A 72,089-nucleotide genomic window follows, 5' to 3' on the forward strand; every position below is an offset into this window, starting at 1 on the left:
TGGTGCAAGCTCATTTACAGGCTGTTGATTAACATTTCCATTAGTGTTTCCGAATCCGCTTCGGGTTCTTACCATGTCGATATATTCACCAAATCAGATGTTCAGTGTGCAATGACGAGAATTTAGATAGGAAAGCTTTATTTACGATAGATGTATAAATCTCCTTATATTTTCGAAAAGTTACATGTCAGTTCTAATACCGTAATTAAACGTTTATAAATCTGAACACATAAAGTTTCCAGATCCGATCGGCAACAGAACAGATCCGATCAAACAATAGCATCATAAGGCATCATAAATCATTTAGCATGTAAAAGCATTTTAGGTATCTTCCGTAATTAAGCTAGTGCTTGTGTCTATTCAGGTGTACTACCTAAAATATATTAGACACATTCAACTCACAATCACCACTTAGCATTCTAAGTTTAAGTCTAGAAATAAATCCTTATTCCTAGTTCGTTTAAACTAATGCACTTATAATTCCCAAATTCATGGTCATTTTAAAAATTTATTTATGATTATTTGAAAATCAGGGTATTCTTTTTTTAAGAATAGTATTGTGGAATTTGTTCCTAGAAAACATGATAAATATATTATCAAAGCATTATCAAAGAAATGTATTTTTGATGAGTTAAGAAACTCTTTGATCGTTTAGATCTTCTAACAGGTTAATCACAAAAACGATAAATAGTAATATAAAACACAAGAATGAATCAAAATATGTCGACTGATTCAATAGATTCAAACCTCAGCAGAGCTCGATAAAGAACTTCCGCTGTAGAGGCTGTTAGGGTTACAATCGACAAAGAATAAATCTTTTAGAGTAATTGTCTTCCAAAATCTTACGTACTAGGATGCATGCAAGCACCTATAAATACAAAACCCTAAATATAACTCATGGATGGACAAGCCCAATCCGGAGACTAAATGGACTAAATAGCGAGCCCAAGACGCAACACCTTCCAGACCCTACAATCTCCCCCTTTGCGTCAATTGGAGCGAGACTATCATTTCGGCTTGCCGGGTCCAGCTGCAGGAACTTTCTTAGTGGTATCAAACAGACGTGGGATGAGAGCAAGGATGGTCTGTCTAAAGCGAATGTACCACTGAATCATGTCATCAAAGTACTTCTTGTCATCTGCTGAATTCTGCTTGCATCGATGAATGATTCCCAAAACATGTTCCAAGCATGCAGTGGTGTAAAGGTGCTTATCTGCCAGGGCGAACAGGCATTTTTGGCCTTCGTTCCTTGTAAACATGACAGAATTCTGCTTCGGGTCAATTCTTCCCATCTGCATCATGTTCAAATCACTAGCAGAGCCGACAGGAGAAATAGTAGGTTTTTTCTTGAAGATGCTAGCGATCTCCTGATCCATCTTGACAACCTCCATAATGTAGCATACGAGCATCCTTTTGAAGTGATCAATAATTGGATCATACTCAGCTTCGTTGGTGAGGAAGATGTTGTGCAAAATAATCCAGTCATGTGGATTCAGGTTGGGAAGATCAGCAAGAGATATCGCGTGTTCGGTTTTAGCAGAACCCCTCAGCACTTTGAACCGAACGTTCGTGAAGTTCCCCTCACGAAACGGCTTGAGGACCCGAACGTTGATGATTTTCTGAGCGCTCCAAGTCTGATACTGTGGTTGAGCAGACTTCAGATAGAATTCAACAAATTCCCTATCAACTTTTGGATGAGGATGAGGGACATCAACAATGTTATCAAAAGCATGGAAGATGAAGGCTTTTCGGGTCAGTGGCATGTCGAACTGAGAATCGACAGACTTGATTCGATCCAATGAAATCACTGGTTCGAGCCACATAATGCTGGGAGTTTCAATTGCCTCTTTCAAAAGCTTCTCAAGAGTCCACGGAGAAAAAAGAATTTTCCTACTCTCAAGAAGGTCATGAGCCTCCTTCATTTTTCTTTCGGTTGCCTCAGCCTCTCTGGCAACACGAGCGCTCATGTCAGCATCTTTATCCTGGCCTTGTTTCTTTAAGAGATCTGCGATAGTCTCTTTATCATCATCATCACTGTCTTCAGCAATCTTCTTTCCTTTGTCTTTGACACCCGAACCTGAGGCTTGACCTGCTGGAGGAGGTTCGGTTGCTTTAGTTGCTGTAAAAGTGGGAGGCGGTTGGGACTGAGACACATCTTCTCCCCCTTGTTTCGGATAGGACACGAACTCAAGGAGCCCTTCAATTTTGCTTAAGAGAGCAAGGGCAGGAGCAAGCTTCTCTGCTAGAGTGCACCGCACGGAGTAATTCAGGATCGGATCATGTGCTTCAAGGATGTTGGAAAGAGCGGCGTGGACATCCGAAACACACGATGAAATCACCGCACGCTCCGATCGAAGAGATTCAACTTCCTTTTGAGAATGGAAAAGATGAAGACTCTTGACCTTGAGAGCAATGGTCTTGCGAGCGAGAGCATCCATCACGGAGTTCTCTGAAGCGAGGTCTTCATGCAGCTTATTCAGGCGCTCCTCAACAGTCTCTTGAAACGATTTTTTGTCTTCACTGAGAGATTGACGAAGACTGGAGAATGACTGTAGTTCGGAGGTAACTGAGGTGGCCAGCTTGTTGACAAGAGAGTCAAGCCTCTCTGCATTGGATTCAGCAGTCCCCTGTAAAGACTGCAAAAGAAAAGTAGCGTCAACAAATAGTTTTTCGACTTTTTTGGTTGCAGCAGCACACGCCTTGGTAGAGGCGTCAATAGCGGTAGTGGCAGAGTTGATAGAGGCTTCATGAGCCTTAGTAAACGTATCAACAATCCCCTGAATAGCATCCTCTGAGATAGTAGAGTGTGAGGAAGAAGAGGAGGAAGCAATGAGAGAATCGATTTTCTCATGAAGCTCCTTGAGATGCTTCTTGGTGACTGGAGCATCATCATCATCATCGCTTTGCATTTGATATGGACTGTAATAGACCGAGTCAAACGTCAAGTCCTCTCCTCCAAGAAAAGGTTCTTCATTATCTGCTGAGTGAGCAGGAGATGAGAGTGAGGGTGGAGGCTCGGTTGTGGAAGTAGGTTCGGGTACTGATGTATGTTCGGTAGTGGGAGTGGGTTCGGGTGCTGTAGTAGGAGCCCACATATCAGATACGTTGGTTCTAACTCCAACGGTGGTTGTGGTGGTTGCTTCAGTCAAAATAGGAGGTGGTACAGGGATAGAGGTGGGTGGTATTTAAGTAATGGAGGTTATGGGGGGAATGGAAATAGAGATGGAGATTGATGGAGAAGAGACAGGTCTAGGGGAAACAGGTACCTTAGGAGTAGGCGAACGTGGAGGAGTATTACCTCGAGGGGAATCTTCGGAGTCTGAACTCTCTTCCTCAGATTCGCTGGAGGAGGAGGCAAGAATAAGCTTTCGCCTGGGTTGAGTCTTCCTCTTCTTTGGTGGAGGAGATTGAGCTGCTTTGGTAGTTTTGCGTTTCTTCGGAGAAGGACCTTTCTCTCCTTTGACAACCTTCTTGTCTTTTCCCTTGTCATGTTTCTTTCCCCTGGGAGCAGGCCTATCAGCATCATGGATTGACTGAATCATGTCAGGAGTGAGCTCTCTGGGACCAGAGCGACGAAACTCCTTGTAAGTTTTGATGATGCAGCTGCTGCTTGGAACACACCCATACATGGACTCAGGGATTGAGCCAACAAACTGAAATTTAGATGAATCAGAGACGATTATCTTTGTAGTGTGAAAGGTTCTGATTGAGGAGAGTGGAGAATCAGCAACAATGGGAACATGATACTTGTCCATCACCCACTTTGTGACCAACGTCCAGAATCTGGCATAGGAGATCTCTAAATGGCGAGAAGTAGACGCTAGACTCTGAATCAGTTGCTGCCATAAAACCGACCCATAGTCAAGGTTGATGCCGTGGTATAGACCATAAAGAATGGTCATAAACAGACGACTTTCCCCGTCTGAACCTGCACTTCGTTCTGATAGCCCCTTAAACAAGACGGTGAAGAAGCCGTTCCACTTAGGAGGTAAGCAAGATTTCTTGAATTTGGTCACCGTCGTCAGAATTTCAGTGTATCCCATGTTATAAAACATGGAAAACAACTGTCCCACCGGGATGGATTCAGGGTTAACCCTAGACTCATCAGGTTCAAACCCTAAAAGCAAACAAAATCGCTGTTTGGAGATGGAGGCCTTGTGATCAAGAATGTCGAAGAAGATTCGATCGACAGACTTGTCATAGTGGGCTGTGGAGAAGATTTGCGATAGACACTCCATTGGAACAGTTTCGAACTTGGTGAGAGCTGGAACCAGTGGCGAATGCTTAAGACAATCCACGATTGGAAACATGAACGCATCGTAAGCTTGTGGAGTGAGATCGATGATCAGGCTTTGTTGAGGACGGATGGGCAGAATTTGAGAAGTAGCATGAACAGAAGATGAGTCCGCCATTGAAGAGAAGGATTTGGGAGGGATGATGAATAGTAGAAGAAACAAAGCTTTTCTTGCTCTCTGAATATTTGGTGCAGTAAAGAGGTAAACTATGGTGGAAGTTACCTTTTATACCGTGGTGAGAAGAGAGAGAAAAATCTGTTCCCAAATCTTCAAGGGAAATGCGAAGAGTTTCCTTTGGTGATTGACGCGTGACAGTTTAGAGCCCCGATGATTACGCAAGAGAGAGAAAAACTGTCCCGTTTCACACGCCTTCCCATCAGGCGCCGTTTGAAATGTCAAAAACGGTTCCACTTCACACGCCTTCCCATCAAAAAGCCGTTTGAAATATTGAAGTGATTAGACGTTCGGCTGAGTCAGCAACTTATCCCTTTAGAGTGAGCTGTCATCATAGAGCAAAATAATCACGTGTAACATTGTGAGCCACATCTCTTTTATAACCTTAAATCCCATAGCCAAAAATTGCATGTAAGTAATGAAACCAGAATTATGGAAAATTAAAAAGATTTTCGTGCATAGAGTGTAAAAGAAAAGAAATAAAGCAATACATATGTGGGAAATTGTGATGTCAGTAAAGACACGAAACAATGGATCTCGGGCATGAATCTCTTTCTTCAAAGTCAAGAGAGACCTTAAAGTGTTTGTTTGGTTTCCCGTTGAATTACGATCAGACACTTATTAAGAAGTGTTGAAAGGCATCTTTTAATAAGGCTAATTTGGGTGGCTTTCGCTTCAGTGCGGAATTCCTGATCTTGACATAAGACTGAAATCGACTGAAGAACTTGTGTGACCAATGTAGTCTGTTGAACAAGTAGGTGTGAAGAGAATTTAAGTGGCATGTTGAAAATACTTCTAGGTGAAATCTCAGAAAAAAAATTGAAACTGGATTCTATGGGAAGAAATGTTATGGGAAATAACAATTTCATAAGAATCACACAAAAAGAAAATTTAGAGATTTCAAGGTACAGCCCCATGGGTGAATTTGTTAATTCATTAGTGAAAACTAGAGCAAATTAAATTGTTCACCGTCAATGCATAATAGGTATTGAATTGTGGGTTTCACTTAGCACGTAGTGGCACGAAGCTAAGATCATAAACACAGAAATTGTGTAACCATAAACCTCAGTGGTAATGCTTAGAGTCTCAAGGGTTACGTGTATGAAGCGAATAGGATGGAGAGAAATATTGAAGATGGTGTAAAGAAACCAAAGTACCTCTGCTATTAAAATAAGGACCAAGCAGAAAACTCTTATCTCATTTGAGAAAAGAGTAAGGTACCTCATGATTAGAATAAATATAAAAGCCTAATTGGGAAGACAAGGTTTGTATATACCAAGTCAGTAAGACTATTATTCAGAATCAGGTGAGGCTTTGGACAACATACAACAACATGCTTCTAGGGACACTTAACTATAGAAAATGTGGGAACAATAATTTCCCCATCGATTATCCACAAATGATAATAAAAAAAATTAATGAACACACAAAACAAAAAATGTTTTTGGAGTTTTTGATTTAAAGAGAAAAACAAACAAAAATATTTTTGGAGTTTTTGATATTTGGAAAAATAAAACAAACAAAAATAACAAAACACAAAATTTTTTTGGAACCGAACCCGAAATAGACCGAACGTTCTGTTCATTTCGGTTGCAAAAAAAATTTGAAAAAGAAAAAGACTTGAAAATAAGAGACACGGTTGAGAAATAAGGGTACAAAAAAGTTTACAACCAAAGAAACTACCGTTAAGTGATAAGCGAAGACAGGTGAATAGGACCGAACCCGAGCGCTCAGTTCATTTCGGCACTTACGTTAACTGAACCCGAACGTTCGGTTCATTTCGCTTCCAACTTTTAGTTTTGAGAAGTATTTTTTGGTACTGACTCCGATTCCATCATACCTAGCCCTTGTAGAATTTTATTAAAACTTGCTTCTAAAAGAGCTTTGGTGAAGATGTCAGCCAATTGATCAGTAGTTCGAACAAAATGAATCTCTACATTTCCGTCTTCTACGTGATCTTTAATGAAGTGATACCTCAAGGCAATATGTTTGGTTTTGGAATGTTGCACTGGGTTATGACAGATCCTAATTGCACTTTCGGAGTCACAATATAGTGGGATCTTTTTCATATTGAGTCCATATTCCCGGAGATGGCTTTGGATCCAAATCACTTGAGATGTGCAAGAAGCGGCTGCAATATATTCTGCTTTGGCTGTGGACAGTGAAACACATGTTTGTTTCTTAGATTGCCAGCTCACCAACTTCCCGTCGAGGAATTGACATCCTCCTGTCGTGCTTTTCCTGTCTAAACCACATCCTCCAAGGTCTACATCTGAGTAGGCTTGAACAAAGAAACCTGAGTTTGAGGGATACCAGAGACCGAGAGAGGTGGTTCGCTTCAGATATCGGAGTATGTTTTTCACTGCTAGCATGTGTGGTTCACGAGGATTCGCCTAAAACCTAGCACAGTAACACACAAAAAACATTATATCAGGCCTGCTAGCTGTGAGGTACATCAGGGAACCAATCATTTGGCGGTATAGCGTTATATTGACTGCCGGTTTTTCCAAGGATGGTGTGAGCTTGGTGCCGATCGCCATTGGAACTTTGACCTTTGAATCTCCCATCATGACAAATTTAGCAAGAAGAGTCTTGGTATATGCTTCCTGGTTGATAAAGATGCCTTCGGGTCCCTGTATAATGTTTAAACCAAGGAAAAAGTTAATCGCACCCATTGAGCTCATTTCAAATTTAGTCTCCATCAGCTTTCTGAATTCAGCTGTTAAGCTAGGATTCGTTGAGCCAAAGATGATATCATCGACATAGATTTGAACTATCATAAGGTGGTTACCTTCCCTTTTACGAAAGAAGGTTGGGTCAACCGAACCTTGTTTGAATTTAGACATCTTTAAGAACTTAGTTAGTGTTTCATACCATGCCCTAGGTGCTTGTTTCAGACCATAAACTGCCTTGTCTAGAATGTAGCAGTGATTTGGATGCTTTTCATTCACAAAACCAGGAGGTTGCTCCACGTAAACCGTTTCTTCAAGTCTCCATTCAGAAAGGCGCATTTCACATCCATTTGGAAGACTTCGAAGTTCTTGTGTGCAGCATAGGCAAGAAATATTCGAAGATATTCCAGCCTTGCTACCGGAGCAAATGTTTCTTCATAATCAATTCCTTCTTCCTGGCAGTATCCTTTTACCACAAGACGAGCTTTATTACGAATCACATTTCCCTCCTTATCCATTTTATTTCTGAATACCCATTTGAGACCAACGGCTGAGGCATCTTTTGGGGTTGGAATGAGACGCCAGACCTTATTTCTTTCAAACTCATTGAGTTCATCTTGCATTGCTTGGACCCAATCAGAATGATCAAGAGCAATATTAACGGTCTTTGGCTCAACTTTGGATACGAAGGAATTATACATGCAGAACTCTACTTTGGAGAATAGGGAGGTTTGCTTTGCCTTCACTTGAGATTCGGGTTAGGACCTTTTCAGATACATTACCCACTATCTGAGATACAGGATGATCTCTTGTCCATTTGGTGAGCGGAGGAAAGTTTGGATCATAGGATGGATCCAATTCAGCGCTGACCATTTCTTCCAACTCAGATTGAATATCATCATCATAGAACATATCAGAATTCTCCCCCTTGACAGATGATGAATCAATTGGATCTTCAGGTTGATTTGGACCTCTGGGTGCTACTAAACTTTCAGGTGTAGCCGGGCTTTCGGGTTCTAGAGGACTTTCGGGGTGTAGCCGGGCTTTCGGGTGTTACAGGACTTTCGGGTGTAGCCGGGCTTTCGGGTGGTATAGGGATTGAATTCTTCCCCTGAAACTGTGAGTCCGGTTGATTTGAAGAGAATTGATTCTCCCCCTCAACTGAAGTGCCGTGCTGAGGAGGTTCGTTTTGAACTGGTTCTCCTTCTCCCATTTGTTTGGCTGCATCTTCGATAATTTGCTTCAGACGATCGATTTTGTTGTCTGCCGCCTTGGCTTCCGAGAGAGTGGCTTTCTCTGGTTCATCAAATAAGTCTACAAACTTATCAAATAAATTAGCAATCGTGGCTGTGACTTGACCTGTTTGAGAGAAAATCTCTCCAATTGCTTCTTCAGTAGTCTTTAGTTTCTTGACGAAATTATCATCGAACGTCACATAATAGGTTTCTTCAATCTTTCTAGAACGTTCATTTAAAACTCGGTATGCCTTTGAAGTTAGAGAATATCCCAGAAAAATACCTTCGTCAGCTTTAACATCAAACTTGTTACGATGTTCTTTGGAGTTGAAGATGAAGTACCTTGAACCGAATACATGGAAGAATTTCACTTTCGGCTTCCTGTTATTGATGATCTCATAAGGAGTGAGAGAGAAACACTTGTTGAGATAAGACCTATTCTGCATAAAACATGTTGCAGCAATAGCTTCAGCCCAGAAATATAAGGGAAGAGAAGCAAAACTTAGCATAGTTTGGGCCGCCTCACACAAGGATCGGTTTCGCCTTTCGACAATACCATTTTGTTGAGGCGTATAAGGGGCTGAGAAGTTATGACTGGTTCCTTTATCTGCCAAGAAGTCTTCGAATTCTTTGTTCTTGAATTCCAGTCCATTGTCGCTCCTAATGTTTCGAACGACTTTTCTCAGTGTCACTTCAACCTGCTTGATAAACATCTTTAGCTTAGGGGTGGCCTCAGATTTGTTCTTCAGAAAGAATACCCATGTAAAACGTGAGAAGTCATCAACAATAACAAGAATATGCTTGCTACCGCCAATGCTCTCTATTGATGATGGACCACACAAGTCGATGTGAAGCAACTCAAGTGGTTCAACAATTTTGTGTTTATAATTGATGGGTGACTTTGACGACTTTTTTCCCCATTTCGCATGCAGCGCACAAGTGTTCACGATCAAACTTGAGCAATGGAAGACCCCGAACATGACCTCCGGTGACAAGCTTGTTGATGTCTTTGAAGTTGAGATAAGAGAGCCTTCGATGCCACAACCAGCTTTCGTCTGAATGAGCTTTGGACAGGAGACATATGGTTGGATTCCCTTTGATCGGTCTGAGATTCAGAGGAAACATTTCACCTTTTCGATCTTATTTGAGAATGACCTTGTTGGATTTCTTCTCTATAATTTCTGAGCCTTCGTCGTCGAATGAAACTTTGAGACCGGTACCTCCAACCAGTTGAGATACACTGATGAGGTTATGCTGCAATCCTTGCACGTATGCCACCTTTCTTATTGTGAAGTCTCCATTGGTTATCATCCCATAACCCTTTATTGTTCCATAGGAGTTGTTACCAAACTTGACATTGCCACCATTTTGAAGCGATCGAAACTCCCTTAGCTCTTCCTTTCTTTTTTTCATGTGACGTGAGCAGCCACTGTCAATATACCATTCTTCGTCAAACTGCTCGTCACTAATAACCTGCAAAAATTAAGCAGATTTAGGAACCCAAAGTTTCTTGGGTCCACATGAGCCTTTCACAGGAACAGGAATAGTAAGAGAAAAATCAACAAGATATGTTCGTTTTATTAAGGTTGTTTCATCTTTTCTTTTAATAGTAAACACTTTGATTTTATTAGGATTAGGTGCATGCTTTTTGGATTCAGATTCTGGGGTATGGACTCTAGTCTGCTGTCGGTCTTCCTTGGCTGAGAAAATCTTCCTTTTTCCTTTCAAGTTCGTTGATGATCTTGAATTTTGTGTAGGAACAGAATTGGGTTTAGAAGAAGATTGAGAATGAGAAGAATTAGAGGAAAAGAAATTAGAATAAGAGTCTTTCCTGACTTGGGGTTCAAAATGACCCTTTCGTTTGTAGTCATTAGAGGGACTGAACCTGGACCTTCGGTAGCTGCTTGATGATGAGCCGAAGTTGGAGTTTTGGGTGTTGTTGATTGGTGGTCCGAAACTTGGTTTTTTATTATAAAAGCTTGATGGAATGAAGTCAGGTCTTTGCCTGTTATTATTTGACGGACCGAAACTGGCTTTTCGGTTGTTGTTGCTTTCGGGACCGAACCTACCCTTTCGGTTTTGTTCTTCGTGTGGCCTGAAAGTCTTTCTCTCTGACTTAGAATCTTTATCATGGTAAGAGTAATGAGGGTTTTGAGAGCGCCAAAACTGCTTTCGCTCTGAGAGATTTTTCTTGTATCTCAGGTTTCTCTGCTGCTTTTGATTTTTCACCTGTTTCGATTGTCTGTGGATATTAGCTTTTTGTTTCAGCTTCTTGGCAACCGGTTCACTCTTCATAGATGAGGTTTCACTTGTGGAGGTGACTTCTTCTACAGGAATTTCTTTTGTGCCACTTGTACTTGGTACGTCAAAGTTGGTAGGCTTATTCAGGGGCTCGGACACATATCTACCTTTGGTCTTCCAGGATGTTCGTTCCGACAGACCAACTGTTTCGTCTACATTGTATATGGGTGCTGACCAGACAAACTCATCACAGCCATCTGCATTATCTTCATTCACTATGGTAGTGAGTTCGGCTGTTTGATGTTCGGTTACTCCTGTGACCTTATACACCTAATTGGGAGTAGTTCTAACCTTCTGAAACACAACGGCTTTTTCTTTAAGGGCTGGGGACTTAGTTTTGGACAAACGAGTGAATTCCACAGAATTTTCAGAAATTAGGTTTTTGTGGTTTTCGGGTTCGCTCTTGACAAACTCAGAACAGTCGACTTCAACTTCTATAGAAATTTCACTCATATCATCGTCCTCATTAAGTTCAGATGCGTTTTCAACATCAATTTTGGTTTCTGAACTTAAATTGGTACTCAATGAGTCGAATTTTTGTATGGTTTCGGTCTTGAGTTTCAGCTTATCGTTTTCATCCAAAAGATTTTTAAGCATGTGCTTATGGTCTTTGGACTTAATAAAAGATTCTATCTTGTCCAGACCATACATATAAGTAGGATTAACATCATTGGAAGATACAAAACTTTCACAGTTGTATGCTTCGGCATCGATTTCATCCTCCTTAAACTCAAGGAAGGGTAGAATCATGCGATGTATCTTCTGCCCTATTTCACAATTTAGATGCAGTTGAGTAATGTTAGCATAAAGCCTTTTAGCGATCAAACAAAAAACATTCCTTTGTTTTAACAATTTCAAATTGTCTCTTTGCAAATAAATGTTTTCATCCCTAGACTTAATTAGCTCCGACTCCTTATGCTCAATCCACATCCTTCGCTCCTCACTCTTGGATGACACCCTGCTTATTTGGTCAGTTAGATTAGAATTTGTGACCCATGTTTGAGTTAAACAAGTATCTAGATTTGAAAGTCTTGAACTCAAGTTATTTAATTCCTTTTCATATGATTTTTGTGGAATTTTAAATGAGACAAAAACAAATTGTACCTTCTTGATCAGTTCATCAAGTTCACTGATCTGCACACTAAGAGGTTTTGCTGTAAAGCACAAGTCCTCTCGCTCCTTGGCCTCTTCATTTCCACCATCGGTATTGTATCCCCTCATCTGAGATACATCGGTCACCGTCAGACATTTTCCACTGGTTTCATCACCTTTTGCGACATAAGCCTTTCCATGAGAAGGTTTTCTCACCTCATCATCTTCTGAGTCGGTCGACCACACCTGTACGCCACCGAACTCGTAATCTTCTGCTGAACCCTGCACAATAAGAGCATTCATAGAGGGATTAGTAGCAACTTTCTTCCTTTTAATCTCCTCCAGCTTTTTCATAAGAATTGCCTCTTCATCTTTCTCCTCATCTTTCTCTGTCATTTTCTTCAAAACACAATCTTTGGCGTAATGATTCTTTCCTCCACAGTAATAACAGCTGACACCAGAATCAGCTTCCACTTTTGCCTCTTTCTTTGGTTCTTCAGTCTTCGGCTCCTCCTTCACTTTTTCAGAACTATAGCTTCCCTACCAATTTCGGTTCTTATTGGTAGGAAACTTCTTCTTGATGAACCTTTTGGGATTGGACACCATCATAGCATAATCTTCTGAAGTTAGATCGTAGTCCCCCAAGTTCAGATCTTCGTCTTCTACTGCATTCTTACCTTTAGACAGAAGGGCCAAAGACCCCAAGTTTGAGACCACACTCTTCTCTTGCAACACCGTCTTTTCCTGGGATTTCAGAATTCCCACTAGTTTCGCCAGTGAATAAGATTTAAACTGTTCATGTGCTTTAACTGTTAATACGACCGCCCGTCATACAGATCTTCGACCATTTAAAAAGGTAACCTTCTGTTCGATCAGCTTCCTTTCAATATCATGTTTGATCATCTTGCTGAGAAGATGATTGAAGCGATCAAACGTCTGTGTAACAGATTCATCAGGATTTTGCTTGAACTCTCCAAATTCAGACAAAAGCAAGGTCTGAATTGAGTGCTCCAGATCTTCATCTGTAGAATACAGCTCTCGCAGCCGATCCCAGATTTCTTTAGCAGTACTGCAGGAACTTACCAATCTAAACGTGTCAGATTGAAGTGCGAATTGAATCAGTCTCAATGCCTTGATGTTGCACTGAAACTTCTCCTTTTCGTCTTGAGCAACATCTTTCACATCTTTTAACAAATCATTATACTCCTTTTGAGTTTTAATAATTCTGGATGTTCCTGAATGAGCAAATGGTCCAGACACAATAGCTTCCCATATTAAATACCCATTATCTTCATATCCAATGACGTAGTCTTCAAAGTGATGCGCCCAAACCTCGTAATCTTGAGTGTAAAGAATTGGAATCTTAGTCGTAGATCCTATACTGTTTGAGATGTTGATAGGATTGGATTGAGAATCGTCCATGATTGATCGTTTAACCTGTTGTAAGATCAGACTTGTAATACGTAATATTAGGGCAAGATGAATAAATACTGAGATACGTCAGTTATGGAGTGACGGCTCAATAAATATCAGTAAATGCGGAATAAACCCTAATCACTTCTTTCACAGAAGAGATGTGTATGAATTACACAGTCTCCTGCTCTGATACCAATTGATGAGTTAAGAAACTCTTTGATCGTTTAGATCTTCTAACAGGTTAATCACAAAAACGATATACAGTAATATAAAACACAAGAATGAATCAGAATATGTCGAATGATTCAATAGATTCAAACCTCAGCAGAGCTCGATAAAGAACTTCCGTTGTAGAGGCTGTTAGGGTTACAATCGACAAAGAATAAATCTTTTAGAGTAATTGTCTTCCAAAATCTTACGTACTAGGATGCATGCAAGCACCTATAAATACAAAACCCTAAATATAACTCACGGATGGACAGGCCCAATCCGGAGACTAAATGGACTAAATAGCGAGCCCAAGACGCAACACCTTCCAGACCCTACAATTTTGTTTATATTAAAACTTTGGATGTCATTGTCAATACAGAAACATAAGCATAAACAAACCTTACATTCATTTACACTAGTGGTTTACATCTCCTTTAATCTCCCAGTGTAATGTAGCTTCGTATCGACACCTGTGATACAAACAAACTGAGTGGGTCAGGTTAGGAAACCTGGTGAGTACATAGGGTTTTCAACCCACAATAATAAAGTTATTATGTTTCATCATTATACAATTAACCCAATTACCCATCCTCATTCTCTTCTTTATTTCCTAAGGATCTACCCTAAGAATCATCTATCATTCACTCATTTATTGCTACGGATTGTCCTAAGGAATAGGCACGAAATCCACCATTCCCTATTGCACCACTGCCAATGGTATCTATTAGGCACAACTGCAAATATTATCATTTAGGCGCAACTTCCAGGATTATGATGTTCTCTATTAGGTGCAGCTGCCTTTATTATCCTTTAGGCGCACTGCCAGGATTATAATGTTCTCTATTAGGCACATCTGCCAGGATGTTTAGAGTATATCGTAGTTCAAAACATCTACAGGTTGTGGCGCAACTTCCAATATTCATGTATATAATCTTTGATTGTTCATCATTCATCTACCCATGTTCTACCCAACATATTCGTAGATATAAAATACATACACAATATAAATAATTTAAAACATGTATAAATTGTTCATCCAACATAAATATAAAGAACACAAATAATATGCACACATAGCATGTAATTTATAATAAATACTTCATATCTATGTTAAGATGAAACTAACTATGCACTCACTTGTTAAAGTGGTGATTCCAACTTGGATAACACTTCGCTTCTTAACAATATAATTTCCTTCGAAGAAACCAAGTATTATTACTACTAGATTTTTAGTCTCATATTTATCGCAACTATTTACGAGTGATATTATTTTATAAGTGTTAAACAATACTTTTCAACCACTATGTACAGACAGGGGCCAGACATGAAACACCGGGGGCAGGACTATTTTGACATTATAGCACTTTTGAAATCCAATAACCCAATGTGGCCCTTCAAACCAGATTTCCCGTACCGCGAATAGTTAAAAGATATTATAATAATACTTTTTATATTTTATTTTAATATATATATATATATATATATATATATATATATATATATATATATATATATATATATAGTTTATAAGTTCATAATAACGATACTAAAATTAAACATAAATTTATACTTAAAGTAGGGTAATCATATCTCACTTATAGAGGGGTTTGCTAGAAACTGGGTTCTGCGGGGGCAGAACTTCATAGCCGAAAAGCTTTTTTTTATCGAAGCCTTCTGGTGCTCTGGGGATTTCCTCTAGCACTTAGAAGTTACCAAAGGTTGGGGGAGGGTTTTAGAGAGAATAGAGAGAGGAAGAAAGGTTGAGGTGTGAGGAAAGTGGAGAAACCTCGCATGGTATTTATAGGGGTAGAACTTCTGTCTACGTAGCGCACTCCTCGGAGGAACGTTGCGCGTATGAGGGTACTAAGTGCGTACAAGGGGGAAGGTGTGTAACTTGAGATGGGGCTACATGGAAGCTCCGGATCCAAGCATGCGAGAACGCGGGGCGTTAGGCCTCTCTGCACGGGGCGTTCATGTTCATCTCGCTTCAACAACTTCTGTCTTCTAAAATTCGTAACTTTTGCATACGAGCTCCGTTTTCTACATTCTTTATATCCACGTTTAGGCGGAGACGTACTCTACAACTTTCATTTAGACTCCATCGGCTAATTTTTACTTTATTTTTAAGGTTATATCTTAACAGGACTGGACAACTAAAGTCCGTTAAAAATTCATAACATTGTCATTCGACGTCCGTTTTCGTCCATCTTTTTATCCTTGAGCTCCTATTAACGAGATCTTTGATTCTTGTTTAGGCTGTGTCGGCTAAAAATTGGTCGATCTGATATTCGGATTTCGGGCTACATATTGCTATGCCAAATCTTAGAAAAATTATAACTTACTCATACGAAGTCAGATTTGGGCGTTCTTTTTATGTACACTCTCTGTGTGACATATACTACAAATTTCTTTTAGATTTATAAGGCCAAAAAGTACTTTATTATAAACTCACTTTTTACATCACACAACGTCGTGTCGGTTTTGTCGCAAAACTTCAACAGGTCATAACTTCTTCGTTATAACTCAGATTTCAGCATTATTTATATGTACGGTAACCTTGTAACATGTACTATAACTTAGTTAAGATTAATTATTTTAAATAATATTCTATCAAAAAGTAATTTTTGATGCATATTATCTCTAAATTGTCTCACCCAAATCTGCAAGCGTTACAAGTATAATGCCCTTATGCAGAATAAAACATGGTCACTTGTTTTCTTTATCACTAATGTTAATGTTATAGGATGCAAGTAGATTTATAGGGTCAAACAGAAGTCTGATGGCACAATTGAAAGACATAATGTCTGTCTCGTTGCTCAAGGCTAAAGTCAAGAAGAGGGTGTTGACTACTTTGAGACCTCCAGTCCCATTATCAAACCTACCACCATCCGTATCATCCTATATTTGGTTGTTTCCAGCAAGTGGTTCCTCTGTTAACTCGTCATCAACAATGCGTTTCTCAATGCGACTTGCAAGAGGCTGTCTACATGAAACAACCCCAAGGGGTTGAAGATCCCAACAAACCCAATCATGTGTGTCGACTCCATAATTCACTCTATGACCTTAAGAAATCTCCAAGAGCTTGGTTCAAAAAGTTAAAAACATATCTGGTCACTTAAGGATTTCATGCTAGTTACTCAGACACCTCTCTATTTGTACACCACTCCTCTCTAGTAACCATGTATGTCTTGGTCTAAGTTACTGTCCTTGGCATCAACATCACAACACCCATCCGGTCTCACAATGAGTCAAGTTGGGTACATTTGTGACATTTTCATTCGTACTCACATGGATGAAGCAACCTTAATCTCCACACCTGCAGATAGCTAGTTATGTTTAACCATGAATGACGATCCCTTTTTAGATATGACTCTATGCAGACAGGTAGTTGGTTCTTTGCAGTATGCCACCATCAACCCCAATCTCCACACTTGTAGATAACCAATCACGTTTAGCCATGAATGGTGATCCCTTTTTAGATTCGACTCTATACAGACATGTAGTTGGTTCTTTGCAATATGCCACCATCAGCCGGCCTGATATCACGTTTGCAATCAATTGGGTCTGTCAATATATGTACTCGCCCATAGTGTGACATTGGCAACCTGTGAAAATAATTCTCAGGTATCTAAATGGCAGTCTAAACCAATGCTTACACTTCAAACCCACCACCACCACTTTCGTTCTCGCATACTCCAATGCAAGATAGATTTCTAATTAAGATGATAGCAGATCACAATATGGGTTTGCAATCTTCCATGGGTCTAACCTCATCAATTGGACCTCACGCAAACAAAAGCCCGTTGCTCATTCCAACACTGAAGTAGAATAACATACCTAGTATAGACTTAGTCTTAGTCAAATTAACATACCTAGTCATGTTCTTGTATTTAGGATTCAGTTGTATCTCTTTGTATATATACCCATCTCATGTAAATGTTAAACACATTCAATATACAACGAACTTTTCAGTATTCTTGACTTACACAACAAAATATTAATAACCATGTTTGTAAGATTATAATAGCCGCGACAATTAAACGATACAAATGTAATAGTAAAGTACAAAGAAGAAGATTTAAAAACCAAACACAAGGATGCATAGTGTCTGGGCTCTATACTTTAGAGCTTACTCCACTTTGATGGAATTACTTTATCTATCCAGTTCACCTGTCTACTAAGATGTACTATGAAACACAAAGTCCTTATGGTAGACCTAAAACTTTTTAATAGTATGTCATAAGTCTAATGAGAACAAATCTACACTCTTTTTGACTTACAATAGTAATTTAAAATGTAACACTCAATTAGATATTATAGTATGAAATGTGTAAGTGAAATGTAAATTATTTACATGGGGAAGTAATAGAGATTGATATTATATATTGGAAATTTTAATGTTGAAGTTAGGATAAAATATGTCAAAATTAGTCAAGTAGAAATCATGGGATAAATGAATAGATATTTCAAATCGTATTGTTGACATTTGGTTGTATCCTAAAGGTATTAAGCTAGAATATGTATGAATTTGCCATAAATACCAAAGTTGTAAATTTCTAGAATATGGATTCCTAGGCCATCCAATTAACTATGGGTATTTAAATGGAAATGAGTCATGTATGTTGTCTAATAAAAAAAATTATAAGTATAAAAAAGAACAATTACACTTATTACCGATATAACGATGAAGGTACATTATTTTCATTTCTTTAAGAATCGGTTTCCTATTCCTATGGAGTTAATTAAATCATTAATTTCAGGATGGCCTTTTTTTAAAAAAAAATTAAAAAGAAAAAATGTAGAACATTCCTTTCTTTTATAACTACATTACATAAAAAAAATCTAAAGATATTATACATCCATCTCATGATGAAATTCATATGGGTTTAATTGCTCATAGGTGTGATCTTCTTGATAAATATTTTCTAGACATAGTTTAACTTATATTTCAAAAGTCATCAAAGAACCACATGGTATATTTTACATGGATGTCGATGATAAATGGTTCTTCCAAAGAACATTATAAAGTTCAAAAAGCAAATATTGTGTATCTGATTGCCCAAAAGAATTGTAACGCCGCCGTGATTTTCCACCTCAAATTTTCTTTTTTATTTTAATCATTTTTTAAACAAAAATTAGCAATGGAAGACTTATATAAAAACATTTTCAAGGAAATCACCAATGTTACTTAAAATTACAAACATCACAAAAGAGATAGCATGCAACTTTTCCTACTTCATAAATAAGCATATTTTTATAAATATAACATCACATTTCACATCCAAACATACCCCTAACTCTAGCATGAACCCAAATGCACAATTTATATCAATTCATCACAAGGATTTATTTACCATGCAAGACATCCCAGATAGTTTGGTCATAGTAGAGTAACAAGATAATTTAACACATATTTCATAGAAAAAAAACAGAGCATCTCATAGCCCACCAATTCCTAGACCAATCTAATTGTACCAAATCATGCAGATTTTCAACATATATACTAAATAGCCATAAATAATTATTTACCTTGAATCCGATACGAATGGTGTAATGAATAAGAAATCTCTAAACCCTACTGTCGAACACCCTAAACAAACCCAAACAATCACATCACTAAGGGTTTCCAGTATTACCACTTACACAAATATGTTATTAACATTCCCACTTGGTGAAAAGTCATTTATATAAGAGTTTTAGAATTTCCCAGCTTGACCCATGTTAAATGGTTTGAGCATAAAACATAACCCACAACTCTAAATGGAATGATATCATACTTTATGGAACCTATACTTGATTTCCCATAACTTTGTTCTTGTGGTGATTTTATTTAATTCATAATAGAATGACCTCTGCAGCCTTTGTAATACAAGTAAACGAATCTTTGAAGATTTAACTTTGAATAAAGAAGTCATCTTAGGATTTAGGGTTTACATTAACCCAGCAAGTGAAATATCTTTATACCCATGAGTCAGTATAGAGTTATATTTTCTAATGGCATATAATCATATATGGTCACACAAGAAGCATTTGCACGATATTCTTGGAGTTTTGAGGATTGAGAGGCTCCATGACAAGTTCTCCAAGTGCGACTTTTGGTTACACGAGGTTCAGTGTCTGGGACACCTCATCAACCAGAATTATATCTTGGTCGACCCAGCCAAGATAGAGGTGGTGATGCAGTCGAAAGTGCCGAGATCTCCATCTGAGATCCGGAGCTTCCTCAGTTAGGCGGGATATTATCGAAAATTCATTACAGATTTCTCTAAGATTACCGTTCCTCTCACTAGGTTGACAAGGAAGGATGTTGTGTTCATTTGGTAGCCTAAGTAGCAAGCATCATTTGAGACTCTCCGTGAGAGATTGTATGAGGCACAAGTACTTGTCCTCCCTATAGGAGTTGGGGATTTTATAGTCTACTATGATTCATCCATTGTAAGGTTGGGTGTTGTGTTGATGAAGAGGGGTCATGTGATTGTATACTCTTCGAGGCAGCTGAAGCCTCACGAAATGAAGTATCCCACTCATGATTTGGAGTTAGGGGCGGTGGTTTTTGCTCTCAAGACCTGGTGCCACTATCTCTATGGTGTTCGGTGTACCATCTATAAGAACCATAAGAGCCTAAGATATCTTATGGATCAAATTAACCTGAACATGAGGCAGAGGAGGTGGTTGGATGTAGTGAAAGATTATGACTGTGAGATTCTATACCATTCAGGCAAGGCCAAATGTGGTGGCCGACGCCATGAGCCGGAGGGCAGTTAATGCCTAAATTTAGGATGTGTGTATGAGGATGATGATGAAGACCCCATTCTTGGAGATTATCAAAGAAACGCAGTAGGAGGATATAAAGGAAGAAAATTGAAAAAGTGAGCAGGTTATTGGATAGATTTCAGCTTTTGATATCAACAACTGAGGGCTTTTGACTCTTCTTAGGCAGATTTGGGTACCATATGCAGGTGGGTCCCGACCGATTTTGATGGAGGAGGCCCACAAGTCGAGATTTCCCATTCATCTAGGGGTTACCAAGATGTATCTCGACCTGAAGCGTAGTTACCGGTGTCCATGTATGAGGAGAGATATGGCCTGGTTTTTAGAGTGATGTTTGACCTACCGAAAGGTCAAGGTTGAGTACCAACGCCCTCATGGAAAATTGCAGCCTTTGGAGGTTCCCCTTTGAAAGTGGGAGCAGATCACCATGGATTTTATTATGAAGTTGTCGAAGACTACAAGGGGTGATGACACTATTTGGGTAATAGTGGATCGTTTGACGAAGAGTGCTCACTTTTTATCTATTAGCGAGAGCTCTTTAGTAGAAAATTTGGCTGAGATTTATGTTCGAGAGGTGGTGGATCGACATGGGGTGTCAAATTCGATTGTGTCGTACTGCGATGTGCATTCTACTTCTAGGTTCTAGAAGAGGTTTCACGAGGAGTTGGGTACCTGTCTACACTTCAGTACTTCATATCATCCGCAGACTGACGAGCATAGCGAGCAGACTATTCAGACGCTCGATGCTATGTTGCATGGTTGTATCACTGAATTTGGTGGGAGTTAGGACTCCTATCTTCCGTTGGCGGAGTTTTCTAATAAGAACAACCATCATGCCAGTATCTGTTGGATTAGTGTCTAAGTCCATAACTATTTTGGTATGTACTTAACCCGATTGTGCATGGTCCTTTTGGGTTGCCTTCACACTGGTGACTAGACATGATGATTGTTGAGGAGAGAGGCTGGTTTATTGTTAAGAATAATAAACTAGAATATAAATATGATTTGCTAATATATTATATGAATAATATATTAATTTGGAATCATATTATTAATTAGTATTTAATCATAAATTAATTTAGAATTAATTTTGGGATTAAAGGAACTGACTGAAAGTGTAGGGGCTATTTTGTAATTATTCAATAGTTGAGGCTTTGGGCCATTGGATCACCTTTATTAAGGTTTGAACGAAAATCCTAGAAGGATCTAGGAGTTTTCGTCCAAGGGCTTAAGGAAAGGAGTCCATGGACTTGCTTAGGCCCTAAGCTAAGGGATTAGGGTTTACACCTTGAAACCCTAGTTAGCCTTAAGTATAAATAGCACCCTAAGGCACTAAGATTTCGTCCAAGCCTTGGGAAACCCTAAAAGGGATGAAATATAGGGAAAGATACCCTTCTCTCATCTCTCCCATATTCATCCTTTCACCTAGTGTGTTTGTAAGCCATTAGAGGTACTACACTTGTGGTACTTGCTTTCAAGAGCTAAGGAAATTCAAGGAACTAGTTGTTATTGCTATATAACAACAAAAGGTATGTATTCTATTTTTATATATGAATTTCGATAATAATAGTAGCATGCGAGGTTTCTTTTTTGTGTTCATAAAGTTGTATAACTAATAGTGAAAACATAGATCCAACTCTAGGGTTGCATGCACACATAGGATTGTTTGTATAAAACCCATCAGTGGTATCAGAGCCATTGGTTTTTGTTTTTAATTAGCGTTATTCTAATGTATGAACTTGACAAATTAGGATTTATTGCTAGTAAACCCTAGGGCTTGGTAATTAGGGTTGCAAAACCCTAGTTGGCGATTTTTTGATAGGATTTTAAACCCTTTCCTTAGCCTCCAAGATTTTGAAATCTAGGGTTATCCAACCCTTGGATTTCGAAATTGCCTCCTTCCCAAGATTAGATCCTAAATTTTAGGGATTTAGATAATGCCATATCTTGTAATTATCCTTTAAATGTTTAAATTTAGTAATTAAAGATTTTGATTTATCCCATCCCATAATTTCGAAATCTAGGGGATTTAAGGGATTAGATTAAATTAATTGTTTAATTTAATAGATATCCTTACCAAAATAAAAGATAATTGTCAAATTAATTAGATAATCATTTCCTTATGTGATAAACTTGATTTATTTGAATTATTTGATAGATTATCTTGCAAATTGAATTAGGTCATATTTAGATAATTACTAATTAATTGGTCAATTATTATTATTTGTAATTTGATCTAGAATGTTCTTGCTTATGTTTTGAAAAGTTTCAAAACTTGCCCTCAATTTTTGGAATTTAAATTGTTTGATTAAAAGGTTTAATTTTGAAAAAGTCTAAATTCTAAAACCCTAATTTTGAAAAAGTTCAAATTACACCCTTATGGTTTTATTAAATTAATTAAGTGTATAATTAAAAGAGAGTTAATAAATCCATAATGATATGGTTTATATTTAATTAAATTAAAAGTGTAATTTATAAAATTAAACCACCTAGTATTTTAAAAGTGTAAAATACACCCTTATACTATGTATAACATTAAAAGTCTAATATTATATATGTATAACTTAAATGCTAGTCTTACCATTAGTAGACCTCATTCACGACGCCGATCTATAAGGGGGGGGGTATAAGGTTATGGCCTATAAAATGGTCGTTTAATGGGTGTCCACTCTCACCCACCGCTTCCTTGATTGGTGGAGGGTCGTTAGCCGAACGGGTAGGATAGGGCAAACCCTTTCCATTAAAAGTATAATGAAGTATAAAGTAACTAAATGTTTTTACAAAATTCCCAATCTTAGTTACTTTAGGCAAAAGTGAATTGATGCAATTCCATGAAATTACACTTTGTGCCCTTGCGAAGACGTTAGTTGAGCGCGTGTGGTTAACCGACACACTAAATGGTTCTAAGCAAAGGTAGCAAAGGGTGACTCAATGTTTGTCATAGTTCGGTGGAGCATGTGTGGTTAACCGGCACATCGAATAGGTGAATGTAACATTGGGGGCACCATGTAAGTTTGCATGGTTATTCACACCCTGTTTTGTGATCCTCGGCATCCCAGTCACAAATTGAGGGGCATGTCGAGATTTAAACATGCCATTGAAAAGTTCAATGAATCTCAAAAGATCTAGGAGTTTTCAATACATTTAAAACTTAAGTTTCCTTTTCGTTTTTCATGGTAGAAATTGGTAAATCGTCATTTACCTACCTTCAAATATTCTGCAACTGGATTACGGCATCCCTCTTCTAGGTTGTAGAGTTTTGTGTTGGATCCTAGCCTCGATATTTCATTTGGGTGTCACATCGAGGATTCTAATCAACTTAACTTGAATTTTCTCCCGTTTTGTAGATGTCAAAGTATGACAACTATGGTCTTCCCAAATCCAGTGGAACAAGCTTTTCACATGAAGATGATATTTTATGATTCGATCGAGGAACACGAGATCATGCTTCACTTCCTCCACCTCCTCCTATTGTTCTACCTAACCCACAAGTTCAAAAGATTGAAAAGTTCAAACTCACTCAAGCCCTTTTGGAAAGTAAACATGAAGAAGGAAAGTCAGTGTGTGCACACGTCCTAGAGATGAAGTCACACATTGATAGGTTAAGAATGTTGGGATTTGTTGTCTCTGAGGAGCTAGTTGTTGACTAGGTTCTTCAGTCACTTCCTGACTCATATAGTGAGTTCGTAAGAGAGTACTATATGATGAAACACAACATAACCCTCATCGATCTCACCTATATGCTTATTGCTGCTGAATCAGCAATGATTTGGCGCACTGGAAAAGCAAAGTTGATTGGTGGATCTGCCTCAGCCCTCTATGGATATAGGCAATGGCAACGAAAGGCATGCCATGATCGAAAAGTTTGATCTTAAGAGAAAAACAAAGTCAGAAGTAGTTCCGTGTGCTGTTCCAAAAGAATCAATTTGCTTTTATTGCCAAGAGAAGGGGCATTGGAGACGAAGTTGCCATATTTACCTGAGATATCTAAGTGATGGGAGAGTCAAGATGCATGGATCTACTTCAGGTAAAATCCATTAACTAACTCTTTTAAGTTCCTATTCTAGATTCTTAATACATGATGTAATAAGATTACATTTTGATGTTTTATAGGATCGAAGAAAAGAAAGGAAGCTTAAGGGAAGAAGTGAGCTGAATCTAATCGTGAAGAAATGGATTTCGATTGCATTGCTTGAAGATTAGAATTTTGAGCTACTACTTGGAGTTAGAATAGATTGCTATGAAATATGTATTAACATACTTTTCAATTGAATTGCATTGTAAGGACAAATTTTTCCACAATAAAATAAATTTTGATTTTATATTATTTATTTATCCTTGCAATGGCGTGTATGAAAAATTGATGTTTGAATGTTTCAGTTATTAGCAATAATGGATTATGTTATTTGTGGAAATGTAAAAAATTTACCAAATAGGGAGAGTTTCTCATCGCCCAAGTTTCAATTGGACAGAGACTTTGAATCATGCAACTTGGTTGCATGATGAATGAGAAATTTTATATTTGGAAATTAGACTAATTCGTTGATAAAATGTCAAGTGAAGGACTAGGAGATCGAGTACACAAAGTTGTGTGTTGATCAAGTCCACCACAAGAGTGAAAAAGATATTCGTCATGATTTACTAAAGGTTTAGTATATATGATTATACTTATAAGATTAAGTGTAATTCTGAGTTGATTGAAAGAGTTTCAATCAATAGCAGAACAGATAAGAAGAATCAAGTAGGCAGAAAGATAAAAGTTTCTCTATTCTAAGAAGAACGGAGAGTACCTTTTATTATGTTTTATGATAGGTCTTAATGATTAAGAACCATATCTAAACTGATCCTCTAAATGAGTCTTAGTACAATTGTATATCTGAGAAGAGGAATCAAGAATTGAAGAAATGGTTAAATCAAGAAGTCAATCATACTTCGTTCCAAAAACAAGTCCTAGAGTTAAGATTGTGACATTGAGTGACAAGTCTTAAGAAGGTTTATAACATCCATCAAATGTGGAAAGTTGTGATGTCTTGGATAAGACAAAGACCAACTAGGACCAATTTTGTGAAGTGTTTTGTCTTGATAAAAGCTACACTAACTCTTGAATATTTGTTTGTTGAGAAATGTTTATTGACAAGAGAATCTTATATGTCAAGGAGTCAGTGGGAGTCTTAATGGTCTTGAAAAGTTCAAGAATTAATCAAGAATAAACCTTATCGATGATCACTAGCACAAGACTTGAGGTTCACAACCTATCTTGTTGACACTATCTTGTTTCTGTACCGTTCCAATTGAGTTAATTATGCATGTGAGTTCTATGAGTTCTCATTTGAATGCATAAAAGGAAAGCACCTTGATCAATGAAAAGTACATTGATAGGAAAGGATGAGCTGCTTAACTACTTGGAAGACATGGTGGGCACTTGTGTTACCATAAGGCAAGAAATCAAGATTGAGAAAGTTCGGTCCATATGAGTTTGGATTTGTCGCAAACTTTGGTTTTGACAAATTCGCATGGATAGGAACACATACACCATTAAAATCTAAGTGTCATAATATTCCCTCCTTCATGAAAATGACTGTGAGGAAATGCTTTCACTAAGAGAGATTTTAAGAAGATAGTGATTGTGAAAATTGTATTCTCAAATTCGATTATGGTTATAGTATCCCTTTCCATGATTCGAATTCTGAGATTTGGCAATTAGTCTGAATTGTTTAGACACACACATGAGCTATCTAAGGCAAAGGTGTATAAGTTTGAGAAGTTTAGATAAAGGATTATCAAAGCATTAGGTATTAGAAATTCAATAGGTATTGTTTTTTGGAAGTTAAGCTGTTTTCTGAACACATGTCAAAGCTAGTGGGAGCATAAGTGTTATGCTTATATGATAATAATCATCATGATAGTGGGAGCATAAATGTTATGCTTGTATGATTATTATGGCAAGTATTGCAAGTTAGCAATATTAATTATAGAAAACAAGAGTTATACTTTGCAAAGTCGTAAGGGTTGAAAAGTTGTTTTGCTATAATTAAGGGAGAGAATATTATGCTTCATTTCAAATCTAAAGGCTTAGGTTGTGGAATGTTAACAAATTTAGTCAAGGATACATAGTGCGTTCTCAAAATTTCGATTATGATTATGGCATCCCTCTTCATAATTCGAATTATAAGAACGTGACACATAAGATATTATGGCAGAAGATTGATAAAGTATCGTATCTTTATGTAAGACATTATGCATCGTGTCCCATACGCTTTGGGTATAGGATTGATTGCAAATGCTATAATATTTTACTATTCTAAAATTTTCCAAATGTCTAGCGCATTAAGAGGGAAAAAGGACAAGAATCAGTTTTGACTAAGATAATTAAACAACTATCAAAGGACGATCCAAAGCTCGTTGAGGATTGGTCACTTGTGAGTAGTTGGAAGTATGGTATTGGATGGACCATAACGACATTATTATGAATAGATAAGATTCTATTAAGAATGAGTTGTCATATGGTAAATATGGAAATGTTTCCATATTGGGAGCTGATTATTGAGAATCTATGTCTAGATTAGAAACCTTTATGCAAGAAGGATGTTCAAAGGAATGTACTTTGAGTGAGAGACATCATATCTATAGAATTTTTTTTGATAGAGATTGGCCAAGTCTTGATGATTTCGAGCTATGACTTTACGAAAGGATCATTGCATAAAATGTTAGAATCTAGCATATTCTATAAGTGGTAAGAATTTGAAATTCTTATACTTATGATAAGGATTGGGAGTTGTGAAATGAGCATGATTGGAAATGTGTTCATTTAATCTATTTCACAAAGTAAGGACCGAAGGTAAACATTGTGTGCATGCTGAGAGCATGGGACAAGTGTAGTAATAATTCAAGTAAGAAGTTGATTACTCGAAACAACAAATAATGAGTAATCAATATGGTGATTAAATAAAATGTTTTATTTATACCCAGAGTTTGGGGCCATATGGGATTAGTATTATTCTTGTGTTTCACTTTGCATGTTTTGACTTCTTGAATAATTAAATTATTTCAGAATAATCAAATTATTCGAACGGACCACAGTTGTTGATATGTTGGAAGTAGGTATGAATGAAGACTGTCGTGAATTGGTGTGTGGATTGTCTAAAGTGTATTAGACATAAGCAAATGTTTGTTGCAACGTTCATGAGTGCTTATGAATATGATTTGAGCATTGGATTAAACCCATGCTCACTTGGATCACTTCATGAATTGTATCATGAGTGATTGGTGAGACAATAACATCTTATATTCTTGAAACCGAGATGTGTGAGTTGTATCTTGCGAGTCGGTTACACATTGATAATATGTAAACGCACCAGTAACTTGGTGTTATAAAACATATTGTTGTGTGTGATTCGGTAAGTGAGTGCAAGCAAGCATTGAATCAAAGTTTATCCATTCCTTTTATCCAAAGTAGGATGAAAGCGATATCTGTGGGCCCCTCGATGATTTAGTGATGGCACATAAGCGCTTGGCCAAGCCGAGACTAATTTGATGTATTCAATTCTAGTCTGCTGTCAGTCTTCATAAATCGGAAATCGGGAAACAGAACATAGGCTGATAGAATGATCAAAATCCATGTCTCAAGTCTATATGATATCAAGAATAAAGGAATATATGATCCCTTATCTAAAGGACACGCTTCTGATAAGATCAGAGTTGACAATGGATTTTGAAAGCTACGACTGCTAATCAGGATCTGAGGTTATATGCAGAATAATTATTAGACTTATCCAAGTGGGAGACTGTTGGATTAGTGTCTAAGTCCATAACTATTTTGGTATGTACTTGACCCGATTGTGCATGGTCCTTTTGGGTTGCCTTCACATTCGTGACTAGACAGGATGATTGTTGAGGAGAGAGGCTGGTTTATTGTTAAGAATAATAAACTAGGATATAGATATGATTTGTTAATATATTATATGAATAATATATTAATTTGGAATAATATTATTAATTAGTATTTAATTAGAAATTAATTTAGAATTAATTTTGGGATTAAAGGAACTGACTGAAACTGCAGGGGCTGTTTTGTAATTATTCAATAGTTGAGGATTTGGGCCATTGGATCACCTTTATTAAGTCTTGAACGAAAATCTTAGAAGGATATAGGAGTTTTCGTCCAAGGGCTTAAGGAAAGGAGTCCATGGACTTGCTTAGGCCCTAAGCTAAGGGATTAGGGTTTACACCTTGAAACCCTAGTTAGCCTTAAGGATAAATAGCACCCTAAGGCACTAAGATTTCGTCCAAGCCTTGGGAAACCCTAAAAGGGACGAAATCTAGGGCAAGATACCCTTCTCTCCTCTCTCCCCTATTCATCCTTTCATCTAGTGTGTTTGTGAGCCATTAGAGGTACTACACTTGTGGTACTTGCTTTCAAGAGCTAAGGAAATTCAAGGAACTAGTTGTTATTGCTATATAACAACAAAAGGTATGTATTCTATTTTTATATATGAATTTCAAAAATAATATTAGCATGTCAGGTTTCTTTTTGTGTTCATAAAGTTGTATAACTAATAGTGAAAACATAGATCCAACTCTAGAGTTGCATGCACACATAGGATTGTTTGTATAAACCCATCAGTATCAACATGCCCGTATTTGAGCTCCTGTATGGAAGAAGATGTCGAAATCCTATCTATTAGGGCAAGGTCAGACAAAGGGTCATGGGGAGCATAGAGGTAGTGCTCAAGATGACCGAGCTTATACAACAAGTTAGACAGAGATTGTTGATGGCTTAGAGTTGCTAGAAGAGTTATACGGATTGGTGACACTCTAAGCTAGAGTTTCTGGTAGGGGATTTGGTGCTTCTAAAGGTCTCACGCTTGAAGGGTCTTATCCACTTCAAGAAGTGGGGCAAACTGGGCCCCAAATTTATTGACCCTTTCCGATTTCTGGCTCGTGTGGGCAAAGTGGCTTACTGGTTGGAGCTGCTGGAGGATTTGAGCCAGATTCATGATACTTTCCATGTCTCCTAGTTGAGGAAGTATATAGATGATGAGACATATGTGGTACCTTTGGAGGGCATTCAGGTCAATGATCGCCTGGAATATGTTGAGAAGCGCATGGAAAATTTGGATCGGAGAGTGAAGACCTTGAGGAACAAGGTAGTGAATTTGGTCAAAGTTCAGTGGAAACACCAAAAAGGCTCAGAGTAAACGTGGGAACCCAACTTTGAGATGTGTGAGCACTATCCTGAGCTGTTTCCCGAGGATGACTTTTAGGGCAAAGTCTTATTCTAGTGGGGGAGAATTATAACATATGATTTTCATGTATTTTCATTTTAGCTCTTAACTTTATCAGTGTTGCATAATTGGTCCCTATTTGGTAAAGGTTTCACATTTTAGTCATACGCAGGCCGTACTTGAGGGTACGTGTAGCATACTCGAGTGATGCGGGATCGCGAGTGTCGTGCTAGTATGTTGGGCGTACGTGTGGTACGTCGGCATACTAGCACAGTCTCTAAACCCTAATTTTAAGGGTTGCCACCAATTTAAACCACCTTATGCTTCCCTTGTTCACTTCTCATTAACCACCATTCCCTCTTCAAAATCTAATCTCGAGTCTAAGATCCTTAGTGAGAGTTTGGGAGCTTATTAAGCGATTTTGGTGCATATTCTTGATGAAGGATGCTAGAGAAGAAGGATTTGTTGCTTATAAGCTTGTAGATCCCGAAACCACTCCTCTTCATGCATCTTTTTCAGGCGGAGTCTAGTTCCAACATTTCGGATGTGAGATTTACTTGTCGCCAGTATCAGGTGAGTCTCCTCACTTATTCTTATATGTGTGGTAGAATATTTGTATTTGTGATGAATAATTGGGTATAATTGTTATTTTGGTGTTATGTTGTGAATGAGACTACAGATAGTCTCCAAGGTTGCTGATAACCCATAGGGCGTGCTATTGCCCACTGGGACTATTGATCGTCCCTAGGATTGCTGATAACCCATAATTGTTTATTTATGTTGTGTTGTATGTGGTACCTTGGGGAAATCACTAAGCTTCATGCTTACGGTTGTTGATTTATGTGTTTCAGGTAGTTGTGAGGACCGCCAGAAGGCGAAGGTCTGACTGTACACACTTGTTGGGAGATTTGTTATTGGGACGGTTTGAGATACTATGATATTTCCTGATGTTGTTTGTTTTAGACACTTATGTTTTTGATGACTTGGGTTGTGAAACTTCATTTTTGGTAAATTAAAAATGAAAAAATTGGCTTATATTTGAGGTGTTACAACTCCATCATACAACACTTTTGAAATAATATTAGACTTTGGGAACTTACACGGCATACAAACCAAGGTGTGTTTTTAGGGCATTTTTAAAAAATGACATCACTAGGCCCCACCATGCTTTCTTGAATTATCAAAAATGAGTCACTGTTTCCCTCTTGGACCCTTACCCTCTTTTTTTACCACCATCCCCTACCACGTTACCTATTTGTGTGCACACTTGTTCAAAGAGTCCAAGCATGAGGCATTGTTTGGTGTATTTGACTAACCTTTGAAGTATGGCTTGCATGGACTTGCGTGAGACTTCCTTAGGTTATAAATAGAGACCATGGCCTTCCCATTTCCTTATAATTTCACAAGTCAAATTCTCTTATTACTCTCTCTCTCTCTCTCTCTCTCTCGGCCAATAAAACCCCTACCGGAGGTGCCTTCTACCGCCGAGAACCATCACTACTCCGCCCCTGTTTCATTGACAGCCACTACCATCTTTTGTGCCACCACTTGCTACCATTTTTCTGTGGTTTCCAAGTCCAAGTCTTGAAGTTTTTATTGTTATTTCGTGTGTTACTTCGAGTCCAAATCGGGTTAAAAGTTGTTGCTAGTTTGTGTTATTTCACGGTGCTTCCCAGAAATCAAATCACATTCTTGATTCAAAATTGAAAATCAAACATTAAGGTGAGTGCTTACGACACATTTTTATAGTTTTTTTATATTTGGGGGGGGGGGAGGGGGGATACATGCGCTTACATATTTTTTTATGCAAAAGCCCACTTGAAAAACATACTACAAAATGCTATGATTTTATGTAAAAAATTATGGTCCATTCAAGACCTGTTTTGCCGATCTTGAACCCTATAGTTTGCAATACTGCTTTGTATGCAAGTAGCTTAGATCGATACCTTTTCAGAGACTGCTTGCACACATTAATACGATCTTTATACAACTTTTTTTTTATTTTTGGAAAATTGGATATCATTGAAGTCCTTTTTCGGACTAGTCTATAAAAACGATCATTTTCACTTTAGTTAGAGTCTTATTACGTAAAGGGAAAAATTAGGGACAAAGTAGAGTCAATTTCTAAACCTTAAGAGTTTATGGAATCTAACTCTGACTCCAGATGATTTTTCTAGAAGTTTTCTAAAATAGTGACATAATCGACATTCTAGATTAATTTTCCTATTATGTATTTCAAATACATATATGTATACATATATATATATATATATATATATATGTGTGTGTGTGTGTGTATGTATGTATGTATGTATGTATGTATGTATGTATAAGTACATATTTACACAAGTTATAATTAATATAACTTAGAGCTTATACATGTGTTATCGATCACCACTTTGAAACTTACAACTTTATAAAAGCGAGTACATTACTCCTCCTTTTATATATATATATATATATATATATATATATATATATATATACATACCAAATATACTTGGTTTTTATAAACATTATGCAAATCATTATGCCTAGTGACTTATCCACATATAAGTTAGGGATGAGATCTATTCACATAGCTTAGTTAATCACTTATATAGTCAAAGTTTATTTTATAATTTTATCCATATATCCATGTACCTTAGTTAATGACTTTTATAGTTAAACATTATTGGTATAAATTTATCTGTATACCCTGACATCTATGGTTGCTAACTACAACCTCGATAGGTAACTTTATATGTATATATGTACAAATTTATCCATATATCTTTATATATATAACTTTATTCGTATATTTAGTCACATAGCTCGAATACAAGACTCACTATAAACATTAACTTGGATCTCTCTCTCTCTCTCTCTCTCTCTCTCTCTCTCTCTTTCTCACTATAAAACCATGGATTTGGTTTCTCTCAAAACAGTTTTAAGTATGGATTTACTTATACAAAGATATCTTTTGTTTTCCAATAGTTATTCAAAGACTCATTACAAACAAAGTTTTAAGTATGGTTTTAATTACAACAAAAAAATACTTTTCAATGTTTTAAAAGTATCACTGCTGTTAGCAGAAAACTTGTACCTCTCACCAACCATATGTTAACCCTCAAAACTACATGTATTCATAGGGAATCAGTAATCAAGCAAATCAGACAATGAATTAGTCATGGATTTCAGGCTATCTAGTTTAATAGTTTTATTATGTCTGCCTATCTGTTTAAGACATCTTTTTTTTATAGGTTCTACGGACCGATGCCTGCTGCTTCATCTGGGAGAAAATAATCATAGATATGCCGGCATTTACTATACTATTATTTGTAAGAACCATGTATTCAAACATCAAGATAAAATACAAATGCTATTTTATTTATTATTGTACTTGTGCTATATATTCAGTTTACCTGTGATCCATGAACTAAATCGCACAACCCGACATATTCTGCTGCCTCGGCCGAGGGTGTAACATACACCTTTACCACGGATAATTCTATTAACACTGCATGACAGTCTTAAATAATTACATAATCCAAAAAGCATGACCGACTGTGGAATTTTGAATAAAACCACTCAGGGAAGTAAACATGAAAAATGAAAGATAATAATAAACTAATTAACTATGGTATGAAACCCCTTGAATATAAATAAATCCCTATTGTTTAATCACCATAACAGGTACGAAGTTATTCATTGTAGATTGTTTCATTTAAATAACTAACCACTTAAATGGTATAACATCAGTCATGCCATGTTAAGAACATAAATACTATGCCTCTCAAAGGCCCATCCTTTGTGAATAGATCGATTGTACGTTACTCCAATGATACTCATTGCACAATTCCAAATTCTTATTGTTATATAAGATCCAATAAAATTTTATCTTTACATGCATTGACCTTCTGTGATCTCAAGGTTTTAAAGTCAAAGAGATCGGGCCTTCGATATTACAAAATGTTCCACTAGAACGTGTTACTCAGAAAAATTCCATTGTATTGAATTCTAAAATTCAAGGTACACTCCTTAGAAACTTCTCTTGCATTAAAGTTTCCAACTCATATGTAGATTTTACAAGCATCTCCCATTATGGAAACATTTCCACATGCCCATATGACCAACAATTTTGACCAAGAATCATCTCAATCCAAAATGTGTCACTATAGTCTATCCCATCCAATATAATACTCCTAATTGTCCACAAGCAACAAATATTTGATAAAACCTTAGAATGTTCCTGAGAATTATTTAATAACTTCAGTCACACAAAATTCTAATCATTTTCTCACAATGCTCAAGGCATCTGAAAAATTAGAATAAGTACAAATTATAGCATATATGATCGATCCTGTATCCAAGACATATGGGACACGATACATTATTAAATGTACAAGGATTTAATATCTATTCTGTAGTGGTGTTGATTCTGATGGCATGTGCGGAATTAGAAAAGATCTAGTGATTCATCATACAAATTCAAGAACACAAGGAGTAAATAATTCTTTTTAAGCTCTTATTAGATCTAGAAAGATTATACAAATGGGTTTGTATACAAATTCTCTCTCTAGTCTAACACTTCAAATGGACTCCTTTCATAATGGGAGTCACTCACTTCCTATTTATAGGAAAGACTCAACCCATTTACACATACAAAGAGGAAAGCCTAAAACATTACATCCAAGAGTGACTTTGCACCCTAACATTCTCCCCCTCAAAGTTAGGATTGGATGTCCGACTTTAATCTCCAACGAGCTAGCGCGATCAAGACCAAACTCCCCCTCGAAGTAACACTGGTCTTCAAATCCGCAAATGAATATTCGACAAACCCGAGAAGCTTCGAATACCCATCATTCTCCCCCTTTTTATAATAAAAAAATGATTATAAAACCCACTAAGGATGAGAAGCGCCCAAGGAATATTCTTCACAATACTCCCCCTTGATGTGTACCAAAAATGAATCACCAAAAATCTTGCACGGAAAAACAATCACGAAAAAGCCACAAAAAAATTTCAATTTATGAAAAATTTTGACTTTTTGGGTGAAAGTTGCAAGATTTTTAAAAATTCGGGTAGAAATTGTCACTTTCTGAAACTAGCAGGGACCCGTTGCGTCCAAAACAGCCAAATATGCAAAACTCTCCCCCTTTTCCAAATCTGGGTAGAAAGCGTCAATTTGCACAAACTGCAGGGACCAGAAATGCACAATCTTCAATTTTCAGCAAAATATAGTCCTTGTTCGAATTTGGGTGAAAACTGCCAAAAATTCGAAGTTTCAGGGACCATCTTCGAAAATTTTGCTCTTTTGCTCACAAACATACGAAGACCACAAATATTCGAAGCTCCAAATTTTTTTTTTTGAAATCGGGTGAAAAGTGTCAAATATTCGAAAATTGTGTTAATTTTCGAAGTGTCAACAAATTGAAGGTTTAGGGGCTGTTTTCGAAACTTTTTCCTTTTCCATGTCAAAACACACGAAGACAGCAAAACATACGAAGACTTGATCAAACATTCGAAGCTTGTTTCCCTTTGTCAAACATTCGAAATTATAAGGACTAGTTTCGAAAATTCGATTTTTCTTCTTCATTCCCAAATAACGAAGGATACGAACACCCTTATAAATTTCCAAAATACCCCCTTCGAATTTAAAACACTGTTTGAATCTCCAATAACCCCTTCGTAAATTCACCCAAACCAACCCTTCGCTTTTAGACTCTTCGGTTTTTTTTTCTTTTTTTTTTTTTTTTTTTTTTTTTTTTTTTTTTTTTTTATACAGGTCTTCGTTCCGATCACCAACACAGGAACTCTTCGTTTTTCCTGATTAAACTTCAACATCCATGACACAGGAACCCTTCGAAATCAAACCCAAAATCCAAATTATCTACTTCCAGTTCATTATCATACGAGATCCTTATAAGCTTTCCAAATACCCTTCGTATGTTTACGATCAAAATCAGCTTTCCAAAAGTTCGTTCCTTACAGTTTATCCCAAATCATCAAACATACTTGAACCCTTCGTAAATCAACTAGAAACCGACTCCTTAAAATCTCGTTCCCAATTCATCTCCTTCCCTTCGAAACAATGAACACAATCCATAGGATTTCGATTTCAATTAACCAAAATCGATTACGATTTCCAAGTATACCCCTCGTTAATTCATCAAACAAACACACCCTTCGTATCACAATCACACAACTATCAAAATCAAAGCATCGTTTTCCTTCGTATTAATCCATGCGATTAAAAAAAATTCCGACTGATTCCTCAACCACCAAAACAAATCAATTCCTTCGTTTCTTGATCATGTAAACCCAGTCATTGTGTTCGAATATCAAGTGATTCAACCAATCTTTTGAAATCACAGTGAACATAATCACAAATCGACTCTATTGACTCCAAAATTGATTCCGATTTCCATATCATCTCTTGCAAAATCAATCAAAGTGGGAAATCAAATTATAGATCTGATGAAGCTTCGTCCAGGGAGTTTATCAATTCAATCAAGAATATCACCAACTATCGACTCCAAACAATGAACTCAAGGAACAACCAAAATCAAGCGAACATCCAATACGATTTTGAATCAAGTACGAGTCGCATTCAATTAACGATCTACCAAGTAAATATCGATTACAACTCAAATCGAGTTTTGATTCAATTGATTTTGACTTTTAGACAACACTTCAATTATGAGATTGACCAGATGAGAAGTAATGTGTAAACATCGATTGTCAAACCATCAAATCATCTAATTACAAGATTTCGATTTTGACTTTCAATCGATCTTGTAAATTGATACAAGCAGTGAAATCAAATGACAAAATCGAAACTACAGATGCTAAAAATGGACACGGAACCAGATTATCCATTTATATATCAAAGATAATCAGATGCTAGACTCGAGATACAAGATACGATATGCGTGAATTGTGATGTGAGAAAACAATCGACTTTGAAGACTAAAACTTGAATAAGCGAGATGAATCTAATTGATCTTGGGCTCACATTTCGTTTGTGATAACAGATGAATACAAATTGGGCTTGAATAAACAGTTATATCAAGATTTAGATTTGGGCTTAGAAAGGATTAAACGAACAGTATATCATCGGAAATTTGGGCTTTCAAATCTGATTATATGAATGTTGAATTAAAATGATTTTGATTTTGGATTGGGCTTGATCTATAAAAAATTTTGTTGGATCAACAATGAGGTTTGAAACGAATTAGATCCAACAAAGCAAATCGATCAAAAATGAAAAACGCAAAGCACGAATCAAAATCATGGATGTTTTGGAATCCATTTGAGAATTTGTGATACCTTTTTGACGAATCGAGATCCATTTTCAACGAACGAATCAAATTTGGAAGATCTTGGTTCTTTTGTCGGAATTAGAAAATCTCCAAATCGAACATTGTACCACCCACCATGCGAGATGTACAACTTGTTCTTCGTGTTCTTCATCAAACCAAAAACATCTTCAAAAGAACCATCAACACATTCGGGTTTTGACTTCAAATTCAATTCAACACTTGGAGATTGTTGCTTTGGAACCCAAATTTGCTTCACGGATTTTGGCTTCACAACATATGACGATTTTTGTGAGTAAACCCGCTTATTCTTCCGATTCATCTTCTTCTTCTTTTTCTTTCTCATCTTTTTGCATCTTGAAGACTTGACTTCATGAACAAACCCACTTTCAACAACATGAACATTTTGAGTTTGAATCAAATCTTTTGGAGTTTGATATTTGTGAATTTCTTGAACCACCGGCTTCCGATAAGGAATCATTCCTTCAAACGAATCACAAGAACACAAAATATCATCGGTTTGAACTCCAATTGAGCAAAAAACTTTTTCATCTTGAGAATCAACTTGAACTCATTTTTCTTGAACATCAAGAACATCACATTGAACTCCATTGTTTTGAACTTCTTTTCCTTGAACATCATGAACACGATGAACATCATCAAGAACATGTTCTTGAGCTTCACAACAATTTGCATAATATTCAAGTCTATTTCTTACCGGTTTACAATTAGCAAGAGGAATTCCTTTTATGATTTCACCATTCCTCTTATTTCTTCGTCTTTCTTGATATGTTGTAATCAATCGATCAAACAAATCTTTGTTTTGATAAATTGGATAACCAATGTAATCTCCCTTTCTATCCCTTTCTCCATTTGAAATAAGTGCATCTTCACTTTGCGATCCAACAGTCAATTGATAAAGAATGCATTCAAAAGAATTGTATACGTATAGAAAAATTTTCATTTCGAACCAACCATTGCTCCATGATTACAAGAACTTGAAATTTTCTAGAGAGAGAAAGTGATTTTGAATGAGTTTTCTAGAGAGAGAAAGTGATACAAATAAGTATTCTAGAGAGAGAAAGTCGAATTATGGATCAAATCAAAGAAAAATTCGACTTATAGAATACAAAAACACTCTCTAAACACGAAGATCAATGAACAAAAAGAATCACCAAATCAAAATAGCCATCAAGGATCAATTCTTGATGAGATTCAAGAACACCCGCTCTGATACCAATTGTAGTGGTGTTGATTCTGATGGCATGTGCGGAATTAGAAAAGATCTAGTGATTCATCATACAAATTCAAGAACACAAGGAGTAAATAATTCTTTTTAAGCTCTTATTAGATCTAGAAAGATTATACAAATGGGTTTGTATACAAATTCTCTCTCTAGTCTAACACTCCAAATGGACTCCTTTCATAATGGGAGTCACTCACTTCCTATTCATAGGAAAGACTCAACCCATTTACACATACAAAGAGAAAAGCCTAAAACATTACATCCAAGAGTGACTTTGCACCCTAACATATTCAATTAATTTCTATAATATTTCTATATATGGAATTTCCTATGTTGAAACATTTCAACATGCTATTCACATATGTTTTGACTAATTTCTATTAAAAATATGATCTAAACCTTTAGATTTGAAACGAAGTGTGAGTGCTTTTCCCTTAACTCCACTATAGTAAAACAATTCCCAAAGTTTGCAATTTGCAAACTTGAGACATTGTTCCCTATGAATAGTATTGTCATCACAAAGTACTGACATAACAATAATGCTCCAACTAACTTTGACATGTTGTAACATCCCAAAATTCGAGGCTAAAAATTTCATTTTTAAATAAGATATTACATAAAACCATCGGTACAAAAACATTCATTATAATGTCTCATGACAAACCAAGGTGTCAATAATCAAACATATTATCATAAAACCATATCAGAGTGTAATCCCAAAGATCTCATGCGCGGAAAACATAGTGTGATACGCTACGATCGAGCCGACTCCTTCCTTGAAAACAAAATACCTGAAACCAAAACTGAAAACCGTAAGCACAGAGCTTAGTGAGTTCCCCAGATACCACATACCATACAAACCAACTGATCCATACATGCCATACATAGCCAAGAACCATACATAACCAACATATCCATAATCAAGTAAGGTGCTATGTGCCAAACATAGTCTTACTAAGGTGCTATGTGTCAAGCATAGTCTTGCCATTATGCCACAGGCCGCATGTGGTCTTCTTGGTCAAGCCTGGGGCCACTCCCTGGGTCTTACAGACAAGTGCCAAGGGCCACCCCTGGTCTTTTATGCAAGTATCACAGAGACAACCGTTCATACTACTCTACTTAGCTCAACAACATATAGTGTGCCAGAAGCCACCTCCTGGCCTTTCATATATAATAGCATACCGTGCGCCAGGATCCACCTCCTGGCCTTTCATATATAATAGCATACAGTGCGCCAGGAGCCACCTCCTGGTCTTTCATAAATATTGCCTAGGGCTAACCCCCGGGTCTTCCTACCATACATAATAACATACTGTGTGCCAGGAGCCGCCTTTTGGTCTTTCATGCATATTGCCTAGGGCTAACCCTCGGGTCTTCCTATCATACATAAACTAAATGGGCCGACATTGGTGCCTTAGACCCATACAAACAGTGAGGAGACTCACCTCGCACTGCTGAACTTTGTTGATAATCCTCTGGCTGCTGACCGACAACCCTCTGAACCGCTGCTCCACTAGCTCCACTAACTACTAGTATCAACATAACACTTAGTTCCAAACTGAACTCTAGAAGTCAAACTAAGTCAACTCTGGTCAAAGTCAACCTTCTAGGTCAACCCTACTCGCCGAGTCTGCCTACTGACTCGCCGAGTTCATACGCTCAGAATCCTTTCATTCGCGACTCGACTCGCCGAGTTTATCGATTTGCGATTCCTATCCTATCCAACTCAATGAGTCCCCACTCAACTCACCGATCCGAGTCTTAACTCGAAGGGTTTGGGGTTTCGCGACTTGACTCAACGAGTCCAAGAGCAGACTCGCCGAGTCCAAGGCAATCTTCAACAGACTCGCCGAGTTGTTCATCCAACTCGTCGAGCTCATCTCCATCTTCATCCAACTCGCCGAGTCCATCCATGTGACTCGCCGAGTCTCTTCAGTTCTTAATCCATACAGTGGCTTTTTGAGCCATGCAGGGGCTCCAATCCATAGATCCACCCTTCCCAAGTCTATTCCTCACGTAAAGTTGCAAACTTTACATGAAACCAGAGTTAAAGGCCCAAAACATTCTAGGGTTAGGGTTTAAGACAAAGGGGCTTCACCAACAACTTATTGACTTCAACTTTAAGACATTCTGGACCATCCCAACACTAGATCTGAAGTAGCAACCTCAGATCTAAGTCCCAAACCCGAAATAGATCTCAATCTTACCAAAATAGCCCCAAAATCTCATTCAAGAATAGTTCTAATTGCAATAAAGCCAAAGAAACAGCTTATTACCTCAAGGATGACCTCCCACTGATGAATAATCCAACTCTCTACAAACACCCTTGCTCCAAGCTTCTTGATCTTCAATCTCCCTTCATAAAATCCCTTATCTAAGCTCCAAATTGCTCCCAAGGACTCTCACTCACTATTTAGGGTTTCTGGATCTCAAAAGGGGAGTAGAGAGGCTAGGGAAGGGATATGATGTTCTTTAAATAGGGCACAACCCCCATGATCTCGCCGAGTTGGTCACTTACTCCTCGACCCGGATCTCGCTTGGACTCGTCGAGTTCCACCCTGGACTCGACGAGTTGACCCCTTTGACCCAGGGTTTCCTTTCCTTTCTTAGTCTTTCTGATTATGGTTGTTAGCTTTTGCCGCCTATATTCAGGGTGCATACGTTCCCATCCATGTGGATATTTCATTTTCAACATATAGTCATAATAATATAGTTAGGAAAAAACAAATTCAAACTTAGCTTTCTGTCATAGACTAAACTTTGATATTCTTAATCTCTTGTTCCATGGTAGCTCAACGCCTACTAGTGCTTCTGTGTTGTTAGCAACTCACCCATATTGATCAATGTACCTTCACAGACCAATACACTTAGCTTCTTCTGTTGAATAGAAATCATAAGTATAACTGACTTAACATGAAATGCAAAGAATTAAGAACGTGTCAATTAAACACAATAGGTCATTCAACCTCAAGTCATGTGCTAGTGATAACTAAAAGGATTATTATTGGTTGACACTTGCAATCTTCAAGATCAATACAACTCTCAATGACTTCTTGACATACTAGTTTTCTCTCAAGGAACATTCCTTGATGAGCTAAAAAAAATATTCAAAATTTCGTGCAGATTCCCAACAAGAAAACACTTCATAGAATTGGGCATAGTTTATCATTTGTTTCTTGATTAACGAGAAAAACACAACTCCATTTCTAAATGTGCTTAAGTAAGGAAAACATTATTACTCCACATATTACGAGGTGTTATCAACATTCAAGTTTGAAGATATGATTTATAGTTATTAGAGCACAACTCTAAAACTTGATTGGCACAAAACATGACTGATCTACTATTGAACCATTTGCAACAATGTTCGATTCCTCTTCTTAGTTATACAATTACACTAACATTTTCTTTGAGGGTCAATTGTGATACAATTCCACAATTACCAAGAGGATCATAAACAGGATACCAAAGTATTCCCTTTACCTTTCAGATTGTAGAACCTTGATCTTTCTGCCTAGTTGATTCTTCTATGTCAATATGCTACTCATTGAACATTTTAAAAGTATCATAATTATGTTTAATCAAATAAACATAATCCTATTTATTAAAGCATTAGTAAATCATGTTGAATAAAGTTATCATTCCTTGTGGTGGATCTGAAAGGTCTATATCAATATATACTAGAACAACCAATCCTTCGCTTTCTTCACATAAACATGTGATCAATGATTTAGTCATAATTTTCCAATGATCAAGATTTTCAAGCATCATGCAATTCGAATTGTATGACTCCAAGTTTCTATCCTACCGAAACTTGGTGATGATATTTCTTTTCACTTGGTCAATTATGATAATGCCACAAGCGCTTTTTAGAAATGTCAACATCCATTATTAATATTTTTATTATTAGAAACATAATCGACACATTCATTAATGTCATTGAAAGGAAATATAAGACAACTATATAAACCAAAACTTAATTTTTTCGATAAAAAGAAAATTGGAACTTGTTCTTACAATGCATAAAATGAAAAACTGTGTTTGTAGAAATCTTCAAAAAGTAACATCAATATATCAAAATTATCCTAACTCCTTAGTAGTTGCTCCAAATTTTGACCATCACTTCATGCGATTAAAGTTCATTTCCGACGATCAGATTTAGCTCACATTGTTCAATATTCCTTCTTCCTTTTAAATCCTACAATACCATCAAAATGTGATCATCACCTTATGTATTAAGAGTCTAAAATAGGAACTTATTAAAGTAATGGAGTTAGATAATAGATGTACCTGAAGTAGATTCACACGCCTTGACTTTACCATCTTTAAGATCCTTCAAGTATTTTCGGAAGTTTCGCTTCCATTGTCACTTCCATTGGTAGTAGAAAAAAATGGAAACATTGGGGTCAACATGGGGAACGATCTTAGAATTAGTATTTCACTTTACCATACGATTAAACAGTTTGACCTTGGTCTATCCCTTTCAATTGGAAATAGAAACCTTTTCTAGACTACCCACATTACCATTGTCAATTTCCATGGAACTCTTAGGATTAGACCCTATAAGCATTTATGCTTTATCTATGTTCTTAAGCATTTACGCTTCAATAACTATCAACATATGGGTCATATCAATTAGGGTCACGTCGAGATTCTTCATATTAAAGTTATCGATAAACTGACAATACAATATTAGAAGCGATAGAAGAACCAAATCATTGGTTTGCTCATTCAGGAATACGACATCCATTCTTTCTAGATTGTCAATGTATGATTTAATTTTTAGAATATGCGCACACATAGAGTCTCCATCTTGGTGTTTACATGCCAATAAGGGTTGAGTAGTCTCATAGCTTTCAACTTGAGCAAAACATAACATTGGGAGAGGCATAGGAGGAAGAAGTGGAAGATTTGAAGATGGACGATGTCCAATTCCACCATTACTCAAAGAAGAGAAGACAATTCCACCTTGACTCGAATATGGAGGACCATCTCCAGATGATTAAGGAAAAGCATTTCTAATAATCACAAAATTAAACCTACATTTGGGTTTGGCAGATAAAGGGCACAAAAAAGGCATGGTGCCTCTTTTTTAATTTATTTATTTATTTGTGTGTTTTTGATTCATCTCATGTCCAATCAATTATAAGACCAAAGCTTTGATACCACTGATGGAATTTATCGGTTACGAAAAATCCATGTATTTGCGGAAAAATAGTTAACAATTCAAGGTACATACAACCTATAAGGATCTATGTCTTCACACATTGGAAGCAACATACAATGAACTACAACAACATTAAGTATAATAAAAAAACATCAGATTAGTTTTACATACCTTTTTGTTGTTATAACAAAAAATCTATTGATACTTTTCTTGGTCTTTAGAAAGTTAGCACCAAAAGTATCATGCCTCTAATGACTGACACCAAAAACCCTAGAATGAAGAAGAGAGAAATGAAGGAGGAATAAATTTCGTTTATCAATCTTCTAGGAAGTAAGAACCACAAAATTAATGAGCCAAGGGGTCATATTTATAGCTAGGATATCACAAAGATAAACCCTAACTTGAATAATTAAATATTCATATTTAATCAATTCAAATTCTTTTCCTTATCAGCTATCAAGAATATTCGAGAAACCCTAGAATCTATTTCAAAACCGTCCAAGCTATATAACATTCTACAATTGCCAATTTTGTTCAACTATTAAACAATTGCAATTCAACCCTTACACCTTTAATCAATTCCATTTAATCCCGAATTAATTCTTGATTAATTCTGAGTAATAATCAATTAATTCCAACCATTTCTAATTAATTCAAAATTAATTCTTATTGATTTCATATTAATTTATTAATAATATAAATTAACAAATCAATTATTTAACTATTGATCTCACATTAATATATTAATCACATAATAAATTAACAAATCAATCATCTATTTCTAATTAATATATTAATCATATAATATATTAACAAATCATTTTTGCTTTCATTCCTAAGATCATTTCTAGTTATTTCTAGTTGTAAGGGCAACACAATAAGGATTTGCTTTTATTAATAAGAATATGCCAATTTAGTTAAGAAATTAGACATCTTAATCCAAATGTTTTAACCCATCTACATCATTTATACTTTTTAATGAATTATACTTACTCTATATTCCCACAAATCAATTTAATTAAATCGTATACTCTTTTAATAATTTTCGACTAATTCTTTTAGGTAATAATTAAAGTCATTTTATTCAATTTATTCCATTCTATACCCTTAGAATCGAAATAACTTTGCAACCATAATATCCGAGTAACAAAAAACCCACATCATTAACAGAAAGATTTTCAGGTCATTACCGAAATGTTGTGAAGAAGTGAAATAACAATAATTGGATGTCATCTTATCATGGAATCTGTTATTGATAATAGAAGGGGAGAATTGAAAGATGAAATATTTTTTAAGGTTATAATAGAAGTTATAGAACATGTTAAAAGTATAAAAAAATCATAGATTTAAATTGATTTTGATACAATCTGAAGTTGCTTATATATTAGTTTCATGGTAGTGGAGATGAGTGGTTGCGGTGATGAATAATGGTGGTGTATGGTGGCGTTTGTTGTAGGAGATAGATTGTGTCGATGGGAGGTGGAGTGTGGTGGTGAGAGTGGATGATATTGGCGGGTGAAATTGATTTTCACATCGTATACAAAAACATTAAGATGGTTATAACAGATTTACAATAAATCATTAAAAAATTAAATATATACAAAAATAATTATTTAATATCCTACAAATTCATTCTTTATAGTCCATGCAAAAAAATATTTCAAAACTAACTAAGCTATAACCAAACGAATATTGTATTTCATACTTATTTGACGATTATTAAATTGCGCTGCAATCATAAATAATTAACAGTTATGGACTTGTAATTGACATTTTAGATTTTATAATAATTAATAAACCATTTAGTCATATTAATTACTTATAAAATCTAATTATTATTAAAAAACTGATTGCATCAAAATGATAAAATTAAAACACTTTCAAAGTTTATAATCTTTAAACTAGAGCATCCATACTAATAAATGAAAATCTTTTTGCCACATGTCAAGTTTTCATGCATTTTGACACATGTAATTTTGTGGTTAATTCTTAGAAATTAATCTCCACTTGTCATTTTGTGGTAATTTTTAATTTTCTTAATTAACTATCTAATTTTTAGATTATAGAAAGTAATTAATGTGTTATTAATTTGTTTCCTTATATTTTCAAATTTTAATATATTTCTTTCAATATATATAATTCAAAATTGATATGTTTTTTTCAAAGTTCATTGTCATTTTAAGCAAAATGGTCTATGTAGAAAAAATAATCAAAATTTATTGCTTTTTATTGACAAACTAAAAAAAGGTTATATGGTCAAAATATAATTATTTTTCTATAGTTTGTTTTATTAGTATAAATTTAATTATTTATTATTTCATCATTTTGTTTGTATATATTGTAAAATTTTGTTTTAAAAAATACTTAATGATTATACTTTGATATTTAATGTTTTCTTTAAAAGAGAAATGCTTCATGTTTATATTTTCTTATATAAATTTTTTAATCAATCCGTGTAGTACACGGGTTTCACAGCAAGTTTAATCATAAACAAAAACACTGTTAAAAGGACGAAAAAAATCGAATAAAGTAATAAATAGGATTACAATGTTTGAAACCAAATTGATGTTTTTAATTTTGAAACCAACTTTAATAATTTCAGACCCAGTTTGATTTTATTATCGAAGATTTAAAATCAAATATTATATTACAAATAAAACATTCATAATCGGTGCCATGATACAGCTATTCGTTAAAACATATGTGAAAGCTTTACGTGTGGAATTTTTTTTTTTTTTTTTTCCTTTTAAACCATAGTTATTGAACTCCATTAATTAATGAAACTATCTCTTAAAGGATATTCCTTTGATGTAGGGTTGCTGAATGCTTAAGCATTGCAGCTTAAAGACAAAGACAAACGTCAATTTTTCATATTGGTCAGATTTTTGAGGTAAAAGAGTTTTGGGATATCGACTAAATTTAGGTTGTGATTTTTTTAAGTAATTAGATTGTTTTCTGGAATAATCACAAAAATATCATAAATTATATGTGAAAATAACCCGATTTTTGGATTTACCAAGACAATCATCTTGTCCGAAATAAGTTATTTCCTACCAATTTCATACTATTTTTATGTCCAAACAAAAAATACATTTTTGACAACAAAATATGTTTCAAACTTCATAATAAACATTGCGGATAAAAAAACTATTATGAAACATGTATGTAATTCGATAAATAAATCCAAAATATTGAAAAAATTATTCTGTTTTTTCTTTACCAAGATCTCACAATTTTTTTAATGACGAATACCAAGTTGATTATCATACAAAAATATAAAAGTGTATTATTTAGTTGAAAACCTATGATAGTAAACACTTCGAATATGACAAGCTAGAGAGATTTTTTTTTTTTCAATTACGTGCGGTGAAAATGAGAAAACAATAAACATTATATATCATCAAAATTAAAAATACCGATTTCAGTTACTGTGGTCATTTTGATAACTGCCCAAAAATTTGGTCATTTCCCTATACTAGGTTGCGATTAAGCATATGAACTATGATATCATCATGCGTCGAGCCTATAGTATTTACAAAGTGTCAAAAATTATCCTTTTTTTACACTTTTAGTTGTATAACAAAAACTTCTTCAATGGTGGATGAAAACACTTCATTCGTGAGGATAATCGTTTATAAGTATTTTCTGAGGTTATGCGCTTGTTATATATTATTTTTGTAACGCTTGTTCCGAGTATCATTTATTTACCTAAAATTTTAGGGTTTTTGACTGGGATTCGACGAGTTGGGGAGCTCCAACTCGTCGAGTAGGGATCATTACGAACGCGGGATGAAGGGTCTACTCGACGTGTTGGAAGGCCCCAACTCGACGAGTAGACGCTGGAAAGGAAACCCCTAATTTTCCAGGTTTTGCACCATATATAAAGAACTTCTGGCTCATTTGTGGCCTCCCTCATCGTCTTTACATCCCAGAGAAATCCTAGTTCGAGTCTTATACATTCTTGTGTGTGTATGTGTGTGAGCTTTATGAGTGACTTTTGGTGCTCATTTGAAAGGAACTAGAAGCCTGAAGAGGATAGACTTAGTAGAAGGCAGTAGATCCAGGATTTCCTCCAGTGTTGCAGCCACATTGAGGTATAAAATCGAAACCTTGACCTTTTATTTCTTAGAACTTCTTCTATGAAAGTTTATGGCCATTATTAACCTAGTTTGGGACTATTCTTGGAATTGAGCATGATATGCAGATCTGGCTTTAGATCTGATCATCTCAGGGCCTTTGTGGACTTAAAGTTGCCAACTTTATCAAGTCTTGGTCCTCCTTCATGCTCTAAGACCCTTGATAAGCTTGTTTATGCGTTTTTAGCCCTTTTATGCCTTGCATGGATGTAAAGTTAGCAACTTTATGGGTTAACTTAATGCTAGGGGATTGGATATTTAGTATGGGGCTTTAGATTCGGCTAAAAAGGGCTGAATAGATTAAGACTGGGAAAACTCGACAAGTTGCCCTGGCAACTCGACAAGTTGGATCGGGTTTCCCCGTCTTCTGGATGTTGAGTGAACTCGATGAGTTGATGAGACAACTCGACGAGTTGGCTAGGGTTTTTCCACGATTTTCTGGACACTGAAGGAACTCGACGAGTTGCTAGATGTACTCGACGAGTTCGGATCAGCATGGACTGTTGACCTTGACTTTGACCATGGTTGACCAAGTTTGAATTTAAGGGTATTTTGGTATTTTTGGGATTTTGACAAATAAGTCACTTGGTGATTGTAGGCGGTTGAGTTGGAGTTGTGGATTAGGATTCATCTTATCGCTTCAACATTTCTTGAAAGCCGAATTTCCTCACCATACCAATAGGCCGAAGGCACCAAGGCCGACCCATTATATGATATGTGAATTATTAGTTGATTATGTGATACGTCGGTATGGCAATTATGTGGAAGACCTAGAGGGGTTCCCGTGGCAGTAGATTGAGACCATGTGGGGGTTCCCATGGCATTTGGTATAAGTCCTTGGAGGGTTTACGTGTCATCCTAGTATGTTTACATGTTTAGCTAGTATTATATTTATTGGTTAGTGAAGACCATGTAGGGGTTCCCATGGTAGGTAGTCAAGACCACATGGGGGTTCTAGTGGCAGTTAGTAAAGACCATGTGGGGGTTCCTATGGCAGGTAGTTAAGACCATGTAGGGGCTCAAGTGGCACTCGGTATAAGACCTTGGAGGGTTTCCATGGCATCCTTATATGTTTGTAAGCATGGCTTATGTTGTATGTGTAGCTTATAGAGCTAATATGGATTATGTAATTATGTAGATTGTATGGGGTATGCATTGGGGTACTCACTAGGCATTAGCTTATAGTTTTGTTGGTTATTTCAGGTACTTTAGAGCCTAAGGGCAAGGGTTCGGCTTGATGGCGCGACATGCACTCTCCGACGATTTTATTTGGGAACACTCTGATATATGAATAAAATGTTTGAAACTATGGATTTTGAAAACAACTGTAATTGGTATTTTATGTTCATTGTTAACGACTTTGTTAAATTAAAAATGAAAACTTTTATTGGAAAATTTAGGTAGTTACAAGTTGGTATCAGAGCCTTGGTTTGAGGGATTCGGGAACACGCTTGGGTGTGTCAGGACTCAAACTAAGGAAATAGTAAAATTGTTTTCAAATAATACAAAGTCCAAAAACAAATAGCTGAAAAGTTGAAAATTTTTAGTTTTGATATCCCGACTTCGGAGGACTGTAAATCATTGAATGTTAAACCAAAAATGCCAAAATTATAGTTTAAACTCATGTACAAACTGTAAACTAGAAGTTGGAAAAAACCACATGTCAATCCGACTTCAAACGAATTAGATATGCATGTTTTAAAACTTTCACCGAATACAAAAAAACTAAAAAACTAAAAACTTCCAGCTTTGAAATTTCGACTTTTGAGGATTGTAAGTCAATGAATATAAAACTAAAAATGACAAATTTATAGTCTAGAATCATATACAAACTCTAAACTACATGTTGGAAAAAACCATTGTCAATTGGAGTTGAAACGAATAAGATATGCATCTTGTAAACGTTTCACAAAAACCGTTTCCGACGCTAAAAGTGGTTCCGGTTCCAAAAACCGGTTCCGGATTTTAGACTGGTTTACCCGGACCCGATGGACCCAAACCCGGATTACCCGGAACCCGGATAAAGCCAAATTTTAAACCCGGAACCGGACCCGGTTTTATATATTCCGGTTCGGGTCCGGTTCCGGTCCGGTTTTTCGGTTCTAAATCTCAATCTCATCCCTAACATGGAATTCCATCAAGTAAGGAGTTGACTATGGAAACATAACCAACTGCTTGTTGGATATAGTGTCTCAATCTCATCCCTAACTTTATTTGGTATGTACTTGACCCGACCCGGCATGGTCCATTTGGGTTACATGACATTGCAATACTTGGATAGACTAAATGAGAGAATAAGGCACTTATGATTATTAATATATTATAAGTTCTAATATATTAATAATAGTATTATTTAATTAGTATTGATCAAGTATTAATCTAATATTAATTTGGTGATCAAAGTGAGACTAATTAAATATATAGGGTTGATTATGACAATCATCAATTCTTTTATGGTGGATTAATGATCCATGGTTTATGGGTTATGGATGTAACCATTTGGAGCTCCATGGATAGTCCATGGGAGTTACACACCCATGGGTCATGAGAAATGAAGAGTCATGACAATTATGGGTCTTCATAATGAAACCCTAATTATAACACCACTATAAAAGGGGCCCTTTGGCTAGCAAAATCGGCACCTAGTGTTACTAGAGAGGGCATAACCGATTTTTGAGTGTAAGAATTATTCTCTCAAGTTATTCCAAGTTTTGTGGTGTTGTGTGAAGCATTTGAGGCACAACATTTGGGGCGCTAGGCTCACAAAGTCTTGAAGGAATCCAAGCAACAACAAGGTATGTATTTCTACTAGTTTTTATGTTTTATTTATTCCGCATGCCATGCTAGTTAGGAAATAACCTTGAAAAAGAATTTTGCATGTATATAGAGAAAACATAGATTCAAGGTTATTAGGGTTGCATGTACACTTAGGAAGTGTTAGAATGCTCAAAATCCATCAATGGTATCAGAGCTTAGGATTGTTTTCTGTATACTTGACGCAAAACTGTTTGAAAATCGAAAAATCTGCTCACTGACGACTGGACTCGCCGAGTTCATGGGGAGGACTCATGTCACACCCCTAAACCGGAACGGCAGAAATGTTTGGGGGTGGATGACTTCATGTGGTAACGTAACAAATGAATACATAGTAAAGAAAGCAATACAACCATCATATATATAATTGAAAGTTTACATTGTTAAAAGGTACATGTTCAAAACCAATTACAATATGATGCCAAAACATGAATTTAAACTGGCGCCGCAGCGTCCTTTCTTCAAAAGCTGTTTGTTACCTGTAATTACTGAATCCCTGGGACATACAAGTAGTTTTGAAAGAGTAGATCAACATTTAAGTTGGTAAGTTTCATAAGTATTAAATGACAATGTTTGTATGAAATGAAATGTTTTGTTTTTGTTTGTTTGTTCCAAGAAAATCCCATATTTTCTACTAGCGTAAATGTAGCCTTCTATCAAGACCAATGTTTGTTTCTAGAAAATGTATGTACGTATAAAATTGCCAATACGACTACAAAACCCCGTAAATAAATGTGTTTTTAATACTCCATGTGAGTTTTATAACCATACTATTGACAAAAAATGCCTATACACAACGTCCTTCAGGCGTTGGAATGTTCTGACGTTTGTCACCCCGAATGGTGTACTGTAGCTAACCGTCAGAGCGCGGGGTTGTCAAGCCCGTATAGATCTATACACAAACACCATGGTCCCCCTCCAAGGGATTCTGGTATATAATACAGGACTTGAAATGTGTACTTGAACGTACGTGAAGTTAATGTCTCACAAAACTTTAGTATAAAAATAGATTTACGTGTAAAAATGTTCGTTTGTTCTTGTATGTGAAAGTGACTTCTTGAAAATGGTGTTTCTAGTATGTAAAAGTTCGTAATGTTCTCGTAAAACTATACCTATTATACTTTTTTATAAGTGTGTCTCGTTTGTATAGTAATCCCTAGTAAAATGCTCACTTGTTATGAAAAGTATAATTTTTATAGTGTCTAAGATGGACACATATACATACAATATAAGCAGAGTGTTTTATTTATACATATATAACAACATTTTTCATTTCAAAATATATGATGTTATCGTGATATATTTTGCATACAAAAGTTTCCCTATAATAGTTATAAATCACATATGATTCCGTTGATAAAAAGTGTATAATGAAACTTTATATAACACATGATAATAATCGTGTGTTTTACTTGTATTTCCCCCCTTAAAAGCATATAAAAGCATTTATAAAACATTTAAAAGTGTCGATTCTAAGGGTATGAACTCACTTGAAAGATCGGAAAAAGGTGAGATGAACACCGAGCAGAATTTCGACTCAAGAAAGCGGATTTTCTCGAGATTCTCGGGAATCTCAGGAGAACAAACGACCTTCGGGACTTGAGCAAGGAAACCGGGGCTTCGGGATAGTACGTGCACGAAAAACGAGGAAAAAACGCAAGAAAGATGAGAAGAATTGGCCCTTTTCTTCAGAACCCTCGCATCCCTTTTATAGGGGTGAGAATCGCCTCGGTACGCTGGGCGTACGCGTGCGTCATGCGTGACCGCATCCTCAACTGCTTCGGAACTTCGGATGGGACGGGGCATAGCCTCGCATAGTGTGACATCCCCAAAATCTCGGCCAGAAAAGACCGATTTCATTTATGCTTTTTAAAATAATTTCAGAGTAAATCCTTTTGATTTGAAAGAGTTGCGGAATTTGTTCCCAAAACAAAACATGATAAAATAACATTTATCAAGCATTTCATCAAGAGATGCATTTCATTATATAATCAAAACTCGGGATGTCATGTTCCGATACATACCATAAAGCATAAACGATAACATTACAAGTCATTCAACAAATATATACATATACAGACTTGTAAACAAAACAACAAGATGATCCATCCATCTTACGCCCTTGCGCCACTACCTGTAATACAAATAAAACTGAGTGGGTCAGGCTTGGGAGCCTGGTGAGCATATAGGGTTTTCAACCCACAATAAATAAGTTATATTTAATTTCACCAACCAATCACTATCCCGATTACCCATTCCCGTTATCCTCACTTTACGTCCCTAAAATAACATCTATCTCAAGGGACATAATCTAGGATTTTCATCGGGACGGACATCACTGCGAAGGGGTTTCCTCAACAATAGATATCCTAAAGGCAACCATGAGGGGGATAGAGTACACCGGTGAACACATCGTTCACAACACCTACAGGTTATGAACCTGCTAGCGTTCCACTGGACTGTCTAGAAAGAGTCCGTGGTCGTTATCCATACTCCGCTGAATAACTAGATCAACAACAACAACAACATCGAGGCCACTCATCTGTTTATTACACACCAACTATCTACCCATGTTCTACCCAACATATTAGTAGATAAAAATATATATTTTCATACATAGTTTAAAAACCTGTATATCTTTTTCATTCAATATATATTCCACATAACAGATGAAGCATACCCACGTAACACGTATTTCATAGAAAGCAATTCAGATCTATGAGATGGAAGAGGGTGAACATACATTCACACACATAACAACAAATTCTACACACAACACGTATTTCGTATAAAATACTTCATAATCATGCGTTAGAAGAAAGTAACTACACACTCACACATATAAACAACAATATACCTAATACATTCGAACCATACTTGTATTATTATCGTGTTTATGAAAGGTAGTATACACTCACTTGATCAGAAGACGATCAGACAACACTACGACTTGCAGAAGTAGTGATCCTCAGCAGATCTGGAAGATCTTCACAAAAATCGAACTTCTCGCGGGCAGAGCTTCGACTCAGGAACCGCACTTCTCGGGATCTTCGGGATCTCGGGACTTGCCTCGGGACTCAAGAATAATACCGGGGCTTCGGGGTATTTCTGGCACGCAAAACGATGCAAAACGGGAGAGAGAAGAGAAGAAATTGGCAAAAGACTCGGCTGCCTTCGCATCCTATTTATAGAGGCTGGAGCCTCGGCATACGCGGGGCGTACAGGCGTACGCGGGGCGTACTGGCCTCCGAAGTCGTCACTGCCTGCGTCATCCGAAATGTCGACACTCTTCGGAGTACGCGGGGCGTACGTCGGATCGGACTGGTGACTCCCCCTTCGGATAATGCCGGATTTTTCAATTAAAAATAAATACAATTTATTTATCAAACTTCGGAAATTCATATCTTCTTCATACGAACTCCGTTTTCGACGTTCTTTATATCCACGCGAAGGTGAGACTACGCTCTACAACTTTCGTTTAGACTCCATCGGTTAATTTCGACTTTATTTTTATTATTTTTTTTAATAGGCAGCGACAGAAACTTTCGTTATAAATTCATAACTTCTTCGTTTGACGTCCGTTCTCGCCTAACTTTTTATCGCTTCGATACCAACAACGAGACCTTCGATCCTCGTTTAGATTGCTTCGGCTAAAAACCGCTCGATCTCAAATCGAGTATTTCAGGCTGCATACCGCTAAGTCGAAACTTCGATAAATCATAACTTCCTCATACGAAGTCAGATTTGGGCGTTCTATATATATTCGGAAACCACGTTTCAACTACTACAACATTAACCAAAGATATTAAGTTCATTTTACACTTAAATTTTGACGCTTATTTTTATTCTTAATTAATCAGACCACATAATTAAGCAATTAAGCACAAAACACATAATACTCAAATAATACATTCTTATTATTTCAAAACGGGTTACAAAGGTTAACCTAGACTATTACATTGCTAAAAATGGCAAGTCCAGAAACACAGGCGTTACAATTCTCTCCACCTTAGAATGATTCCATCCCCGGAATCACACATCAACAAACAAATGCGGATAGCGACCCATCATGTCACTCTCCGTCTCCCAGGTGAGATTCGGCCCATTCGTGTGTTTCCATCGGACAAGCACTAACCCAACCATCTTGCGTCGTAATTTCTTAGTCTTTCGGTCAACAATTGCCTCTGGTTCCTCAATCAACCTTTTGTTCTCATCAATTCTCAATTCAGAAATCGGAATTATGTCGGGAACTTCTCCCGTGAACTTCCTCAAATAACACACATGAAAAGTGTTATGAATTCCATTCAGTTCTTCTGGTAGTTCGAGCTTGTAAGCTTGGTTCCCAATCCTCTGAAGAACTTTAAACGGTCCAATAAACCTTGGACTCAACTTTCCCTTTTTACCAAATCTTATAAGTCCCTTCCACGGCGAGACTTTAAGCAAAAACGATTCCCCAACCTCAAAAGTCATCGGTCTTCGCTTCTTGTCAGCATAGCTCTTTTGACGATCCTGAGCTGCTAACATTCTTTCCCTAATTATTTTCAACTTTTCAGCAGTTTGATGAACCAACTCGGGTCCCATAAACTGCTTTTCCCTAGCCTCAAGCCAACAAGACGGCGTACGACACTTCTGCCCGTACAAAGCTTGATAAGGTGCCATCTTAATGCTCGAGTGGAAACTATTATTGTAGGAAAATTCTACCAATGGTAAATGTTCATCCCAATTACCTAGGAATTCTAAGGTACATGCTCTCAGCATATCTTCAAGTGTTTGTATCGTTCGTTCGCTCTGACCATCAGTCTGCGGATGGTAAGCTGTACTTAAACACAACTTGGTACCCAATTCCTCTTGTAGACTTTTCCAAAAACGTGAGGTGAAACGGCTATGACGATCCAACACAATCGTTAACGGAACACCGTGAAGCCTCACAATTTCCTTCACGTAAGAATTCGCAAGCTTTTCCATAGACCATTTCTCCTTGGCCGCTATGAAATGCGCACTCTTAGTGAATCGATCAACGACCACCCAAATCATGTCGTGACCATTCTTTGTTCTGGGCAGTTTAGTGACAAAATCCATAGCAATGTCTTCCCACTTACCCATTGGCACAGGCAAAGGTTCTAAACTCCCGTACGGTTTCTGATGTTGTGTCTTTAATCTCGCGCAAGTCACACACTTAGCCACATACTTTGCAACATCAAGCTTCATCGTCGGCCACCAGTAGTAGGGTTTCAGGTCCCTATACATTTTAGTGCTACCCGGATGAATCGAGTACATGGTCTTGTGAGCTTCTTCCATCAGAAGACCTCTAATTCCTCCGGACTTAGGTACCCAAATCCGATCTTGGAACACCTTCAGTCTGTGACTGTTTACACCGAACACCAACGTTTTGCCCAAACGTTCCTCCTTTCAGTCATTCTTCTTAGAAGCTTCACTTTGAGCTTTCTTTATACTTTCCAAAATGGTCGAGACAACTTCAATTCTCAACGCTCTTGGCCTTTTCCTTTCAAGATTGACTTTCCGACTGAGAGCATCAGCAACAACATTAGCTTTACCGGGGTGGTAAAGTATCTCACAGTCATAGTCTTTAAGTAATTCCAGCCAGTGTCGTTGCCTCATATTCAATTACTTCTGATTAAAGAGATATTGGAGACTCTTTTGATCAGTGAAAAGTTTGCACTTTGTGCCATAGAGGTAATGCCTCCATATTTTCAGAGCGAAAACTACCGCTGCCAACTCCAAATCATGAGTCGGGTAATTCTTTTCATGCTCTTTCAGCTGTCGAGACGCATATGCTATCACCTTTTCTCTTTGTGTCAAAACACAACCCAATCCAACCCCAGACGCATCACTATAAACAGCGAAGTCTTCAACTCCATCGGGTAGAGAAAGTATCGGTGCCTTGCATAGCTTCTTCTTTAGCTTCTCGAATGCTTCTTTATGCTTATCACTCCAAGCATAAGTAGCTCCTTTGTGGGTCAAAGCTGACAATGGACTAGCAATCGAAGAAAAGCCTTGGATAAACCTTCGGTAATATCCGGCTAATCCTAAAAAGCTTCGAATCTCCGTGGGACTTTTCGGTTGCTCCCACTTTGTCGCAGCTTCAATCTTCACTGGATCAACCATTATCCCTTCTTGGTTGACCACGTGACCCAAGAATTGGACTTCACGAATCCAAAAATCACATTTGGAGAACTTATCATACAACTTTTCCTTCTTCAAGACTTCTAACACTTCTCGCAAGTGTCTGCCATGCTCCTCTTGGCTTTTCGAGTAAATCAGAATGTCGTCTATGAACACTATCACGGATTTATCAAGGAAAGGATTACAAACCCTATTCATTAAATCCATGAATGCTGCAGGAGCATTGGTTAGTCCAAACGACATAACCAAGAACTCGTAGTGTCCATATCTAGTTCTGAATGCAGTCTTCTCTATATCCTGCTCTCTTACTTTCAGCTGATGATATCCTGAGCTTAGATCGATCTTCGAGAAATAGCTCGAACCTTGCAATTGATCAAACAGGTCATCAATCCTTGGCAACGGATATCTATTCTTTATTGTTGCCTTATTCAGCTCTCTATAATCAATGCACATTCTCATGCTTCCATCTTTCTTCTTTACGAATAACACCGGAGCTCCCTAGGGTGATGAACTAGGTCTAATGAAACCTTTGTCCAATAACTCCTGAAGTTGCATCATTAGCTCCTTCATCTCCGTCGGTGCTAATCGATAAGGTGCTTTCGCAATTGGCGTTGTTCCTGGCAACAAGTCAATACGGAATTCCACTTGTCTATCAGGCGGTAATCCAGGAAGATCTTCGGGAAATACTTCCGGATAATCACACACAACTAGAATATTCTGCATCACCTTCTTTTCCTTCTTAGCATCAATCACGAATGCTAGATATGATGTACACCCCTTGGTCAAACATTTTCTGGCTTTCATCAATGAAATGATTCCAGAATTCACTCTGCGTTTTTCCCCGTACACCATAAACGAATCTTTCCCAGGCGGGTTTACTTTGACTATTTTCTTCTTGCATAAAATTTCAGCATCATTGGCGCTAAGCCAATCCATTCCAAGCACGATGTCGAAACCATTAAGTTCTATAGGCAATAATTCCTCGTGGAACTTATTCCCATTCAGATCAATTAAGATGTTTTTCATACGATGGCTAACAGGTACAAACTTGCCACTAGCAACTTCGACTAATAAGGCATCATCTAGTCTAACAACATGCAAAGCTAGCTTTCTACCAAATTCATGCGATATAAAAGAGTAGTTGGCTCCAGAATCAAATAAAATTTGGGCAAGCAATTCGTTAACGAGAAAGGTACCTGAAGCGACATCAGCTTCATCTTTAGCAGCTTCCAGTGTCATCTGGAATGCTCTCGCCTTTGGCTTTGGTGGAATGTTGGGTCTAGCTGCCTCCTTCTTCTTCGGGCAGTCCCTCGACATGTGTCCCTCCTCACCACAACCATAGCAAACTTTCTTTGTGAGGGTACATTCATTGGCATAGTGCCCTAGCTTTCCACACTTGTAGCATGTGTTCGCCACCTCACATCTTCCATGATGCTTCTTCTTACATTTGTCGCACCACTTCGCTTCACCTCCACTTCCCCTCGAACCAGACTTCGAGAACTTGTTTTTCTTGTTGGACCCTGAAGTTCCATCGAACTTCCTCTTTTCTCCAACATCTATCCTTTCCAGACCCTTTTCCTTCTGCTGGGCCTCCACATTCTTAGCTGCACGAACAGCCGTTTTCAGAGTAGTTGCCATCTTGACTGTCGGACCAAAGTCGGCAGGCAGTCCATTAGCAAACCTCTCTATCTTGGAGAGTTCCGTTGGCACAAGGTACAGAAACAACTTCATTTTCTCAGTAAATGCAGTAGCATAGTCGTCTATGCTCATCTTCCCCTTCTTCAAGTTTTGGAACTCATTTCTCAGATCAATCAGATCTATCTCTGAACAATACTGCACCCTTAGTTGCTCCAAGAACTCCTCCCATGACATTTTCAGGGCTTCTCCTCGTGGCATAGTATCTGCCAACAACTTCCACCAACTCAAGACCCCAGTCTTCAGTTGTCTAACCGCAAAGACGGTCTTCTGTTTGTTGCTACAGTCGCAACTTTCAGATACCATCTCCATTTCGGAGATCCAATCCATTATCTCAACAGGCTTTGGGCTTCCAGAAAGACTTGGCAGCTTGGCACCCAAGAAGTTCTTGTACATTCGCCCATCCTTGTTGTTTCTCCTTTCTGGATCGTTCTTTCGTTCTCCTTGAGTCCCAACTTGACTCATCATGCGACTATTGTTCCCTTCCTCCGATTGCTCGGGAATCAATTCGGGTTCCTCAATAGGTATGATAGGTTCATCCCTATTATCACGCAACATCTGTCGCATCTCCTCCCTTTGTTCGGCTAGCATAGCCCGAATCATGGCTTGCACCGCAGCCATTGTTATTGGTTCTGGTGCTGCTGCTACAACAGGGATTTGCTCAATCATTGGCGGTTGATTCCTGTTTTCATCCGCGTTTCCAACGCCACTCCTTGTTCTCACCATATTTGATCTACACACCGAATAATTTCACCTTATTACTCCAAACGATTACATGCTAGTTCTAATATCGTATACATACGCTTAGAATCCTAAACACATAAACCTTCAGATCCGGTTGGCAACAAACCGTAGATTCGAACAAACAATATCATATATGGCAACATATAACATTTAGCACATAAAAGCTTTTTAGGCAACTTTCCTAAAATAAACTAGTGCTCGTGTCTAAAATCCAACAGACACACAACTCACAATTCCATTTAGCATTCTAAGTTTAAGTCTAGAAATACCAACAAATTCCTAGTTCGCTTAAACTAATGCTCTGATACCAACTGTGACATCCCCAAAATCTCGGCCAGAAAAGACCGATTTCATTTATGCTTTTTAAAATAATTTCAGAGTAAATTCTTTTGATTTGAAAGAGTTGCGGAATTTGTTCCCAAAACAAAACATGATAAAATAATATTTATCAAGCATTTCATCAAGAGATGCATTTCATTATATAATCAAAACTCGGGATGTCATGTTCCGATACATACCATAAAGCATAAACGATAACATTACAAGTCATTCAACAAATATATACATATACAGACTTGTAAACAAAACAACAAGATGATCCATCCATCTTACGCCCTTGCGCCACTACCTGTAATACAAATAAAACTGAGTGGGTCAGGCTTGGGAGCCTGGTGAGCATATAGGGTTTTCAACCCACAATAAATAAGTTATATTTAATTTCACCAACCAATCACTATCCCGATTACCCATTCCCGTTATCCTCACTTTACGTCCCTAAAATAACATCTATCTCAAGGGACATAATCTAGGATTTTCATCGGGACGGACATCACTGCGAAGGGGTTTCCTCAACAATAGATATCCTAAAGGCAACCATGAGGGGGATAGAGTACACCGGTGAACACATCGTTCACAACACCTACAGGTTATGAACCTGCTAGCGTTCCACTGGACTGTCTAGAAAGAGTCCGTGGTCGTTATCCATACTCCGCTGAATAACTAGATCAACAACAACAACAACATCGAGGCCTCTCATCTGTTTATTACACACCAGCTATCTACCCATGTTCTACCAAACATATTAGTAGATAAAAATATATATTTTCATACATAGTTTAAAAACCTGTATATCTTTTTCATTCAATATATATTCCACATAACAGATGAGGCATACCCACGTAACACGTATTTCATAGAAAGCAATTCAGATCTATGAGATGGAAGAGGGTGAACATACATTCACACACATAACAACAAATTCTACACACAACACGTATTTCGTATAAAATACTTCATAATCATGCGTTAGAAGAAAGTAACTACACACTCACACATATAAACAACAATATACCTAATACACTCGAACCATACTTGTATTATTATCGTGTTTATGAAAGGTAGTATACACTCACTTGATCAGAAGACGATCGGACAACACTACGACTTGCAGAAGTAGTGATCCTCAACAGATCTGGAAGATCTTCACAAAAATCGAACTTCTCGCGGGCAGAGCTTCGACTCGGGAACCGCACTTCTCGGGATTTTCGGGATCTTGGGACTTGCCTCGGGGCTCAAGAATAATACCGGGGCTTCGGGGTATTTCTGGCACGCAAAACGATGCAAAACTGGAGAGAGAAGAGAAGAAATTGGCAAAAGACTCGGCTGCCTTCGCATCCTATTTATAGAGGCTGGAGCCTCGGCATACGCGGGGCGTATTGGCCTCCGAAGTCGTCACTGCATGCGTCATCCGAAATGTCGACACTCTTCGGAGTACGCGGGGCGTACGTCAGATCGGACTGGTGACTCCCCTTTCGGATAATGCCGGATTTTTCAATTAAAAATAAATACAATTTATTTATCAAACTTCGGAAATTCATATCTTCTTCATACGAACTCCGTTTTCGACGTTCTTTATATCCACACGAAGGTGAGACTATGCTCTACAACTTTCGTTTAGACTCCGTTGGCTAATTTCGACTTTATTTTTATTATTTATTTTTAATAGGCTGCGACAGAAACTTTCGTTATAAATTCATAACTTCTTCGTTTGACGTCCGTTCTCGCCTAACTTTTTATCGCTTCGATACCAACAACGAGACCTTAGATCCTCGTTTAGATTGCTTCGGCTAAAAACCGCTTGATCTCAAATCGAGTATTTCAGGCTGCATACCGCTAAGTCGAAACTTCGATAAATCATAACTTCCTCATACAAAGTCAGATTTGGGCGTTCTATATATATTCGGAAACCTCGTTTCAACTACTACAACATTAACCAAAGATATTAAGTTCATTTTACACTTAAATTTTGATGCTTATTTTTATTCTTAATTAATCAGACCACATAATTAAGCAATTAAGCACAAAACACATAATACTCAAATAATACATTCTTATTATTTCAAAACGGGTTACAAAAGTTAACCTAGACTATTACATTGCTAAAAATGGCAAGTCCAGAAACACAGGCGTTACACATAGGGGCGACGTGGATGATCCGAGGCCTAGGCCTCGAGTACGCTGGGCGTAACTCAGATCGACTTGGTGACTCCTATTTCAGATAATACCAAGATTAAATAATAAAATTTATATTTTAATTATTTAATAAACTTCAAAAATTCATATATTCTTCATACGAACTTCGTTTTCGACGTTCTTTATATCCACGCGTTGGTGAGACTACGCTCTACAACTTTCGTTTGGATTCCGTCAACAAATTTTGAAATTATTTTTATTATTTATTTTTAAAATGTCGCGGTAAGAAAATTTCGTTAGAAATTCATAACTTCATTATCTGACGTCTGTTTTTGCCAGACTTTTTACCGTTGCAATACCATTGTCGAGACCTTCGATTCTCGTTTAGGTCATTCCGGCTAAAAGTCGCTCGATCTCCGATTCGAGTTTTTAGCTATCTATCGCTAAGCCGAACTTGAAAAATCATAACTTCATTATACGAAGTCAGATTTGGGCGTTCTTTTTTACGTACGATCACAGTTTTTAATGACATCTAACATAGTAGGTAATTAATTAGAGACTTTTTGGACATTTTATTTTTGAAGTTAATTTCATTATATCAAAAGTGGTTACAATAATTGACCTTTTAGGTCATTACATAGAGTTGAAATATCGGGTTGTCACATCATCCCCCCGTTAGAGGGAATTTCGTCCCGAAATTTAAAGTAAGAAAGATATTTGTGAATAAGAGAAAAAGATGAGGGTACTTTTGTTTCATCTGATCTTCGCGTTCCCATGTGAATTCAGGTCCTCGCTTGGCGTTCCAGCGAACCTTCACGATGGGTATGCAACTTTGTTTCGTTTGTTTGACCTCTCGGTCCATGATTTCTACCGGTTCTTCCACAAAGTTGAGGCTCTCGTTGATCTCGATCTCGTCGAGTTGAATAACAAGAGTCTCATCGGACATACACTTTTTCAAGTTCAAGACATGGAAGGTTGGATGTATGTTACTAAGTTCACGTGGTAGATTAAGCTTGTAAGCTACAGGGCCGATTCTGGCGAGAATCTCGAAAGGCCTTACGTATCTTGGATTTAGCTTTCCATGCTTTCCGAAGCGTATTAAGCCTTTCCACGGTGAGACCTTCAATAGGACACGGTCTCCAACCTGGAATTCCAAAGGTTTCCTCCTTTGGTCCGCGTAGCTTTTCTGTCGGTCTCTAGAGGCTTTCAACCGTTCATGAATCTAAACGATCTTCTCTGTCGTTTCCCGTATGATTTCTGGACCGGTGAGAGTGCTTTCAGGAACTCGTCCTTTAGCTAACTGGGTGTCACCAACTTCAGTCCAGCACAGAGGGGACCTGCACTTACGGCCATAGAGGGCATCAAATGGAGCAGCCTTTATGCTCGTATGATAACTATTGTTGTATGAAAATTCGACAAGGCCTAAATGGATATCCCATGCCTTTCCAAAGTCAATCACACAGGCTCTCAGCATATCTTCCAAAGTTTGTATCGTTCTCTCACTTTGTCCGTCTGTTTGTGGATGGTAGGTTGTACTCATGTCTAGCCTACTCCCCAGGGAACTTTGTAGTGACTGCCAGAATCTTGAAGTGAATCTACTATCTCTATCGGAGATAATCATATCGGAACACCATGCAGTCGCACTATTTCCCTTATGTAAGTTCTTGTAAGCCTTTCCATCTTGTCAGTCTCCTTGATTGGTAGGAAATGCGCGGATTTGGTCAACCTGTCGACGATGACCCATATGGTATCGAGTCCACCCGTCGTCTTGGGCCACTTGGTTATGAAGTCCATAGTAATCCATTCCCATTTCCATTCCGGTATCTCCGGTTGTTGTAGTAATCCTGACGGTTTCTGATACTCGACCTTAACCTTAGCGCAAGTAAGGCATTTACTTACGAAGGTAGCAATTTCTGCTTTCATGTTAGGCCACCAGTATAGTTTCTTAAGATCCAGATACATTTTATCTGAACCTGGGTGAACAGAATATCTCGTGTCGTGTGCTTCGGCCATGACTAAGTCTCTGAAACCACCATGTTTCGGTGTCCAGATACGGTCCATGAGATAATATGCTCTGCCACCCTTGATTTCTAGATTCTTTTCCATTCCTCTCAGGGATTCACCCGCCACATTTTTAGGTTGCAAAGCTTCCAGTTGGGCCTCCTTAATTTGTGTGGATAAGTGGGAATGGATAGCCATAGTCAGAGATTTGACTCTCCGACCAGTGTATTCTTTTCGACTGAGGGCGTCAGCTACCACATTGGCCTTGCCAGGATGATAATGAATTTCATATTCGTATTCATTGAGTAGCTCGACCCATCGTCGTTGTCGCAAGTTGAGCTCTTTCTGATCAAAAATGTGTTGAAGGCTCTTATGGTCGGTGAAGATAGTACTCTTTGTTCTGTATAGGTAGTGTGTGACCCATCGTCGTTGTCGCAAGTTGCACAAAGCCTGTTTCAGTGTTTGGAACGCCTTCTCTTGTTTTGCTTCCCAGTCAATGGCCACACCTTTCTGGGTCAATGTGGTAAGAGGTTTCGCAATGCTAGAGAAGTTCTTTATGAACCTTCGATAATAGCCAGCGAGACCTACAAATTGACGAATCTCTGTAGGTGTCTTTGGTGCCGACCAATTTTCAATGGCCTTAATTTTGGAGGGGTCCACGTGTATCCCCTTCTCGCTAATAACGTGGCCCAAAAATTCGACTCTTCGAATCCAAAATTTGCATTTGAGAACTTCGCATAGAGCTTCTCCGATCGTAATGTTTCTAAGACTTTTCGTAGGTGCTGGCTATGCTCTTCCTTACTTCGGGAGTAGATGAGTATATCATCGATGAAGACGATGACGAACTGATCCAAGTAAGGACGGCACACCATATTCATTAGGTCCATGAATACCGCTGGTGCGTTGGTTAATCCGAACGACATCACTACAAACTCGTAGTGTCCATAACGAGTTCGAAAGGCTGTCTTGGGAATATCCTCCTCTAGTACTCGTAATTGGTGATATCCGGATCGTAGATCTATCTTCGAGAAGTAGTTTGCTCCTTGAAGTTGATCAAATAGGTCGTCAATGCGGGGCAGAGGACAACGATTTTTGACAGTAAGTTTGTTCAGTTCTTTGTAGTCAATGCACATATGGAACGATCTGTCTTTCTTCTTTACAAACAAGACCGGTTCTCCCCAAGGTGAGAAACTTGGTCTAATGAATCCTTTTTGATGGAGTTCGTTAAGCTGACTGGAAACTTCTTGCATCTCTGCTGGTGCCAGGCGATAAGGCGATTTTGCTACTGGGGTAGCCCCTCGAACTAAGTCGATTTTGAACTCGACTTGGCGTTGTGGTGGTAATCCCGGTAGTTCTTCTGGAAAGATATCGGGAAAGTCACGTACTTCTGGAATGCTCTTGATGTCCTTTAATTCCTGAATCGTATTGACGATGTGTGCAAGAAATTCATGACAATCCTTCCGCAAACACTTTTGAGCTTGGATACACAAAATGATGCGAAGGTTTGTACTTGATTTGTCGCCGTAAATCACTAATGTTTCGTCGTTAGGGAGATTAAGACGAACTGCTTTCTCAAATCACATGATGTCGGCGCGAAGAAGACTTAACCAATCCATGCCGACTATGACGTCGAAACTTTTAATTTGGACAGGCATGAGGTTGATTGGGAAAGAATGACCGTCTAATGTTAATGTACAACCCATGTATATACAGTTAGTGTTTTCCATTTTTCCGTTTGCCATTTCTATAGTGAATGATTTTTCTAACTTGCTAGTTTTATGTTTAAGTAAGTGAATAAAGTTTTGACTCACGAAGCTTCTCTCTGCACCACTATCGAACAGTATGCATGCATATGAATTATCGAGAAGAAACGTACCAGCAACTACTGTAGGATCAGCTATGGCTTCTTCATGGCCTATAGCCAAAACTCGTCCCACCCTGCCGGTATTTGCTGCCTTCGGGCAGTTTCTCTTGTAGTGGCCTACCTCGCCACAACCGTAGCAGGCTTGGCCAACACCAGCGTTGGGAACTTGAGTGATCAGCTTTACAGGGGCTCTGCAGAATCGGACAGTGTGTCCCTTTCTGTGCAGTTGGAGCACTGCATTTCCCGACAAGGTCCATTGTGGTGGTAAGTGCATTTGGTGCACTTTGGAAAGTTACCCACATAAGGCTTTGTTGGGTATGGATTTGTAGGAACGGTAGTAGGTACAGTAGCAGCATTTACTGTAACTAGTTGTTGTTTCTTCGAGGATTCTTGGGAAGACCCACCTTTCCCTTTATTCCATCCTCTCTTCCTGTTATTGTTCTTGTTGTTTCCTTTTTGTGGTTCTGGTGTAGAAATTGTCAAGTTCTGATGACTTTCGTGATCAATAAGAGATTGTGCCAGCTCCTTGGCACTTTCAAAAGTGTCAGGTTTTGAAGCTAACACACTTGACTGAATTTGGGGCGACAGTCGCCAAATGTATCTCTCTATTTTGTTGCTCTCAGGAGCAATCATATCTGGGCAGAGGATTGCCATATTGCAGAACCTGTTGGTATAAGTTGCTATATCGGTACCAATCATTCCAAGAGTCCAGAGTTCATGCTCGAGTTTTTGAATCTCTCCTCGTGGATAGTATTCTCTCATCAACATGATTTTTAAGCTCTCCCAGCTTATTGCATTCGCCACTATCAGAGTAAGTGCCTTAACGTGGCCATTCCACCAAGTTAAAGCTCTTTCAGTAAGCGTGAAAGTGGCAAACTTGACCTTGCTGTGCTCGGGACAGGAGCAGACTTCAAAGACTGCTTCTGTCCTTTCGATCCACTGCTTCAGAACCATCACACCACCAATTCCATTAAACATCCGGGGTTTGGCATTCGTAAAGTCTTTATAGGTGCACTCTCGGGGTTGCCCATGACTCTCGCCATGGTTGGAAGGAAGTGTGCCAATTCCCGAACCAGTAGTAACAGGGGTATTGATTTGTGACATGGCAGCCGCCACAGCTGCTGTGACTGCTGCTTGGAACATGGCAACATCAAATTGAGGAGGTGGAGGCGGTGGTGGTATAGGTGCTTCCCCACCGATGTTTCGTCTCGGGTTTCTAAGCGGAGGCATCCTTCAACTATAGGTTGAAAAGATAAGGATAAGAATTCCATAGCATAGAAAATGAATGTGTCTCATGAACTAAATTGCTATAGTTCAACAACAGATGATAATATGAGTCTCAAAGATAGAAGAATGAAAGTTATTCGTAAGACCGAATATATGAAACAAGCATATGGTTTCTCCATAATATTTTAAGGATTGAACGTAATACTCAACGTAGTAATAATAGTGTGCCACTTATATTAATATAATAGTTGTACAACGATCACGAAAATTTGACCCCTATAAGGGTCTCCGGTTACAAAGTTTAAGAAAAATAAAAACTTTTAACCGAGGTCCTAACCTATAACAAAATTTGGGATTTTGGCAAGCACTACTTGCGACGTAGGTTGCGCTTGGAGCTTGACTCCTCAGCCGATTGCTTTGATTCCATAAGACGCCTATCGAAGGCGGCTTGTTGTTCCCTCAATTCAGCGAGGGCTGCAATCATTTACGCTTCAAATGCCTCGGTTTGGAGTTGGGCATTGTCCTGAGCTCTTTCCAGCCTACGGATGTCGGAAGTGTGAACCTGTACTTCCACGTTGACTTCCCGAATCCGGCAAGCTTGAACTCCGGATTGGTAGGATTGGTTGGCTAGTTTGCCCACCATAACTGGGAGTGCCTGATCGGCAGAACCTCCACCACGGACATCGTAGAAGTCTCGACACATGCCGTAGAGAGGGCGTAGACTTTGTTGTTGGTTCCAATGGTGGAGGTGAGTTCCCCAAATGGGAGTCGGTCCTAGAAAGTTTCTCACGAAGACTGGAGGTTGTGCGGGTCGTGGGTTGATCACTTCCGGCTCTGAGTCGGTACCGGAGTCATCCTCTTCATCCAATTCTATGGGTTCTTCGTCCTCCTCGAGATCCTCTTCGATCCATCCCCCGTTCGGGAACGGCGGAAACGTTCGGGGGCGGATGACTTCATGTGGTAACGTAACAAATGAATACATAGTAAAGAAAGCAATACAACCATCATATATATATAATTGAAATTTACATTGTTAAAAGGTACATGCTCAAAACCAATTACAATATGATGCCAAAACATGAATTTAAACTGGCGCCGCAGCGTCCCTTCTTCAAAAGCTGTTTGTTACTTGTAATTACTGAATCCCTGGGACATACAAGTAGTTTTGAAAGAGTAGATCAACATTTAAGCTGGTGAGTTTAATAAGTATTAAATGACAATGTTTGTATGAAATGAAATGTTTTGTTTTTGTTTGTTTGTTCCTAGAAAATCCCCTATTTTCTACTAGCATAAATGTAGCCTTCTATCAAGACCAATGTTTGTTTCTAGAAAATGTATGTACGTATAAAATTGCCAATACGACTGCAAAACCCCGTAAATCAATGTGTTTTTAATACTCCATGTGAGTTTTATAACCATGTTATTGACAAAAAATGCCTATACACAACGTACTTCAGGCGTTGGAATGTTCTGACGTTTGTCACCCAAAATGGTGTACTGTAGCTAACAGTCAGGGCGCGGGGTTGTCAAGCCCGTATAGATCTATACACAAACACCATGCTCCCCCTCCAAGGGATTCTGGTATATAATACAGGACTTGAAATGTGTACTCGAACGTACGTGAAGTTAATGTCTCACAAAAATTTAGTATAAAAATAGATTTACGTGTAAAAATGTTCATTTGTTCTTGTGTGTGAAAGTGACTTCTTGAAAATGGTGTTTCTAGTATGTAAAAGTTCGTAATGTTCTCGTAAAACTATACCTATTATACTTTTCTATAAGTGTGTCTCGTTTGTATAGTAATCCCTAGTAAAATGCTCACTTGTTATGAAAAGTATAATTTTTATAGTGTCTAAGATGGACACATATACATACAGTATAAGCAGATTGTTTGATTTATACATATATAACAACATTTTTCATTTCAAAAGATATGATGTTATCGTGATATATTTTGCATACGAAAGTTTCCCTATAATAGTTATAAATCACATATGATTCCGTTCATAAAAAGTGTATAATGAAACTTTATATAACACATGATAATAATTGTGTGTTTTACTTGTATTTTCCCCCTTAAAAGCATATAAAAGCATTTATAAAACATTTAAAAGTGTGGATTATAAGGTTATGAACTCACTTGAAAGATCGGAAAAAGGCAAGATGAAAACCGAGTAGAATTTCGACTCGAGAAAACGGATTTTCTAGGGATTCTCGGGAATCTCGGGAGCTCAAACGACCTTCGGGACTTGAACAAGGAAACCGGGGCTTCGGGATAGTACGTGCACGGAAAACGAGGCAAAAACACAAGAAAGATGAGAGGAATTGGCCCTTTTCTTCGGAACCCTCGCATCCCTTTTATAGGGGGTGGGAACCGCCTCGGTACGCTGGGGGTACGCGTGCGCCATGCGTGACCGCATCCTCGACTGCTTCGGAACTTCGGATGGGACGGGGCATAGCCTCGCATAGGGGCGACGTGGATGATCAGAGGCCTAGGCCTCAAGTACGCTGGGCGTACGAGCGTACGCTGGGCATAACTCGGATCGACTTGGTGACTCCTCCTTCGGATAATACCAAGATTAAAAATCAACACTTATACTATTATTATAATTCTATTATATACATATGTATAAGAATATGTCATTCTTACCGTTAGTAGGCCTCATTCACGAAGCTTGTCTATAAGGGGGGTATAAGGTTGTTGCCTATAAAATGGTGACTTAATGGGTGTCCACTCTCACGCACTGCTTCCTTGATCGGTGGAGGGTCGTTATCCGAATGGGTAGGATACGACTTTATATTCTCATTAAAGTATAATGAATTATAATGTAACTGTACATTATAAATTACCAATCTTAGTTACTTTAGGAAAATGTGAAATTGGTGCTAGCCCATAAAATTACACTTTGTACCTTACCAAGTCGTTAGTGAAGCGTGTGTGGTTAACCGGCACACTAACATGGACTTGTAACAGTGGAAAATGGTAACTTGACTTTATTATAGATCGGTGGAGCGTGTGTGGTTAACCGACACATCGATTAGGTAATATTGTTGAGGGTACCAAGTCAATTTGTATGGTTATTCACACCTTGTTTGTGATCCTCGGCATCCCAGTCACAAACTTGAGAGGGCACATTCGAGATTCAAACATGCCATTGAAAAGTTCAATGTATCTCAAAGATCTAGGAGTTTCAAAACCAATAAAACCTAATAATAAAATATTTCGTTCTTATGGTGGAAATTGGTAAATCGTCATTTACCTACCTTCAAATATTTTATAGTGTGGATTACGGCATCCCTCTTCCACCTATAAATAGTTTGTTGGATCCTAGCCTTAATATTTCATTTGGGTGACTTATTATGACTCTTAATCTAATGAAACTTATCTTCCTTTTATTTCAGATGTCTTCTAATAACCTTGCTGGCTCAAACCCTACAGGCTCCTTTTCCCTAATGAACTTGTGTGGTAAGGTCATCTTTGATGGATCCAACTTTAATGAGTGGATCAGAAACATCAGGATGATTAGTCGCTATGAGGACATAGAATATGTCCTTGTCAGGGAGCTTAAGGTTGTTAATGAAGCCACTGCTACTTCTGAAGAGTTTGCAGACTTCATTTCACATGAGAAGGATGCCACCAAGGTTTCCTGCATCATGATGGCCACAATGACTCCGGAACTCTAAAAATCTTATGAAGATTTCTACCCCTATGAGATGCATCTGGATCTGATGGAAAGGTACCATCAGAGCGCGCGTCAAGAGAGGTATGAAATCATTTCCTCCATGATAACCGCAAGGATGAAGGATGGTGAACCCATCACCGACCACTTGCAGAAGATGCAGAGGTTCGTTGACCGGTTGCTAAAGCTCAATGTTGACTTCCCTAAGGAATTGGCGATTGACATCATTCACCATTCCTTACCTTCAAGTTATGATCGGTTTCGTATGACTTATCATATGAACAAGGAGGAAGTCACACTTAGCAAACTTCAAGGACTCTTAAGGACAGCTGAAAATGGCCTTAAGGGTAAAGCGGTTTCTACTTCTACTCCTTCAACAGCCCCTGTTCTGGCTATTGGGCAGGGAAAGGGTAAGAATAGGAAAAGCCCTTCGAAGGGTACCAAGGGTAAGACTCTTGATGGTTCCTCTTCAAGTGGGACAAAAAAAGGTCCCATTGCTCCTTCTTTAAACCCAAAGGAAGCACAATGCTTCTATTGCTAGGATAAGGGACACTTCAAGTGAAGCTGTGCCAAATATCTGCAAGATGTAAAGGATGGGAAGGTTAAACCCACCCATGCAGGTATTTACACAATATTGTCTAACAACTCATCTAATGCTAATTCTTGGGTGCTTGATACAGGTTGTGGTATTCACATTTGTACTGATTTGCAGGAACTAAGAAGAAGTGAGCAAGTGGAGCACAGGAAGATAAACTTAGTCATGGGCAACAGGAAAGCATCACCTGTTACCAAGATAGGTGTTTATTCTTTATTGCTTAATAATGGGTTAATGTTAGATTTGAATATGTGTTGTTACTCGCCCGAAATGGTGAGAAATATTATTTCTTTTCATGGCTTGTACAAACAAGGTTTTTCATTTTTATTTGATAATAAAAATGGTGCTATTAATGTTTATTACAATGATGTATTTTACTTTAAAGCAATACCTTGTGATGGTGTATATGAAGTTGTGAATGTTGTAGACAATTTAGGAAATAATGTGTTGTATATTGATTCTTCTGATAGCTTGGATAAATCATCCTTGTGGCATTGTTGTCTTGGACATGTTAACAAGAAGCGCATAGGCCAACTCTAAAAGGCTGGAGTCTTGGAATCATTTGACCTCAAGTCAGATGATAGTTGCGAGTCTTGTTTACTTGGAAAATGACAAAGTCACCCTTCACAGGTACTTGTGATAGGGGTGAAGGTTTGTTGGACCTTGTACACACGGATGTATGTGGGCCCTTCAGAGTTGCTACAAGGGATGCTAATCGCTATTATGTGAATTTTACTGATCATTATAGTAGATATGGATATATTTACTTAATCAAGCATAAGTCAGAAACCTTTGAAAAGTTCAAAGAGTTTAAGCAGGAATTTGAGAATCAACTAGGCAGGAACATCAAGATGCTCTGATCCGATCGGGGAGGAGAGTATCTTAGCATTGAGTTCCTTGACTATCTTAAGGAATGTGGGATTGTCTCACAATTGACACCTCCTAGGACACCATAGTGGAATGGTGTGGCTGAGAGGTGCAATCGAACCTTGTTCGACATGGTTCGTTCCATGATGAGTCGAACTTCGTTACCAATCTCTTTCTTGGGGTATGCCTTAGAGACTACCGCCCATATCCTTAATCTAGTCCCTACTAAAAAGGTTGCCAAAACACCTCATGAAACGTGGACTGGGAAAGTGCCCAATTTGGACCACATCAAGATTTGGGGTTGTGAAGCTTTTGTGAGGCGTGAGACTCATGAAAAGCTTGAACCCTGAAGCGAGAGGTGTATTTTCATCGGCTAACCACAGAGATCCTTTGGTTACCTCTTCTACAGACCCAGTGATAATGTGGTCTTTGTAGCAAGAAGAGGAGTCTTTCCTGAGAGAGAATTCATATGCCAAGGGGACAGTGGGAGGCAAATTGACCTTAAAGAGCTTCAAGAGTCAAGTGGTGAAGGAACCTCAAATGCTGTCAGCCAACCTGAGGAGGAAACTCTTGTTGAGCCGATAGATGAGTCTATACCTCCAAGACGTTCCACTAGGATGAGGAACACACCTGATTTTTATTATGGTTATCACATCACCACTGAAGATGATACATTTATCAGTGATAGTACACTGATAGATTTGGATGAGCCTAATAATTATAAGGAAGCCATGGCAGGCCCTGAG

The sequence above is a fragment of the Lactuca serriola genome, chromosome 2 (genome assembly GCF_051521515.1).
Source record: "Lactuca serriola cultivar US96UC23 chromosome 2, Lser_US96UC23_V15, whole genome shotgun sequence".
NCBI classification, from domain to species: Eukaryota; Viridiplantae; Streptophyta; class Magnoliopsida; order Asterales; family Asteraceae; genus Lactuca; species Lactuca serriola.